Here is a 60,948-nt window from a genome sequence, read left to right on the forward strand (position 1 = left end):
AACCTTTGAAATCTAATATTGTAGCTGACTTACCTTAGTCACTATTACACAACACAGTGTAGGTGGTCTGAGAGCCAGAGGTAAATATTTTCATGATAACAGAAAAAAAAACAGACCAGTGAAAACCAAAGCTTAGGAACAACATATGAATATCTCACATCAATCAAAGGATTGTGATGATTATAATCACAGTGAATATGACAACTGCAGTGATAAAATTAAAGCTACTGGACTGGTTGTTAAGCCTAAAGATGATGATTCTGCTGGCAATCATTGTAGTAGAGGCAGGACAACATCATTCAGCAGTGGGAGAGGGTAGGATCATTTTGGACACTGACAGAAATGAAAAAGAAAGACACCAAAAATACTGCATTTGTGACACTACAGCTTGTGTTCTCCATCTTTATATTTTGTCTTTCTGTCAGTCTAGTGCATCTCTTTGCCTGTGTTGTTGTTGTGTGGGGGTGTCTACATGTAGTCTATGGAAAGGTCTTCATAGATTATGTAGTTTGGAATAACTCAGCATGCCTGGTTATTGGCAGCAATGCTGTTTATATCCATGATGTCAGTACAACTCCAGCATTTGGTGTTTCCGTTGCTTCTGTGTGTTGTTGGGTTTGAGTTTAAAAACTTTAAAAAAGGAGAAGTAGCTTATTATATCTTAATATGAAATGTTATGATCATGTTGTGACCCAGATCAGTTTGTCATTTACTGTTTGGTAAAGGTAACGAGTGTGTTTGTGTGTGAGTGCATATCCAGTCAGCGCTCACAAAGTGATTGAGTTATACTATGAGAGTATTTAGATAATAAGTCTATGAAGGTCACACGTGTGTGTGTTTGAATGTCGTGTGTGTTTGTGTGTGTGTCCACAGGAGAGAGAGAAAAAAAAGTGGTGTGACAGGATGGGGAGGAGGGTGTCTCCCTGGGTGACACAGTCCCACTGAGACCCAATCTGTTCACTTCAGGGAGAGTGAGAGGCTCATGGAGGAAGGGGGAGACACCACTATCAAAACTACAAAGCAACTGAAGTAATTTCTATACAAAAATTAAAAAAAAAAAAAATCCTAAAGCTAGTACCCACACTTCCAAACACCTGACCTACAACTAGAGGGCGAATGAGGGCGAAATCTTTTTTAGACATGAGGAGTGAAGTGGGTGGGCTGACATGGGGAAAGACAAGCATGGTTTACATGCAGCACAATGGAGGATCAATCAGAACACGTATTTGGACAAATAATGAGCAGGGCTTCTGGCGTTATATAATATTTTTACTGTCCACCTCCCTCGCTGTCTCTCTCTCTGTCTCTATCATCCTCTTATGAGAGGATTACGCAGAACGCTCTGTGAATTGGTGAATTTAATATACAGAGTAACAAAACTCACAGGTCACCAACCAGCACGTGAAAGTCATCGGTTATTTTGTCATAGCCGTGTATTATTGTAAAATCTCAAATTAGGCAAAATTCTAAATATTTCAAAGCAAAGGTGGACAACTATTTAGATTATTAAGGGAAGGAAAGTTGGTGTAGAGTTGTATGAGCTCCATGCAGGTCTTTCCATTCACCTCCTTATTAAAAGAAACAATGATGGTCTGTCACACTGGCTGTAAATTTAGGGAGTGTCACGTTAAATATGAATAAATAATCTTTAATTGATTGGGAACACATTGTGTTTTGGGGTGCACAGTGAATGCAGTGGATTCAATACTTGATAAAATTTTAAATTATTCTCTTATATTATAGATAGATAAGATGTGCTAAAAACACCTCAACTAAATCAAAGAGTTAAATATTGTGTGTAAAGGCATTGAAGTCCTTTTATCTATTTTTTGTAGACTGAATCACTTTAATTGACTTTTTCAGGTTGAGTTTGTACATTTGTCAGGTTGAACCTTGCTTCTTGTGCTCAGGTGGAAAGCACAGATATGAGCTCAGTTAGAGGTGTGAATAGTTGCAGTGTCTCCACTGAGCCTGTTACTATTGTAATTATGATATTTCAGAGAGCCTGAGGTCACGGGACTCCTGCCGGCTCATGCTCTCTGGCTCATTAATTGTTGCCAGCTGAGACCAATCAGGTCCTTGCTAAGCTAACAAGAGAAGCTACATCAGCTGAGCAGAAGCTCACAGTAATGTGAGTCTCTGGCAAAGGCAGATGTGCAGGCACAACTCTTTCTTCATGTATCTCTCACTGTATCTACTTCTATATGCTCAGGACCAGTACAATTATGAAGCTTTCAGGTAGACAAAGTGACATGCTTATTTAAAAGTGTGAAAGTGTCTATGACCTCCCTCACTTCCACCTTAAAACACCATATTAGAAGAGGGAGACCCTCAGCTATAGTCAGCTATTTTTGAGACACTTACACTCACATTGGGGAGAGATTGCCCTTTAGTGGGAAGCATCTGTAATTAACAGTCATTTTTGCTGTGGGCTAGCCTCGTTAGCTGGTAGCATATGTGTAGGTGTCGGGCTGCAATCTGTCTTGAGGTTTAATGAGGATCCTCCTGCAACCTTCACTAACTCTGAAGTAGGATACTGAGCTTGTGGCGAGTCAGCACATTTGTTTGGTACAGAAAGGATAACAGCGTGAGCTTGACGAAACTGATTCATCAGAAAACATGTGCACACCTTCCTTTATGTCACATCAGCTTTTTGATCAATTTATTGCTTAGAATCACAGGATCTGGAACAACATCATCTCTGTGGCTCTTGTGTTCAATGCACTGTGGCACTACTGCTAAAGATGCTCCATGTCCAGAGGCCAATGCACCCTCCATCAAATATATATCATGTACCTGCACATGCCCTTTGGTCACACCATTACGTCAGTCAAATTGGTTCAATACTACCAAAATAGAGGCAAAAATACTGGACATTTTAGAAATTATTAGTTTAATTTGAAAATGACAACCGTTTGTAGGCTAAATGAACACAATCTGATGTATGAAAGAACCGAAAAACTGAATGCAGCATGAACTCAACAGTGTGTCGTGATGGAGAGAGAAGCACGCTGAACCATGCCCAGTGCTAGTCTATCCTTCCATATTCATTTCCGGAAGTAAATCATTTTTGTAATCCTAATCTGAATGTTGTGACAGATTAAGAGAGAGAGAGGGAGAGAGAGGGAGAGAGAGAGGATCCAGCCTCTCTAATCTCTTACAAATTCCAAAATGTCGCCTTACAAAGTATTACTTTACTGTTGTCCTTTGTGTCTTACAAAGAATATCTCATGATGGATCCAGGTTTAATGTATAAATCATTATACTGGCATATCTTGTTTTTGTTGTTGTTTATTGACTGGTGGCATGAACATATAAAGAGATTATGCAGAATGGGCTGTGTGGAAATGGGGGAGGGAGTGGAATGCACAAGCATAACTAAGAAATATAACGACTGCATGGATGAGACAGTGTGTGTGCAGAGAGGCAGACAGACAAGCCAACAGATAGATAGATACTGACAGAATATGGTGTAAAAGCTAGAGTAAATTATTTATCTCACCCAAAACCACATCAATAATTAACCAGTGTCAGAGTCTGACTTGTCTCATGTGTGAATAAGTTATCTTGGAGTTCCAGTGCCTGCGAGAGATGAATTGTCTTGAATGCTTGCTTGAAAAACAGAGGAGTGTTCAGTGCAGCAAACACTTGATTTTCTTTTTTTGGGGAATGTATCGAAGCTCAAATTTGTATCACCTTTTTTAAAAATGCAACCATCCGCGTCATAGGGAACAAATCCTTGTGGTAATTGTGCCTCTTTCTGTGCATAATTCTCCAGCTCACTGACTAACTGGATCAGCCCAATGGAAAGTGGACGGCTGACACACGAGTGCACTTCGCTGTGAATTTACACAAAAACAAACACACACACAATCAGGTTAAAATATATATACACTGGAAACTGTGGCGCTATGTCTGATTTAACTGTAGGAACGTGTGTATCCGCAGTTAGCGTTTACTTTAGACTGCTGCGTGTGTGTGTGTGTGTGTTTATTGGGGGGGGGGGGTGGGGGTGTGAGTGTGAGTGGGGGGTGGGGGTGGAGGTTGTATTACACAGATGGTCGCTCTTCTGACTTCTCTGTTTGACTCCTGTGGAAAAAAGTGGAAAAAATGGTCTTGCATGAATTCAGTAGCAGCCTAAAATAACAAAAAAAATGTCGGTCTTTTCTAAGAAATATAAGGAATAAATTAAATAACTTAAACACAGAAGGTCTTCGTTTGACAAAGACATTTTAGACAAGGAAAATCAGTGTGTATTATGAAATGGGTTTATATTTTGCATAAAACACTTCGAACATTTTTTGCAAATTGCAAATTTTGCAGTACAGCAAATCTGGAAATGCTTCTCCTTTTCTTCAAAACTTCCTTTTCAGTTAATCAACATAATGCACATCAGTATTGGCAAACTGATATTACGTGGTTAAATGTCAGTCTCCGGAGACCTCCTGCTTGTGTCTGAGTAAGTGGACATCTTGAACAGCACCAGTATGGCAGCAGGTCCCAGGCGTCCTGAAGGAGCGGACACTGGGGGAATGTGCTGTCATAGCTAACTCTGCTCGTCGGCCAGTGACAGCTGCTTCCACACACTGGGACACGCTGAGTCAGACCCAACCCCAATATGGTGCATGTTGTCTGCATGGAGGTGTTTAGCGTTTGTGTGTCTGTGAGAGACAAACACTACAGCATGTCTGTAGTGAAAAAAAAAGGTATATGCTCTTTGTCACTGCCTTGAAATAACATGGTGACTCCACAAAAATCTATGACCTCCATATGTGAAATTCTTATATTGCTCATCATTGAGAGATGCACAGAGCCGTGTGGTGTCAGCGAGATGTACACAAAAAATGAAGAGGACACTCAGACTCTTGCTCAAAGATGTTTGCTGACACCACACCACCATGTTTCCCACTTTTAAAGCAGCCAGATATGTGCCCCATTCTCCCAGGAAATCCATCTTTGAGCCTCTGCTTCCATGTTATGCAAGTTTTTGTCCCAAATGGAGGTGAGCATCAATGTGTCACCTCACTGTCACTTCTCCCGCTTTTCCTCTTTTTCTTTTTTTAAGGGAAATGCCAGTCCACATTTGACTATTCAAATTAGCAGGCATTTCCGCTGAACCATTTCAAATTAGAAGTCAGCAAATTAGAAGTGACAAGGAATAACATTTTTCCAGAACATATCTTCATAGTGTTGCACTGTTACAGCAGATCACCCCAATCAGGCTGTGTAAAGATGCATGCTAACATTACCTCTTAAACTGTGTCAGACTCACCTTTGGGTCTGTCACTGCAACTCATGTTGATTTCTTCAGACCTGCAAAGCTTTATTTTAAATTTCAAACATTATATCAACATTATATCAAATGGAATTATGTCTTTCGTATAACTCTATACACATTTCCTCAAACCCTTAAATATCTTTGAGAACTTTTGGAACCACATTATTTTCTAAAGTGCAGAACTCTGTGTCTCTGTGTCTCACCTCAGACTTATTGAGAAGCGGCAGGCCAATGGAGAAACCATCGAGTTATCAGCGGAGGGCCGTCCTGAGCTGGTGGAGGAGAAGGAGCTGCCAGTGGTGGACTGTACCTGCTTTGGCTTGCCAAGGCGGTACATCATCGCCATCCTGTCTGGCCTGGGATTCTGCATCTCTTTTGGCATCCGGTGCAACTTGGGTGTAGCCATTGTTAGCATGGTCAATGACCACACTGTGTACAGAGGCAACAAGGAAGTACTTGTGGTAAGTGGCACATCAGAAATCAAAGCTTTTGCACCTTTACGTTATCTGTCTTTGGCAAGGATGTTCTTCTCTGTTTCGAATTGTATACGTTTCAGTTTTAATTGTTAAACTCATATGTGCATATAAAATTTCTTTTTCCAGGCTGCACAGTTCACCTGGGATCCTGAGACAGTGGGGATGATCCACGGCTCCTTCTTCTGGGGCTACATCGTCACACAGATCCCGGGTGGCTTTATATGTCAAAAATTTGCAGCCAACAGGTGAATCTCTTCGAATTTACAATATCTTCTCCGTACTGGAAAAAGAATCATTTTCTCCATACTGGAGAAGATATTGTAGAAGATACTGAATGTGAGCTTGCTATAAATTGGTTGATTTGGGTAAATAACTGTGCCAGCTATAAAAAAAAAGAATAATTTTCTTTTTTTTTTATAAAACTGAATTTCTTGGCATCAGTTCCCAGACATTAAGCAGTATCAAACCACACACACGCTCTGAAAAAGCTTCTGTTCAATAGAAAACAATAATTAATTAGGTTTAGACAGCAATGCTGTGTCTTGTGCTGCTGTTGTTACCACTGAATATTTGATCTGAGGCAACTTGTTTGTGTTTTGTGTGTTTAAGAGTGTTTGGCTTCGCCATAGTGGCCACCTCCACCCTCAACATGCTGATTCCATCTGCCGCTCGCTGCCATTACAGCTGCGTCATACTGGTCAGGATATGCCAGGGCCTTGTTGAGGTACAGCATGTTTCTCTGTGCACATGTGTTTACATGTGTCTGTTAAACTATTCCTACATACATGATGAGTGACTCCCTGGCTGTATTTTGTCCTTCAGGGTGTATCATACCCAGCCTGCCACGGGATCTGGGCCAAGTGGGCACCTCCTCTGGAGAGAAGTCGATTAGCCACAACAGCCTTTTGTGGTAAAGTTTCAACACTGACACATTTCCTCAAAAATTAAATATCTGTGATATCAACAAAAACTTTGGGCTCTCCGCTAGAATTAAGTTCTGCGGGGTTCCTGCAAATTTGAAAAAAGTAGAAGACATGGATTTCCTTAGCAGTGTAATAGTATGTAGCATTAAGCATTTTGAGTGTAGAAATTATTGTACGGCTAAAAAAAAAGGAAAAATAAATGATCTGTTGCTTTTCTTTATGTTTGATTCCTTCTTAGGATCCTATGCAGGGGCTGTGGTGGCCATGCCTTTAGCTGGGATACTGGTGCAGTACACTGGGTGGCCTTCAGTATTCTACGTATATGGTTAGTATCTTTGTACTCTTGTGTTGGTTTACTGCATACATACATACACTAGGACTCTTCTTTTCAAATGCCAGTGTATTCAAATCCATTACCTAGTTTGTTTCTGTTGCTCACAATCACGACTGAATGGCAGAGTTTTTATGTGAACATCAGGGACTTGTATGTGTCTGCATCAGGTGTTCAGAATATTCAAGTGGAAGGTTTGGTGCTTGTGTGTGTGTGTGTACTTGCGAGCTCACATTACCTTTGTTATATAGTCCTCTTTTACATTCCATAAAGATACACTGATTTCCTTATAGCGTTTCCACAGCATCAACACCAACCTGGAAGAAATTTTGATGTGAACTGTTGCCTTTAACTCGGTCTCTCTCTCTCTCTCTCTTTTCCTGTACCCTTGTCTGTGTCTTTTGCTTTCCCCTCACTTCCTCTCCCAGGCAGCTTTGGGATATTCTGGTATTTGTTCTGGATTCTGGTGTCGTATGAGAGCCCCGCAGCACATCCCACCATCACACCAGAGGAGAGGAAGTACATTGAAGATGCAATCGGAGAGTCTGCAGGATTTCTCAATCCTCTCCAAGTATGGCGCTTTATGATGCGCACATGTAGCCTATCAATAGAACACTAAAAAGCTCTAAGACCTACACACAAACTCATATATGTATATATACACACACACACACACACACACACACACACACACACACACATTCAGCTAATACTCCGTTCTTGATCGATCAGTAGTCAGTGGACCCAACTAATATCTTCTTCCTTTTTGGTGGCAGAAATTTAAAACTCCATGGAGACACTTCTTCACCTCCATGCCAGTCTATGCCATCATCGTGGCCAACTTCTGCAGAAGCTGGACCTTCTACCTACTGCTCATCAGCCAGCCAGCCTACTTTGAAGAAGTCTTTGGCTTCGAGATCAGCAAGGTGAGATTGTATCATCCACATACGTACAGCAGCTCACAGCTACAGCTACTGTAGCCAGCTGCAATTACACTGCAGTGGTTAGGTGCTAGGGCCTCGCTCAAGGACAATAAAGCGGCTGTTAAAGGAGAGTCAGGGTTTTTTTGTTTGTTTTTGTTTTTTGTCTTGTTTTTTACCTGGGTTTAACTCTCATGATAGTGTCTACTATGATTAATGATAACTTTGTATTCACTATGAACTCAAGCATTTTAAACAATTCATGTCAAATTTAAGTTCATTTTGAAAACTTTCAGGGGCTTGCATTGCACCATTTTCACTTTTGACATGTGTTTCCTTAAACTCTACAAACAGAGATGACTCACAACCAGAACAGCTGCAGTTTTGAGAAAAAGAAAACGTGTTAGTTGGTGTGAGATCCACACCGAAATTTTATGAGCTGTTTCAGGGAATGAAACTTCTTTCAAAGTTCCAAACTCATCTCAACAAAACATCTTAGTGTGAAGTTTCCAATTAATGAACTTGACCATTACTCTGAAGGAAAATCCCCCTAAAACATTTCTGTTGTGTGAACTAGTTTAGTCCTGATTATATACTGTAATTATTCTTTTGTGTGTGTGTGTGTGTGTGTGTGTGTGTGTGTGTGTGTGTGTGTGTGTGTGTGTGTGTGTGTGTGTGTGTGAAGTAAAGTAAAGTAGTAAAGTTAAGTGGAAATTATCTCCTTGTGACATTATACTGTATATAATGTATGCTTCCTCTCCTCCCATCTCTTTTCTTTAATGTGTTAACATTTCTTAAACATTCACTGTTATCAAGATCAATATGATATTATCAATAGTTATGAAAAAGCTTGGATGTCAGGGCAAATTTAAACTGCAACAGGAGATGGTCAATCTTTTTCAACCTTCATTCTTATGTCTCCCTCTCCCTCTCTCTCTTTCTCTTTCTCTCTCTCTCTCTGTGACATGTACATGACCGCTCCCGCTCCCCTTTCCTGTTTCAGGTGGGCATGGTGTCAGCTTTGCCCCATCTGGTGATGACAATCATCGTGCCTATCGGAGGCCAGTTGGCAGACTACCTGAGAACCCACAACCTGATGTCCACCACCAATGTCAGGAAGATGATGAACTGTGGAGGTGAGAGTTGGAGGAGGGTGAGGGTGAGGAGGAATGAGAACAATGGAGAGAAAAAAAAGAAAAATCATGACAGTGTATGACAGGAGCAGAAACTAAATAACACACTGATTTTACATTAGAACATCACATATATGCCATTATGACACAGTTAAAACTGTTTGAGTTTGAGAGGAGTTGAATATTTTGAGAGGCTATAGAAAAAGAAAAATGTAAATGATTGACTAAAAAATCTTATTACCTCTCTCACTTTCTCTCTGTTAGAGGAATTAAGCATCCAGTCAACACATATCACTATTCAGGGAAATTTTTTTAATGTCTATTCTGTTTCAAATATCTTTGTCATTTAAAGTAATGACTGAAGTGAAACCGAACTGATACAAAGACTAAGAAAGTGACACAAAAATAACGTGTAGCCTTGCGGCTTTTTTCTCCTGAAGTTTAAGGCACTTACATATAGGTGCATCTCTCATTTGACGTGCAGCAGCTGCCACTGCTGGAATCATATTATTATTTTTGCATAACTTAAAGATCAGACCAGTCTGCCTGTTTCATGTGCATAAACAATTTCTATCACGTCACATAGTGGATATACAACACAATTATAATGCACTACAGTGTTGGTGTTGGTGATAATGCTCCTCATTCCTCCCTTCTTGTGTTACTTTCTGATGTGTGTACGTGGCTGTGTTTCAGGTTTTGGAATGGAGGCTACCCTCCTGCTGGTGGTGGGATACTCTCACACAAAAGGTGTCGCCATTTCCTTTTTGGTCCTCGCTGTGGGTTTCAGTGGATTTGCTATCTCAGGTAAGAGATGCTTTAAACAAATAAGCTTGAAGCCCAATTTAATCAGATCTACTGTTATGTCATCTGTTGCCGGCGACAGCGAGTTCAGTCTGAAGTATCAAATCAACAGTTTGTGAGAGAAATGCTGTGTGAACAATGGGCTGTTGCCAATCTTTTAAAGGATCAGTTTGAAAATTTGGGAAATAATAACACTGTTTTCTTTGTACTATGTTGTTGTGAGAAACATCATTACATGATGCCTTTTTCTAATCTTAACCATGAACATCTGTTTCAGTAACATTGAAAAAAAATTATATTGTGCTTGTATTTTTATGCTCTTAGGGTTTAATGTCAATCACTTGGATATCGCCCCTCGATATGCCAGCATACTGATGGGCATCTCAAACGGGGTGGGAACATTATCTGGAATGGTGTGTCCTCTCATAGTGGGAGCCATGACCAAACATAAGGTACATCCATTCACTTATATCAACTTAACAATGCCAAGCATGAAACTTTTGAAATTTCTGTATATGTTTAATGGACAATGAGACTAAGTAAAGTCTTATTTTACATTATTTCAGACACGTGAGGAGTGGCAGGGCGTCTTCCTTATAGCTTCCCTCGTCCATTATGGAGGAGTGATTTTCTATGGTATGACTATGAATGATGATTGTGTTTTGACGAGTCAGTGTTTTGTGAGGCTAGTGTAGAAGAACTCGGTCTAAAATGTGATTTTTTTTTTTTTTTTTTTATAGGACTCTTTGCATCAGGAGAAAAGCAGGCATGGGCAGACATAGAAGACACCAGCGATGAGAAGTGTGGTATCATAGATGAGGATGAACTGGCCAATGAGACAGAGGAGCTCTACCGTGGAGGTGGGCAGTACGGGGCCATGAGCCAACCAGTGGTTGGTTCCAATGGAGGAGGGGCCGGAGGAGGAGGAGGAGGAGGAGGAGGAGCTGGACCCGGATGGGTGTCGGACTGGGATAAATCTGAGGAGTATGTTCAGCCGCCTGGATACAACTCTTACATGTATGGGGGAGAAGAGGAGAGGGAGCTGACATAGAAGATTGACATGATACAAGTTTAAAAAGAAAGGATAAAGAAAAGAAGAAGATTGTTTTTGGAAAGGGATTGTAAGAGAGTGTCACTGCAATACTGAATGGACCTCCTCTGTGCTTTTGTACAATATTTACAAATTGCACATATCAAAAGTATGCATCTGATTCATTCCATTGTGTGTGTGTGTGCGCGCTTGTGTGCGAGTGTGTGTGTGTGTGTGTAAGCATGTGCATGCAGGTGTTAGAGTCGTTAATGTACATAAACACATACAGTATTCATTTGCGGAAAAAAAAATGAACTCATCTCCTAGACTTCCTTCCTGCTCCTGGGCTCGTTGTGATTGGTCAGGAGTTGTGTTTCCACGACATCACTGAGGAGATTCTTTGTGCGTGTGTGATTATGTGTGTGTGTGTGTGTGTGTGTGTGTGTGTGTGTGTGTGTGTGTGTTTGGGCTTTTTGCCTGTACAGCAAGTCTTTCAAGCCACTGGAGTTGTGTTGTATTTCAATTTTTAATGCGTGAGCCACACATTTACTTTTTTGCTGGGAAAGCACCCTTGGGGCCTCGGTTATAAAATGTAAAACTTTTGAGCTTACAATATTGTCAATGTCAATATAAAAGCTCATTCTCTATTTATCTACCTATGTTATAATCTTACTTTAGGCTCTTGGGTATTAAAGAAATCATACCGATCATATGATAAAAATCAGTACACAAATTAAATGTAAAGTGTTACACTGGTGATGCATCATGTTAATATTGCTTCACCAGAGCAACATTATGTTCCCATGGCATGCAAAGTTAAAGTATGCCTGTATGTGGTGGGAATCTGTCATCGGTTTCAAACCCTCAGTGACTAATTTCAAACTTTTCACTCAAAGAGGAAAAAGGTGCTTAGGTGTTGTATAAGTCTGTGTATGTGATTGTAAAGTTGTAACGCTTTAGTTAAAACAGGCTGCCCTTAATGTGTGTGTGTGCAGTTGTGTGTGTAAAGGCGTGTGCTTGAGTTTGTGCACAAAGCTGCATGTGGTGTCTAGCTGAATCTCACCTGGGTCTGACCTAACTAGGTCATGTCCAGCCAGGCTTATGGGTCACAAAGCACATATCATGAGTAATCACCTGACACTTGTGACTTTCCATTTGGTGTGTGTGGTCCCATTGGAGAGGTGGCCCAGAATGACAAGTAGAGTGTGATAGTTGCTTAACTCTTCCACTGCTTAACCAGTGCAGAAAAATAATGACAGTATAATATTCCCAGGCATCACAGCATGTGCTGCCTCTGTTTCTGCATTTTTCTGTTTCTCTGTGGCTGCTTTGCCCTCCATTTCCTCCCTGTGTCCATCAGGACATTCTCTGTTTGCTCCTTCTCGGTCTTTAATCTCTGTTGGTGCTGTTTCCATGTCTGTAAATGTCAGTCATGTTTGAGTTGGTGGGTCAGAGCTTTTCAGACCGTCTGTGTGTGTATGTGTGATAGTCAGTGTGTTGTTGTGTAGGGTGCAGGTGCTGAAACATTGTGCGGTGAGCATGTTTTAATGAGCACAGCAGTGCAGTACCCTGTCATCCCTCTCTTTTACACACAAACACACATACAGGGTGCTAATTTCATGCAAACACAGTCAAGTGCACCACGCGCACTGAGGGAGTGGTGGCACAATATTTGGTATTCATGTGCCTGCAGGAGTAAAGCGCACCCATGGCGCGCAGGGAAAGAGGGTGGGATTTGCAAAAATTCATTATCATACATTGTGAGAGGGTGTGTTGAGGTTTCTTGACAATCATGGCCAATCACATCAGCTCCTCTAATGCCCTTTAAACACAGTACCCTCTCCATCTTAATGCACTGACAGCTGGGTAGGGGAGTGGAGAGTCCAGAGGTGCTTCTCCTGAGAGGACACTAACATTCTCAGGAGGGACACCACCATATTGTGCAAGATGCACAGAATAACTTTTTGCGCCTGCACATAACGCAGACAGGGCCAACAGACATGAAACATGAGCACACAAACGCGCATACACATACATACACACACACACACAAGTTCTGCATTCTGCTTGTACCCAAAGGTCATGCTAACACGAAGTAATTTATTCTTAAATTCAAAAGTATATTTGCAGAAAGTTCTCGGATCAAGAATCTATTGCTATTTCACTTATAGAAGGTTTGTGATTTGAGTGCACTTTTGTGAGAAAAAAATACACTGCTGGAATGTTAAAGCGGATATCTTTGAATTAAATGAGGATTTAATGGTAAAATATGTTGGTATGTTAATAAATTATTTTAAAAAGTGACAAAGGCAAATTACCATATTGTTTTGAGTGAAATGTCTTAAAGACATGAATGATTATTCCTGTGAACAATTTAATTTTTAAGTGTTGTATCAGTGTATTTTCAATCAAGTTTCTTCTTTGTCTCAGTTTATGGCTGTTCCAGTGTTGTCCTCCTCCTTCTTGATGAAATGTGTGATAACCTGGTGGGAATCAGTGTAAAAATAAATGAAAAGGAAATGATAATATGTAAACATGCGGAAATGTGAAAAATATTCTATGTATAAAAGATGTATATGTGAGATATCCTTGTGTATAATAAAATTTAAGCAATTTAAGATGATGTCACTATTTCAGCACATTCATGTCATCAGGATTTAACACCAAAACAGCATGATGACGCATTATATTAGCGTTGAATTTTTTACATCATGAGCACAATGTCAGTTCTCTGTCTCTCTCTCTCTTTCTCTCAGGACAGATGGATGTGGGATTATCTCTGTGATTTTAGGCAAAGATTAGATAGGAGAGCAGATGCACTCGGTGGGAGAGTGAGCGAGAAACATGGACGTCACAGACAAGGGAAGTGAGGATGATGGACCAGAGGGTGGGGCATGATGCCTGTTCTGTGTGTGTGTGTGTGTGTGTGTGTGTGTGTGTGTGTGTGTCCTCTGTCAGATCAGTGCAACTGAAGTTAAATCTCAAGAAAACACATTCAACCATTTTTTTTTTAAATTCATGTGTGACTCCTTTTTTCAAAAGTGTAAATTTCACATGAACAAAGTGCATCTTATTACAATTTTCAGATTCGAACAAATCTATAATTTGGATTAGTTGTACAGTCATCCTGTTTAATAAGTAATTTTCATCATTATTTAATCAAAATTATTTCATAATCATATTCGTTTTAGATTCCTTCAGTTTAGAGTTTATTTTGAAAGAAATCACCGGAAGTGGTATCATGCTATTATGTCTTCACGGCTTTTATGTCTTTACCACACCACTTACAGCCCCATAGAGCTAATGGGAACTGCAGTCTGGTGATGTTTTTCTGTGGACTCATCACTATGAGTGACACCTTTCACCTCAAACATATTTCTTGTATTAAATAATACAATTAACACCACTTATAATATCATTCAGGCCTACCATAAACTGCCATGTCTCTTATGAAGAAAAAGTGGTCTCCACACCAGAAAACTGTTAGCTCCTAAACAATACAATTATTACCAATACTTCTTTAACTAATGTCATAATATTAATGTTATTATGCTACTGGTGTTATTTGTAGTAGTCACACTAATAATGAGTTGTCCGTATTGTTATTAATAACGACTATACAAGCCAGTATAGGCTGATTATTGCTGTGCATTAGCCACTAATTTAAATATATTGTCGCAGTTCCACAATGTGACCAGTGGAGGGCAGTGAACACTAATTTACTGATGATTCACGAGTGTTAAGTCAGACACGATACCACACAAACACTTCCGGTAAAAACTTTCAAGATAAGATGATTAGAAGAGGCCGGCGTTAACTAATGGTCTGACCACAGCCCAATGTTTAAATGAGGGCAAAACGTTCTCAAATATAGTATTTAGTTTATTGAATTGCGTTACATGAGGCAGAGGTTCATAATGTTTGATATTAGAGAACAGATTAAATTAGTTCTAACATGGGTGTGAATACCGTTATTGATATTCATAAGTATAGATATCTGCCTACTAAGGGATGTAGAGGGGAACCATCTGTGAGAGAGGCAAGGCTGTTTGAGAGGCCACGCCCGGTCAGGGCTGCTCCTGTTTGTGATTGGACATATTTGCTAGTTGTGGGCGGGGCTACAAACTAGAACTTAATTGTGAATGGGTCTTTGCAACGTCTGTCTGCTTGCCGTTGTTTCATTGGTTGCTTTACGAGGGGATTAACGTGAAAACTGTTCCGTTTACAATGAATCACAATGGAGACTAAATAGGAGCCCGCACGAATTCAGGCTTTAAATTATTTATAACAAAGTTTGATTTTTACTAATAGCATCGAAAACCTTTAGTTCATATTTTCACACGTATCTCTAGGCAGGAAAACAAGTTGCAGACAGATCCCGAAGTGTTTCTACAAGTGTTTTGAACAAGGAAATGATCTCAGGCTAACGTTATGTAGCAAGCTAATCTCACTTATCCATTGGTAAACTCTGCTATCTCTCGTCTCAGACTGTTATAAATCCGGCACTAAGGTAAGTACGTTTAAACAGTTCGGATTTTTACTGTGGATACTCATTCCTATCGATTCAGTAACTAGTTAACATGAATAAGGAATAGTTTACATGAAGATAACTACCGTCAGCAGAGAGTAAGTTTAAATCTGGGTCAGCCTCTTCGCCATGTAAGTGCAGGGAGGAAGAAGGCAATAACAGCTGGTTAGATCACCTTTATTCTTGTTAACTGGATAATGCGATATGAAACCTGTTGGTTTAATCCTTTCCAGGCATGACCGAGTACAAGCTTGTGGTAGTGGGGGCAGGAGGTGTGGGGAAGAGCGCTCTCACCATCCAGCTCATCCAGAACCACTTCGTTGATGAATATGATCCAACCATCGAGGTGAGAAAGCAGCTATTAGATAAGTGTGTGTCCTGGGGAAAGTGTTGTGTAATATTGGCCAAAAAACAAACAAACGGTAATTTGAAGTTATATACGACACTACACGATCGCATTCATATGAGGCAAATGTGTCACTGCTGCAGCTGCATTTTTGGTGTCTTCTAAGTTAATGCGGGATGGCCATTTTTATGTGCATTACACAATAAATAAATGTACAAAATTTTGAATTACAAGTTCTGAATTCAAAAGTAACAAATAAAAGTATTAAGAATCATATGCGTAGATAAGATTATTATCTCTGATGCATAAACATGCAATATACATTTTGCAGTTAAGATGGATCTAATTTTAATTGTTTCATACACAGAGGACAGTTTAACCTTTATAAAAATAAATAAATAAATAAAAAGTACAATAGCAAACAACAGATTGTACTGTCACAAATCTACTGTGACATCTCCTTTGTTTCTCAAGTTGTTGCCTAAAAGTCAGCACAAGTTGGTTGTAAATCTCTTTTCAGACAGTTAAATATATCAAGCTGTAAGTCAGGTAATGGTATTATGTCATACTTGATGTTTGAAAAGTGTTCAGGTTTCAGCAAGTTCATTACAAAACATTTAATTTAACAAGGTCTTGTTGCCACATGACCTCGCAGTGAGACTGTAGGAGAAAATCGATGTGATGCAATCCACTGTCAGATTTCTTGGCAGACATGTTTGGCACTGCTCGCATGTTCATGCTGATGCTGTGTTACAGGACTCGTACAGAAAACAGGTGGTGATTGACGGAGAGACGTGTCTGTTGGACATCCTGGACACTGCAGGTCAGGAGGAGTACAGCGCCATGAGGGACCAGTATATGAGGACAGGAGAGGGCTTCCTCTGTGTGTTTGCCATCAACAACACCAAGTCCTTTGAGGATGTTCACCTTTACAGGTACAAGATGCTTCATGGGTTCAAGTACACACCAACACAGACTGCTGTTTCAGTAATGAAACACAGCTGCAAAGAGAAGGTGAAGTAGTACTGTCAAATCAATTGTCTATTTTAACTATTGCATCATACTGTGCCATGCAGGTTCAAACAGCCGAGCACTACAAGGTTACTTCCTGACCAGAAAGAACTGCACTTGTAATTATCTGTAACACATATCTATATACATGCTGAGTGTGGTTACAAGTTCACTAGGGCCATTTGGAAACTACAGTCATATTGATATAATATAATTGAGATTGTCAGCAGATGTCCCCTGAGGGGCATGATGCAGCTTAGGGCAGGTGATGCAGCTGACCCAGATAGGTGATTGTAACCCACTGTTCAGAAAGTAGGGTGACCGCAATCTCTGCGATGCTGTTGCATGTGTCTCCTCCTCAGAGAGCAGATCAACAGGGTGAAAGACAGCGACAGCGTTCCCATGGTACTGGTGGGGAATAAGAGCGACCTGAGTACCCGCACTGTGGAGACGCGACAGGCGCAGGAGCTGGCAAGAAGCTACGGCGTGCCATTTGTCGAGACATCTGCCAAGACCAGACAGGTATGTAAGAAAGACGACCTATAGTTAGTTTGCATGGAAGCATGCATGAGCCTTGTTTGGGTAAATAAGATATCCGCACATAAAATAAAACAGCATATAATTTGCGCTTAACAAATGTGCATTTTTCTCTTTCTGTTTTGCAGGGTGTAGAAGAGGCTTTCTATTCGCTGGTACGGGAGATTAGAAGATATAAGGAGACCAACCGCAGCAACAAGAAGAGCAAGAAGAACACTCAGAGACGCTGCATAATACTATAGCAAACCACACACACACACGGCACTGGCATCCCTTACGGCACTTGTTTCATGCTCCCTCTCACACACTGCACCTCCTGTCACTTTGGAGACGTCCAGCACAGATCCAGACAGAGAAGCAGCCGCGGCAAAATCCATTTTTACTGCTGTCAAAGTTTCCACTAACAGTATGTTGCTAGAAGATTTGCCATTTATTCATTCAATGTGCAGTGTTCACTTAACGCTGTGAATTCAGTTGGTTTATTGTTTTTATGACCAAACATCTAGAAACTACAGTTTAAGTTGGATGTTTTGGTTTTTTTTTGGTTAAGGAAGAAATTAATTTGAGTCTGTGGTAGAAAGATCTTTTTTTTTTCCAAGAATCCATGAGAAGTTGTCCGTACAGATAACTTTTTCTAATCTTAGTAATTAATAGTCCGGCCAGTGTTTTCAGCACCTCTTAACTTAGGGGTCAAAGGCTCACAGTAACGAGCTGTTCAATGTACACTTCATGAGAAAACAGTATCCAAGTGACTTTGATACTGTTTTCCTGTTTTGCCTCCAGTCAGATGTTTTTCTTCTTCCCCTTCTGTTTTTTTTCATAGGTTGGCATGTCCTCTGGTCCTTGAAACAATAGATAGTTGGGTTTTTTTCCCTCCCTATCTTAGACCTGGCGCAGGGCGAACCGCAAGTGTCTTCACAAGTTTCAGACTGAGGCAGTTGTCATTTTCCCGTCCAGTGCCCGCATTGTTTAAATAGCAAATACACTTACGCTCATCTCAGCGTCCATGCGCATTTGATGCGGTCAGGCGCATCGTTGGCGCATTGCTTTCTTAAGGTAGCGTAAAGCGCAATTGACCAACAAAAAACTGGTCTGAAGTCAGTGAAGTATTTTACTGTTATTTTAAGGGCGCATCATATGTGCCTAGATAGGCAAGTGTACAACACACAGCAGCTGCCTGTTACACACAAACTGTTCACTTCAGATGTTTGGCTATGTCAGGTGGAACACAATACAGCCTCAGAAGGACGGAGCATGCCTTGTGGCATATTTTGCCATGTGTTATGGATGCCTCTTGGACATAAATAAGGCTCTGCAGAGAAGCGTTCTGTCTTACTACCTGGTAAATCCACCAGTGTTTCCCATTCATCACCTAGACCTAATTTGTCCCACCACAGGTTCATAATGGACCAAAAATGTATTTACACTTCTTATAATATAACATAAAAGATGTCTAACTTTGCGATTTGTGCCATTGCTTCTTTGTAGCGCCGTGCACAATGCATTGATTAGCTTAGCCCTTCCTTTCCCAAGTGTGCTGGGAGCATGTGCTGGGAATGGGCTCACTGGTCAGTCACCACAAATGGACTTCAATTCTGTGTGAAAAACTGCGCCATTATAATAGCAATGTGTCAAGGTGCAAGCACACCTGGCTTTTAAAGGGAATGGTAGATTCTGATTTAGTTTAAGTACAAGCCTTTTGAATCATGCGACTGGCACAGCGACTGTTTTTTCGGCTGTTGAAATAGTGGAAGTGGATATGGACACGCCCTAAATGCACTTGAGCCATGCACTTCAGACCTTGTGCTTTCGATTGAATGTTCAGGAAATGCTGTAGTAGGATAGCATCACCACGGTAACAAAAGCCTCAAAATTGTGTTCCAGACTCCTAGGTGCACTTTATTCATTTCCTGTCATGTGTTTATTTTTGTAGAAATTTGAATTAGTGGTAGCGCCATTTCAAAGGTTTACTCAGGAATATGGTGTTTTATCAGGAACTGAGGAATAACAGACTGAGCGCTGTGTCAAATGATTGGTTGAAATCTGATGCCTGTTTCCATATTTTACACCATTAACTTATCATTTGAAGTGTCGGCCCTGCTGTTTGCTCCACACAGTCACGCTGTATTCCAAAGTCCACTTTTTAAAGCAATTATTATGTCAGTCCAAGTGTTGTTGGTGGTTCAAATTGTAAGTCACTGTGTCAAAACACAGATGATGCTACACCACACTCTACCAGAGAATGTAGTGTGTGCAAATATTCATGTGGTAATACATGAAACCACTGAAAGCAGTGTTTAACTTAGTCTCACAGCAACAGTCACGGTATCTGATCATAAGCATATTCAGTAGCGCAACCGTTTTTTTATAGCAGTGTTTGTCTTCTTTGATAACTACCCATCACTAGTAAATGTAATGGATGGTTGAATTTCTATTTTTGTATCATTACAAACAGTTTTCCCTATTAAAAAAAAAAAACCCAGCATCTGCATTAACTAACTGCTGTCCACATAGTTACTAAAATGATATCAAAGTTCAGTGAGCTAACCTCAACTGAGTTGTATTCTGCTAACAGAAGTGAATCCATCCATGACGGATTCCTAATTTTCTTTGGTTCATTGGTATAAAACCAGCAGGCTGTTATCATTTGGACTCAATGTAATTCCATTGTGAAAATATGGAGTAACTGATTTGATCTGAAGAAGCCACTGACAGTTATATGAAATCTGTAATGCACTCTGGTATAATGAACAAGTAAATGTCTGTAGCTTTTATATCTGGTCCGTTTTGTTTATCCAATGTGTTTACTGGTTACTTTTGTCAAACACACAAACCAAGTAGAGAATGCGGTGAGTTTACACCAGATCTGATTTGTAAACCTTCCATATACAGACCTCTACTTTTTACATGTTTCAAGCAGAAAGAGCAAATACTACACCCAGTGTTCTCCATAAAACCTTAAAGAAGATCAGGGCTTTTGTACCAAATCAGTGAAGGGGAAGGGATGTGGTTTATGAGGTCAGACAATAACGATGAAGAGGAAGCCAATCAAGTTCCTCTTTTCATTTCTGTAAAACTCCACACTTTTACTTTGATGTCAAATTAAGATTGGGGAATGTACATCTGAACAGGCAGGTTCATACACTGAACAACTTCTTCCCACACAGGACACGTCACGTACATTTACCGTCTGCCATGTTTGACGGCAGTGTGGTTCAGTATCCTGTTTGTAATTTTAACCACTTCAAATAAGATTTTTGTTATCATCGTTAAATAAGTAATGATCATATCTGAAAGCCCAAAACAAATAGATTGCTTTTTGATTTTATTTTACAAAAAGATACTACTTAATGTCACTTTATTCATATTAGAAATAGTGCGATATATATGCATTTTCACAGCACTAAAAGACGTAGAAAAACAATGAGAGTCCAAAGTTATCTGAAATGAGGCACAGGAGGAATGAGAGTGTGTCGTGTGCCCCTTTCTCACCATCCGAAACGAGACACCAGCTTACTCTGGTCATCCAGATCTTTCTGAACCTTCTTCCTCATGTAGAAGATGGGACAATCCCGGCTGCAGAGGAGCGAGGAGGGACAGTGTTAGTGGACATAAAGGACTGCCAGTGTGTGCTCAGCCATTATTCCACAATAAACAAACAGTTAAATATGTGCTTGTGTACTGTTTATGTACCTGGTACAGAGCACATCCTCATGGAGGGAGCCTTGACAACGCTGACACTGAGTCCACAGACGAGAGAAACGTTCCTCCAGTGTGTTCAAGTGAAAGATCTGTAATTTAAACCTAAATGTTAGCAACACATTAGACATTTGTTTTTGAAATATTACCCCCTTAATTCTTCTGGTAACAAATTCTAAACTTGTATTAATGGTTTGTGCTTTACTGGAACAGTCAACATGGAAAAACAGAATCACATTTTAACCAGCACACTGGTCTGTAGCAGCCTGAAAGTAAACAATTATCCAGTTAGACTCTGCACTGTTTAGCTCAATGTACCAAAATAAATTTTATATCATATTCCTTTTAAGGAATTCACTGAGCTCTGAAGAGCGACCAGAGGGCAATATGATGATAAACACTCAGCCACTGCCTGAAAATAAGACATTCAAGCTTTTTCTTCAAGCACATTCAGAGCTAGGACTGTTAGTGAAGAAAACCAAAACATTCAAGTATGAAGTCATTTAGCATCTTGCCTACCTCCTTTTGGTACAGTTCAGACTCCTTCTTCTTACAGAAATCACACACAGCCGCTGCAATGACAGACATTAGATGTTGCACATATTGTATAAAACTCCAACCCAAAGTGTACTACTGGACATTAAAAAATAAAGATGGACTGGTCCTATGCCAAGAAATGAAGAACTACTGTTTATCCAAAAGCAAAACATCCTGTTACATTGAAAGTATCACCTAAATTCATGAAGGGAATATCAAAGAAGAAAAAGAAATCTTAAAATACTGAGCACACATACAGTCTGTCTTGAGCACAGCTTTGCAGCCGATACAGGTGCTCCTCTTCTGGGCAAATGCCATGAGGCCCCCGACCTTCGAGGTCAACACAGTCTTACAGCGTGTGTGGTCACCCTCTGAAACACACCACAAAAATCAAAAAAATTAACATCCAAAAAACTTGAGTAAGAGTACCTCTAGTAAGACGGTGTTTTCTGCATTGATTGGATAAACTGTGCAGCTTTAACATTTTAGTTGTTATAATGTTAAAAATGTTACATTTGAGTCCTGGGATCCCTACAGATGCTGATTTTGATGAATAGTCTATAGATTTCACAATCAGTAATTTATGCTTTAAAATGTCAAGACTAATGTCAAATGCTCAAAAGCTAATGACCATGATGTGCGTGTGTTTGGACTCACTGAGCAGGACGCTTTCTGCCTTGCTCTCTCCCAGGATGGGCTCAAATATTCTCAGCAGGGGCTTGGACAGCTGCTGTTCCAGGTAGTATTGGGTGTCGATGGGAATGGTGTTTTCCAGCACATAGATTGGGTCCTGAAGCAACATGTGGAAGAATCAGGGTTATTGCCAGGATTTAATATTCCCAATAAGGAAAGGAAACAAACGCGCATATTAAAAATCTATCAAAGACAACACTACAGACCTCTGACTTCATGTACGCTGCTGCTCCCTTTGCAGCCTTGATGATGACATATGGAACTCGGTCTCCCAGGTTGGGGGCACTGCCAGCATCTCTTTTCCTCATCCTGTAAAACATCAATATTAATGAACCAGTTCACCCATATCACACAGAATATTTTCCCTTTTAGTGTTATTTGAAATTAAGTGACTCAGTGTCTGGTGTCAGACCTCTCTGCAAGCTCCACGTGTGCCTGTTTGCCAGCGTACTCCTGGGCGGTGCGCGTTAGCTCCTTGGTGATGACCAGCTGGCTGATGTCGATGCGGTTGCACAGAAGGTCTGAGATCACTTCTTTGGCATGAGCCACTGCACCCTGCGGGTCCCTGACAACACATCACATCAGTTGAGTTAGTTATGCACAGTATCAACAGCTCTGGATTAGGTTCAAGCAAGCAATAAAAGAGAAAGTGGGCTGAATGATTGGGTTTAGCTATTTTCTATTGCAATTCTATTGAGTTATATTCAGTATGTCAAAATGGAATTAAAAATTTAATTATGAAAAGACGATATCACAGAGTACCTCTAAAAAGAATGGGCATGTGTACCTGTCTATGAGGATTCTCTGCAGACAGGTGTTGATGAGGTTAGCCACCAGAGGGCAGTTGTCTCTGCGGACAGTCTCAATGCCTTTACAGTCCATCTTCTCATGTGTGTCTGCACTGGAGGAGAAATACAGGCCTGCGTAGCGCTTCTTGTTAATCAGCAGGTATGGGTAATACACCTGTGCAAGTGACAAAAATAAACTCTCATTGATCTATTTCTCCTGTGAACCCTGAGGTCCCCCGTTTCAAGATCTACAGATATTCTCTTGAGAAGACCAAAATATTTTCCACAGGCTTTTAAAGCCTGTGAAAAATACATCCAAGTACATCCAAGTGCAAATATATCTTCATGTGGCTGCAGTGTTCTTTAATACAGAGATTGCATCTGACAGAGAGAGGGATAGTTATATTTCATGTACATTTTTTGACTGGACATTGAACTTTTTGAAGTGAGAGAAATATGTAGGAGATATAACATCAGAAATGTCAAATTCTACGTTGTACTAAACGCCACAACTGAGCAAAGCTTCATACTTTATTTTCCATCATGATAAGGACTTAAATGTAAACATAGCTTTGGAAATAAGACGCAGGGACAAGAGATGTAAGTGCGCAAAAGAGACTTTTCTTCAACTGTATTAACATCTTATTATAACAAATACCTTTGGTACATTCGGAATAGAGTGATTTTCTCTACATAGATTAATCTGAGTGATCTGATATGTTCTCAATTAATCAGTTAATTGCTTGGTAAATGGTATCAAATGTCTATCTAGAGACCAAACTGATACATTCAAATGTTAAATTGGGCTTGAACACATGAATTATAGGCCTCAATTACAAATTCCACAGGGACAAGTGTGTTGATAAATGGATTGGACTGAAATTGTACCTTCTCAAACTCCAGTTTGATGGGCGGAGTGAAATGGGACGACACCCACTCCGCTGCCTCCCTCCCGATATCCATCGCCTCCCTTACTGTTGCAACTCCAAGCTTAACCATTACAGAGTCTGTGTCCCCATAAATTACCTTAACAGATAAAAATAAAATTAAAAAGGAAAACCATAGACAAGTCAGTGTTTACATGACAGTGAGGAACAAATCTGATGTTAGCTGATATGTGATATGTTAAGCAGAAAAAAAGGAACCAAATGAGCTGAGTTTGGTTCAGTATAAGTGGATGGCAGCCTCATGTATTCCTCACCTTGGCATCACCTTGGTAACCATTGGAAATAATGTATTTTGACTCCACCAGCTGTTTGGTTTGCTCGATCATCTGTCTTCCAAAACCTGTGACGCTCTGAATGAGACAAGAAAAGATTTAAGTTTACATAGTTTACATAACTAAATTACCTGTGGTGTTGGAAAAAGCTTTCATTGGCCACAGAGCAAAACCTTCAGGCATGTTACAGGTCATGAGTTTCAATGACTGAGAAAAACATTTGCTACTGGGCAAAACTGATCATGGAGTTGTCTCAACTCTCTGTGAGATTGTTGTTTAATTAACTATGTCAACATTTCACAAAGCAGCAAGAAGCAGTCTGTTGCAGCTATTTTTCTGCACTTGCAGTAGGTCTTTGTGTTTAATTGTTTACATTTCTGCCACCACCTGCTCTGTGGTTTCTATTTCAACACTAATCTTCCTTCTACATCTTTGCTGTTTACAGCTTGTGCTCCGATTTCACATCTGAGTGGAACAGTGGGAAGAGTGACAATAAGTCAAATGGGGATGACTGCATTTAGCAAGAATGACAAACAGTTGTGTGGGGCCAGAATTGGAAAGTTTTGCTTCTTTTGCCAACCAATGTTCAAAGACAACCACGGTGCTCTTTAGCTGAAGATTATTCACACTAATGACAGTATATAAACATGTAAACATAAGGTGCAGTCACCAGTATCAGGTCTGAACATCAATTATTCTAAGGCTGTCTACAGAGTCAGGTGCTCACCTGGGAGATCTCTAGGCAGGGCAGCTTGCCCACCTGAGCCCCCGTGAAGCCATAGACAGAGTTTGCACTGATTTTGAGGGCCAGCTGTCGGCCATCCAGCACCTGCTTCTTGAAAGGGTCAGTTTCCTTCTTCAGCTCTGTTTTGGCCCTGTGGAGAGACAGAGGGACAAGGTGAGAAGGAAGTCACATCTGGCTGATTTATGGGCACACCAACAACATGTTTATCTGCTCTATATATTATCTAAAGGGTCGGCTTTTTTTGGTAAACCCATTTTTGTATTTTTAAAGAATAAATCTGAACGTTGATTATAGAAGGAGGAACCATTCAACACTAATTGTGAATCACAGGATTAAAAAGTTAATAAGCCTTTTGTTGTTGTCATTTATTTGAAAGAATTCGAACCTCTTTCTAGCAGACAGCAGGTTCTCCAGGATCTCAGGTAGAAGTCCTTTCCTCACCGAGCTCTTCACAAACTGATCACCAGTCGGAGTCTTGATGAAGTCCTCAGGTGACAAGCTATAGACACACAACCACTTTAATTATTAGTTTGGATTGTTAATACTAGACAATTGCATTTGAACTGTTTCGTGTTTTTACTTGGCCATTAAGACACAATGAATCCATGAAAAAACAATGAATTAAACTAGTTGCACCATATTGTGTGTCAGGTACAAAAGTCTGTAGGCTGGCTTAACATCTTTGCCTCACCCTAGTTTCTCCACAGAGCCCCTCTGCAGCAGGGTGGTGTAGCACAGATTGTGAGCCATCATGATGGACGGATACAAGGAGGAGAAATCCAGGGTGGCAATAGGGACACTGTAATACCTATGCAGAGAAGAAGGTGGTGATGGAAGAAACATGACAAGCTTGCACCTACAAAGGCAAAAAGTCCAAGAGTGGAGTCAAACATTCACATGACCAAACACCAGACCTACATACCCTTTCTCTGGCTCAATGACAGTGGCGCCAGTGTAGTCTTCTCCTCCTTCTGTCTTAACAACAGGCATGACCAAGTCCTGTTTCATGGCCTAAACGTGTACAGATACACAGATACTTAAGAGTTATCATCTTTAAATCTACATGCATCCAGTGACTTGTGCATCCCATGTGTTTGCCTTTGTTACCTGTCGCAGCAGCTGAGACACGACTTTGATTTGCTGTCCTCTTGACAGCAGGTACGTGAGAGGCACACCTGTCACTCTTGCCATCTCCATGTAGTTAATCACACACATCAGCTTCTGCAGCAGGCGCAGTGGGAGATAGGCGTCTTTCAGGCAGTAGACAGCCAAACGTCTACGAGTCTGTTCGTTTCCATTCTGAGATGGAGGACAACCGGAGAACAACAGATGAGTGACAAAAGCCACATGTTTTTTTCCAAGAAGCTTACATCTTTATTTTTACTTCATTATCGAAAAATTACCCAAATATTTAAATATTTATTAATGAGGGCAGTCGAATCTGCGCAGCTGAAAGACAACCAGCTATTTTCCAGGTGCAACAAGGTTACCTGCAGATCAGTGATGATGGAGTGCTGTACATCTTCTTTCTGTTCTTGCAGGAAGTGGAAACTCACAGCGTTGAGTGTGTATGAGCGCAGTTTATAGTCCCGGAGGAGCACCTGATTAGACAGACACACCAACCAGTTTATGCTCAGTCTGTCTTTTCCTGAAAACAACTGATCTGTGCACCACATATTACCAGTATGGTAACATCACTATTGTTTAAATCATAATTTACAATAGTAAGTGCTGACCTGTAGCAGATCAAACTGAACCCGGCCCTCCATGTTAACGGTCTTGTTCTCTCTGCGGCCCATCTGCTTGCTCTGGAAGTTTAGGTCGCGCAAGACTGACTTGATTCCTCGTACTCGGCCCAAGTAGGGAAACAGGTTCACCTAAATACAAATATCATGTTTTATTGAACAGGAGGGGGGAGCAGAGATGTTTAGATCTTAGGGAGATCTGAAGTATATCTACTACAAACACACTTTATAGAGATAGTTAAGTGACACTCAATGATGCTTAATCTGCCAAGAACATTTTAGGCTTTGTTATTGGATCAAACTAAAGTAAATGAATGTGGCTTCATCTAACCTTTAAAGCAGCAGCTCTGTTGAGCAAGTAAGGAAAGTCAAAGTTTTGAATGTTGTATCCTGTGATGATGTCTGGGTCCACTGTCCTCAAAAACTCCGCCCAGCTCTGTTCGTTAACAGACAGAACAACATGGGAGATGAACAACAAAACCACAAGTGGGAGCAAAGAAAACATGAAAATTTATTTGTTTTGCAGTGCCTTCCTGAAGCCAGCATATTTACCTGCAGCAGCTGTATCTCTTGTGTGAAACACAATATCTGAGAGCCCACAATGCTCGCACAGGACTGGAGGGTGAACACTGTGCGAATGAAGGGCTCTGTCTCACCCTGTCGCTGGACCATAGATGCAATCTGAATCACAGGATCTTTATCTGCCTCTGGGAAGATTCCTGGAAAGAAAAGAGTTAACAAGCACATCAAACTCTGCATTTGCTTTTCCATCAACTATGAATAGATTGAATGCTGTATAATGAGAATCCCAGAGATAAATAAAGAACCCCACCTTTTCTTCCTGCACATTCAATATCAAAGCTCAGGACCCTGAGTGGTGCGATCCTCTGCCAGTCTCCCTCTGCTGGGTGACTTATCAAATCTGTCCATCCCACATCCACCTCATACTGACACAAGGACTCCTGACAGCCAAAAATAGGGGGAGAAAAAACACTGTTGATAAAAGCTGGACAATACAAAAATTCTACGATGGCACTTAAAAGGAAGTGAACCACTGACCCATGTAGTATGACAGTGGGCTTGGGCTGACATTCGATAATATCAAACATTGCAATATTTCTTGCCATATGCAATATTTTTCATAATATCGAAAATCTATACAAGAAAAATATTGTATATCGGGATATTTTTGCTGGGCTGTATGGAGATATTCAATTTTGGATATCCCCCAAGTCTACATGCCAGTTGAGCAGCATAAACAAAAGACAGATTGTGTCATGAGGCTAAGACATAAAGCAGACCTACCTTGCCGGGTACTGAGAATCCGTGCCCCCCATGCTCTTCTCGTCACGTATCCTGTACTTGCCTTTGGGAAGTTCAATCCAGCAGCATCCCACCACATCACTGTCCACCATAAACCTGACAACAAAGAGAGGTTCATGTAGCTGAAAGATACAGTATCATATGTACTTATCAGTCGTTTTGTGAGATAAACATTTATAAGAAATTATTAGGTAAGTTACAACAGGTAGGCTTCCCTGATCACATGTTCAAGACTAGAGGTAGCGAGATATCAATGGTGTCCCTGCATATAAATGTAAGCAGATATATAATAAAGAAAACATAAGAATATGGTTACAAAATTGAGGATCAACAACAGCAAATACCCTGTTTACCCTGACAAATGTAAGAACACCACAATCTGTGCCAACACCATAACGTAATAAAAAATCTTGATAAATAAATTGAGGTACATATTTCTTATACTGTGACTGAAATATATACAGTAAATATTTTTTAGGATACATGTCCATGTTTTTATTTTCCTTGGATATTTTAAATAAACCACAGACATTGTGTGTTAAGTACAATATGTATAGCGCGCACAAACACACCTGATTTCAAAATCTATATTGGCCTCGTACGACTGGTAACTCTGGATGGGGAAAGGTCCAAACTTAAAGCCCTGCTCCAGCAGTCTCTTTGCAGGGGCAATGAGACGAGGCATCGCCATGGTTATCCTCAAGAAATCTATAATGCGTTTCCCATGGTAACCATACATGTCTGTAAGAAAAGAAAAAAGAAGCTCAGATTAGATCACTTTGCATTAGTTTGATCAAAGATCCGTATTTATGAGTGTTTGAGAATTCCTGTACACACTTCTGCCAAGTTAACAACAAATTCACATAAGTATTTAAACATCATTTGTACTCACTCTCTTTGCGGGTGATGTCCACAGCCAACACTGTGATGGAGATGTTGTCCTTATTGGAGCGCATGTCCTTCAGAACAACAGAGTTCAACTCTCTTTTAAAATCACCCAGGGAAGCAGATGTGAACCCTTTTCGAAGGAAGTAGAAAGAGGGAAAATTTTCAGGATTAATAAGAATTAATTACATAAGAAATGGGTTGAACTGAGACAATTATTAAATATTTACTGACAGTGACACAGCACAACTACTACTCACCACTTGGTGCTGGAACATAGAAATAAGGTGCAAAACCATGAATGTGGCAACAAACGCTGTTGCCGCTGTCTGTCACTCCAAACATCCGAATGATCGGGACTTTTCCCTGTAACTGGCCAGGCATGCCAGCCACTGCAGGCCCTGCATAGCACATAAATGGAAACTGACTTTGATACCATTTCTACTCACATACAACAGTGGAACATCAGAGTAGGTGGATATGATCTACACTCTTATTTAGATCAAAGCAACAAATCAAATATGTGTGGAATATTTGTAAAGAAAAAAAACCTATATGAATCCCGAACAGCTCTATATACTATGATTACCATCATTTAATACTGCTAACTACAGATATATCACAGAATTAAGTCTATGTCATCTTGGTTCTGGCTTCAACACAAGTCATCTGTGATAATTACCTAAATAATAGTCAAGGTCAATCTGCTGAAACACCAAAGTATCAGATGATGGGTCCACTGTAGGAGCATGAGGCCGCTGCCAGCGAGGGTTAATGTTTGTTGAGAAGAGGTCACCTGACAGAACAAGGAGGTAAGACAGAAATAGGACCAAAATTAATTATTTATTGTGCCAATGGATACATCTAAGAACTAAGAATTATCAGAAGTTGAACCAACACAATAAGAGTACTTTCCTGGGATGATTAACTAGTTCCAAAGTCATCATTTATTATTAGCACAGTTACATTATTCACAATGCAAAGCTACACACCTATGACTGTGTACTTCTCTGTGCAACACTCACCTACGGGAATAACATCATGTCCCGCCTGTCCCTCCGTCTCCTCCCCCTCCATATCTGCTTCATCAAACATGGACAACTCCTCTTCAAACTGCGATGGACTGTCCTCCCATTCACTTGCTGTTTTACCACGTTTAGCCTGAGATGCACCACCCATAAGAGGGGCACCATTGCGTCTTTTATAATCCATGGCTACAACGAACCTTGTAAACAGAAGACATGTTAGGGAAGATTATTAGAGAGGATATTTTTGAAAGAAGTTGCTTAACTGAGTTAAGCAGGCACTGATGACAGCATAACAATAAACCCTTAATGATAACATATTCAGAATAATGCAGAGCTATTAAAACAAGTTCCGATTGTGCTACATTAAACGCTTGTTACCACCTGCAAAGAAAGTTTATATTTTTGACAGACAGTCTCTGTTTACTTAGAAAGGGGGTGAAGTAACGTAATAACAAAGGAAAAAAAGAGTAGTGTAAGTAAGGTAAACGACGACACAGCGATAATGATACTTTTTTGAACGATAAAGACAAATTTGATACATTGAATCATCGTAGGAAAGATGTAGAAAAAGTCATGTGGTTGGTAAGAAATGGCCCCAGTCAAATGAGAGATGTTCCTCCATTCTGCGCATAATGTAGTCCATAAGGCATGTAACTAGTATGGCTTTTGCCGTCCCACTCTTAACACAAAACTCTTTAAGGTTACAGCATCTCAACTAAGTGCTGTAGTTAGCTACGTTGTGTCCTCTTCCTCCTGAGGTTCTCGGTGCTATTTTCAGTTAAGTGCACTCACGGCTAACGTTGACAACTTATCCGCGTATGAATGGCGTAAATTCAACATTTCTCTGTAAGACGTAGCATGTGTTAACCTCAGTGTTCCAGCGGTAAAAATGTATGTCGAGTTATTTCTTGTTCAAACTAGGGCAGCTGCTTTCTTTTGTAACAGGCTACAGCAACAAGCTAGCATGCGCGAGTGTAAACACACAACAGTCTCGCGCCAAGACTGATCTTAACGAACTGTAGTACCGACCACTCTGTGAAATCTGCCCACGAAACTGTCAGCGGCTGGTGCGTTTCTAACGAAGGTATAATGGCTATCAAAGTTACCTCTTGTCACCAGACCCCAGTTGACAAAAGCTCCCGCCACTCTCCTTTAATTTGTGAACTTTCACCGGCGAAAGCGCGGAAAATTTCCGTTTCGTTACTGGGTACAAAATAAAAGCAATGGACAATGACGACAGACGCAAGGCGGAAACTCGGTTGTAAATAAGGAGGAAGTTGAACGCGGCCAGGCCATACCTACTACGTTAAAAAGACCGTGTGTTCGCGGCAAAATTACGTCAGAATGTATGCAGCAGAGAGGGAGGGAAAACAGCTCCACAAATACACAAACAAATCTTTAAATTTTATTTTCTAAAACTGAAGCTTTTTCTATTTTAATTTAATTTAAGTCATGAAATTATACACACAGCAACCATCCTACAAACAATGAGATAAACAGTTTAACACTGAGAGATAGATAGATAGATAGATAGATAGATAGATAGATAGATAGATAGATAGATAGATAGATAGATAGATAGATAGATAGATAGATAGATAGATAGATAGATAGATAGATAGATAGATAGATAGAAAGAAAGTGCTGTAAATGTGTGAAAAACAGTTGTAATTATATTTCCTCATGACTAGAATATTTTCGTGCCTCTTAATTTTTATTTGATAATCTGACATCATTACCTGATATCAGGTTTTGGATTGTAATAATAATGCAGTAAGTATGGGGAAGGCAACTGTGTTTCATGTTTCACAGATATGACTACAAACTACTTCAAATGGCAATCTTTAGGTTTATGATTAACTCAGTTTGAACTGGAGGTCACACAATATTATCATCATACACAGGGACACACTAATGAAATCAATAACTATTAAAGATATCAGTACTTCAGAGTGTGTGTCTAACTAACTGATTGGTCAGTTAATATATAAATTCATCAATAGATAATGACTACCAACTTTTTTGATAATCAATATATCAATTAGTTCCTTTTTCAAGCAAACATGTTGAAAATGGTGGTCCTAGGTGCCCAAGTGTGACAGTTACTTTTCCTTGCTTCACATTATAGTAAATGAAAATAATTTGATTTTGGTTTTTGGTTGGATTAAAAGACATTTGATAACATGACTTTGGGCTCAAGGGAATTTTTCACTGCGTTGGATGTTTTATTGACCAAAAAATTAATCGATTAATTAAGAAAATAATCAGCAGATAAAGAAAGCCGGTCATGCCAAGCTCAGAGTTTGTAAGATGAACATATCTTGTGATCTGGTGTCATGTTTATTTTCTTTAAACTCAAATTTGTAAAATATCCCAGGAACTCAGACATAGAAATGCCTTAGACATGAAAACACAGGTATGCTGATTCCTAGATGTCACTGATGATAATCTGATCTTTTCATATAAATCAGTGCAGTCATCACTGTGCTATGCACTGTACTTATCTATGACAGTTGGTGGGGCCTTCTGTCACCCCCTCCAGAGACACAAACACAGTGAGGTCAGAGGTCATGTCCTGCCACATCCAACAATTTTGGCAGGAGGATAGTACCATTCTCAGAGACACTTCAGCAGGGAAGATTTGTCCTGGAATCAGCGGTCTGATATACCAATACTGTGACCGCAGAGCCACTCACTTATTTTCAGCAGCTTTACCAACATAGTCCCTGGCCAATGTGGTCAGGGCTCTCAAGGGTGGATGGTGGTGGAGTTAGAAAATAACTATAAGGTTACTATAGGATAGATGACAGAGATATGTGGAGGGGTTGGGTGTCTTAATGTCACCGGTCATGTTGTTTTCTCCAAACTATGTTCTACATGACCCTTAGGAGACATTATAAATAACTCTCTTGCACTTCTCCCTGCTAACAGAAAAAAAAGAAAAAGGTGCCAATGACTCCCCTCTTTTGAATGGATGAAATGCTAATTCACCAACCACTGTAGCGCCCTTTAACTTCTGCCCAGCCAATAGCGTCTCTCAGCTGAGGAAAACACCCAGTTCCCGTCACGTTGTGTGCAGAGGTGGAGACAAAGAGGAGACTGAGGCCAATGAGAGTGAGGCTCATGCATAATGTGACAGCAGCGACCCGCATTCACCAACCCCACCTTCTTCCTGAATCGCAGGCCGTGGACGTCCCGTCCCTCAACATGACAGCAAACGCACCAAACCAATGTGAGTCGCTGGCATTTGACTAAAGCCGCCGCCCCCTTTCCCCCACTCTCCGCTGTTATCCTTTCCATGGACTGACTACGACAGCTGCTTATAGCTCATCTTCGTAAAGTTGGGACAAACCGAAGGGTAAGTCGACATCTGTGTTTATGTGTTTAATGTTCTACAATGATAATAGTTGAATACTTCATCAGTGGTTGCGGACGCGCATCAGGACGCTGTGTCCTTTACGCGTTTCCGCAGCTGTGTTGCAGTAGGTGCCTGATGTCACGTTCGCCCCACAACTCAAGAGAAAACACAGTATATGCATGTAACAGCATTCATATGCAGCCGGCAGCTCTACTGTTGAGTTTTTGATACTGTTATTGCCTGTGGTCTTTGGACGAGCAGCCACTGCCCGAAGTGAACGAGCAGTGCGTCCTCCATAGCTTGATTTGGGACGATTTCTGGTGTTCCTCAAGACCTGAGGCCCACTAGACTGCACAATGTAAATATTCATAATAGTGGACATGGGCCTGATGGTAATTATTGTGATTGCATGTCCATGTGAGTGTTAGTAGAACATTATAGTGCTTCCATAAAGTGGTGTCCAAAGCCATGTGAGGGCACCCACACAGAGCCCAGGGGGTCCCCGAAGAAATAGTCCCATTTAGGCACTGTGGTATTTACTCACTAAGTATGTGTAGAAATGATTGAGTCACTTCTGTTGGATGTTGGAGCTTCACTGGACTTTTTTCACATTTATTTCCTGGAGGGGGAAGTTTCTCTGTGTTGAGTTTAAGATGTATGAGGATTCAGGATTTTGAGATATCACGACTAGTATGGAAGCCAGGCATGGTTCAAGTGTGATGTGGAAACTTGAAACCTCTAGAGCACATCCACTGAGAGTAGATGTTTCAGTGAAGAAGGAGACCTCTTGTATCCAGCAGTCCATCTTTGGAAATGACACATATTTTTCAATGAAGGAGAAGGAGTAGATGTAATTTCAAGGATTTACTTGTGAGGTAGGCTAATTATTTTCTGGAAAAACATCAGACACAGTAGGGTGTGTCTAAGTGTGTAACTTGGATTAATCTGATTTGAAATTCTGTGGTACTGCACGCAAATGGAGGAAATTTTATTTGAGAGGTATGCCGTCTGTATGCCTTATGAATTTGAGATTGTCTCACCAGTAGAATATACACAGATTAAATTTTTGGGGAGCAGTGAACAAAGTTGTGGACAGGATTGTTCTACAGGTGGAAGAGCATTTCCCCTCTCCCAATGTGTAGTGTTCATTCACTAGTTCATTTTTTTGTAGTTTTTTATACACCTGAACTTCAAGGTATTGCGACATATTTGTGCATATCAACAAGTGGCGCAACGTAAACAGCTGGATCAAGTTTATACCTGACATGTGCACTTGTCTGTACCTTCCTTCAGCTCTGCATCTTTTCTCACGCTACTCACCCATTTGTTCAGGAGGTTGCACCATATTGGCAAGCAGGAACTGAAAACAGTTGAAGCTTCCCTTTTACACTCAGCCAGGAGGAATGTAGTCCTCTCTTTAAATGTCTCCGTTACTGATGGGAAGACAGATAATTAAACTTAGAAACTTGAGTCTTGCTCCTTACAGTGGAGGTCTAGTGCAGGATGAATGTGTTGTTCTCACAGAGCAGATTGTATATAGTATGAGATATGCATGGCTGTACATGTGCATGTTATGTAGCCAGAGGAAGCCCTTTGACCATCTCAGATTGAGCAAATACATGACACATGCACACATGTATGTTGGATCCCTGTTACTCAGTGTGGCTCTGTATGACTTCTGTGTTGTTTGTTTGACCAGGGTCTCACATGAGACCATCTAAAGGTTAAGTTATTAAGTTACTAGAGAAATGAAAATCATATACACTACCGATCAAAAGTTTTTGGAACACCTCCATCTCTCCAGTTGTTACTGAAATATAGTGTAATGTCTCAGTGTACTCTGAAATTATAGATTTAATTATACATAAATAATAAATATTTAAAGACTCATCCAGCAGCCAAACTCACATGTGACACTCTTTCTACAATGAAAATGAAACGTTTGGAAAGCTCATCCCAACACTTTTCCCACAAATGTGTTGCACTTGTTGCTTTGCTTTCACCTTCTGTCCAGTTCGTCCCAGGGCGTCTGGTTCTTTTCTTCTAATGTTTCTGGTCATTATCTTGCTGTAGGATGAAAGCGATATACAGTATTACTTCCTGCAGTACAGTATTGTCTTAATTTGAGGTTGTAGTAACACAGTTTGTTCCAACACTGCCTTTGTACAGACAAGGAGTTTGAAAATCACCTGTAGGAAGTTTTCTTCCACAGCTACAGGAAAACTGTAAATTAACCAACTTCTTAATCCATGAAAATGGCCTGTTTTCTATGAAATTGACATGATTTTTCAGTTTTCTTTTTTGGACCTAAACAATTTTTTTCGCTGAGTGTGCGCTGCTGAAATTTCAATAAAAACTGGAAAAATGGGGGTGTTCTAAAACTTTTGACCAATAGTGTATGATAAGTATCTTTATTTGCATTTTGATCATCAGAGTTCCACCAGAGAGAAATCGTTCAAGCTGTAAAACAATTGAGATTGAGAAAGACTTTACATCACAGTAGTATAATGTAATAGGAGTTATGAAATCGGGTGTGTGAGTCACTTCTTTCTTGGGAGTGTGTGAGGAAATGGTTGTTCAGAGAAAGTTAGATTGTTTAAAAAATGTATCATTGACACTTGAGGTTTACAAAGCAAATTTAAAATCATTCAATTACTGTTGTCCTAAGCAACTGGTTTAAAGTCCCATTGTAAAAGTATTGATTGAATTTCTTTGCAAAGTAATTAAACAATGGGCTGGTTTAAAGTCTTATATTCAAATGTGAAATAAATAAGTACAATAAGTGACAATGGCAAAAGCCACCATCTTAGATCATGTAGGGTGCTCCTGTCTCACGTGAGTGTGTTCTTTATTTACCCAGCATGCCGCTGGCTCGCAGCCTGTCTGTCACGTCCCTCTCAGGACTGGAGGAGTGGGATGAGGAGTTTGATTTGGAAGATGCCGTCCTTTTTGAAATTGCCTGGGAGGTCGCTAACAAAGGCAAGTGTTGCACTTCCTCTTAAAAGTTTTGAGACAAACATTTAAAAATAGTATTTCTTGTTTCTTGTTGTTATCTTATTTACACAGATTATTCCTGTTTTATGAGAGACCCATCATCTTAATATCTCATGTATATCTATACATATATATATATCAGGCTGAATAACATTATATCTTTGTCTCCACTTTGTGTGCGTACGTGTGGCATGTTTGCTGCATGTTTGAAGTTGGAGGCATCTACACCGTCATCCAGACCAAAGCCCGTCTGACCTCAGAGGAATGGGGGGAGAACTATTTCCTGGTGGGTCCCTATGTGGAAAGCAACGTGCGCACTCAGGTGGAGCTGATCGAGCCCACCAACCCCGTGCTGAAGAGAACCATTGACAAGATGAACTCCAGTGGGTGTAAGGTACTACCACACGAACACAGTAAACACACACCTCTTCTGAGTTAAATTTGTGTTACACTCAAGGACATAGAGAGAGAGTTACAGTTATGGAGAGAGATTTGTGAATACATGCGGTGAATGTGCACTACACTTAAAACCCATTTAGAGATCTTCCTTAGCCTCTCTTTTATATCTGACCCACTCGCCCTCTGCTCAGCCTTCTGTCCCTGCCCACATCTCCAAACACCGTGACATTTCCTTGCAAAGGTTAGAGGTTGTATCAATGTCTCTCTGTCTCTTACTCTTTCACACAGACACACTCCAGAAATAGATGACTGCCAGTGTGTGTGTGTGTGTGTGTGTGTGTGTGTGTGTGATACTTTTAATGCTTTGTGCTGTGTCACTCTGGGAGTGCTGTGGAATTATGGGTCAAGGCTTGGAGTGGTAGTGAATCTATTTTAAAGGGATAGTGCAGCCTTTTCAACACAGCCTGCCTGGATTACCTCAAATCACACAACCTATAAGCTCCACTACAGGCCAGCACCAGAGCACAATTAGTTGGGCTGAAAATGCCAACTAATTTTCTTAAAAGACAGATCCTGTATGTTAAACTTGTCAATTCCACTTTAGTCAGCTTTAAGCCACATTCGTTCGCTGTGATTCTGTATCAACAAAACAAAACAAACGTATGTAACTTTGAATGAATGCAATGTCATTTTTGCATCAAACAAAAAAGTAGGAGTTGCTGTTGCAGCTGCAACTCTTTAACTTAAAATGAATATGTTTCCTAAGATTTCAATGGTTTGTACTATTTTTGTAGTAAAATGATAAACCATTCAACTTTTCCCACATAATAGAATTAAATTAGTCACTTTAAAGAGTAAGAAATATGCCTTCATCCATGGTGAGGTGTCGCATTAAGTAACTTTTCTGCCTCGCATTCTTTCATTTCATTCATTCATCCCCCACACAGGTCTACTTTGGGCGCTGGCTCATTGAGGGCAGTCCCTACGTTGTTCTGATTGATGTCGGCTTCACTGCGTGGTCTCTGGACCGCTGGAAGAGCGAGCTTTGGGATCTTTGTGACATCGGCGTGCCTTGGTTCGACCGTGAGGCCAACGACGCTGTGCTGTTCGGCTTCCTGACGGCCTGGCTTCTGGGAGAGGTCAGCAGCTCCTGCCGAGTGCCTCGCAACTGAAGAAAAAACGTGCATAAACATGAAATTAAAGCTGTGTTGTGTGTATGTTTGTTGTTCACATTGACTCTGTGCTCTCCCATATCACAGTACGCAGCTCAGAGTGAGGAGCCTCCACACATCGTGGCTCATTTCCATGAGTGGTTGGCTGGCCTGGGCCTGGTGTTGTGTAGACATAGACAGCTGCCTGTCGCAACCATCTTCACCACTCACGCTACACTGCTGGGACGATACCTGTGCGCTGGAAATGTGGACTTCTATAATAAGCTTTCAGAGGTGTGTGTGAGTATGTTTACATATTCACAAATTTTGGAAAGGATAGATTGGTGCAGTATATATAATGCCACAATAAATCCATAATCAAACAAGTAATTTTTATTCTTAAACATGTAGTGGATTATGTTTTCAAGAACAAATCAACCTCATTATACTTTCTGTTGTCTTTGTGTCTCGTTCAGTTCAACGTGGATAAGGAAGCGGGCGACAGACAGATCTACCACCGCTATTGTTTGGAGCGGGCAGCTACTCACTGCGCTCACGTTTTCACCACTGTGTCACAAATTACAGCCATCGAGGCAGAGTTCCTGCTCAAGAGGAAACCAGGTGTGTGGAGGTGAATTGATGTATGACATTAGAGAAGAGGCTCCCTTGATATCTCACTCTCTTCTTATTTATCACTGGTCTCGCTGAACATGGATATAATGTATTTCTCACCACTTTTTAACTGACGGTCTGAATTAGTATCTGCCATATTTTGCATTGAACGCCCTTCATCTCTCCCATCATGCACAGACATTGTCACTCCCAACGGGCTCAATGTGAAGAAGTTCTCAGCCATGCACGAGTTTCAAAACCTCCATGCCCAGAGCAAGAATCGGATTCAGGAGTTCATCAGGGGACACTTCTATGGGTGAGCGACCCTGCAACACACTTCACAGTATCACAACACTGTCTAGACTGTAGCAGCATGTTGAGGGAGGATAGATGTCGAACATTGGTGAAATAGAGTAAATAATAAAGTCAATCTTATGTTATATGTATATTCTGTTGAATTTACCAGGAAACGACTTCTTCCTAATGTCCTGTCAAAATCTTAAAGAACCAAAATAGGCATAAGTAAATTGTAAGTGTAAGTGCTACACTGATTTTGGATTGTATTCATCAGGCACCTTGACTTCAACCTGGACAAGTGTTTGTTCCTCTTCATAGCTGGAAGGTATGAGTTCTCCAACAAAGGAGCTGATATCTTCCTGGAGGCTTTAGCAAGACTCAACTATCTGCTGAGAGTAAGTGTGTGTTGGTGTTATCGTGTCAACAGACGTAGTAGAAGCATTTATGTGTTTGTGTGTGGGAGGGAGGGAGGAGAAAGGTGAATACCAAACTTAACTCAATATTTCTGTGTGGTCTACCTGTCGCAGGTCAACCACAGTGATGTGACCGTCATTGCATTCTTCATCATGCCAGCTCGGACAAACAACTTTAATGTGGAAACCTTAAAGGGCCAAGCAGTCAGGAAGCAGCTCTGGTGAGGTTTCTTCTTATGTTAAACAAGGCGAAGCATCGAGATGAAGCATGTTTAGATTGTGATTCAGACAGGCAGACAGTGCTACACTGACCCATCCATACTGAGACAGATATTGATCTCTCTTCATCATCAGACAGTTTGACTTTTATCTTATTATACTTGCATTCTCTTTATCTTTGTCTCTGACAGGGATACTGCTCAGACTGTGAAGGAACGCTTTGGAAAGAAACTCTATGAGTCACTTCTGGTGTAAGTTGAACACTGTCGGTCCACTTCCCGAAAACCTGTAAGATATTGAATAATCTGTTTTATCAGAGCATCAAATTAAATCAGAGTACAAATAAAATCCATATGTTTCCCATCAGGCCATCAAATGTTCTTAGATTTTGTATAAAATGGGGACTCATTATCAACATTGTTGAAATGGTACTTAATGTGTAACAAACTGATGAAGTTTATTCATGCTAACAAGTATTCCATAAATATTTTAGGTGTTTTTGGAAATGATTAACAAATCCAGATACATGTCTTACACAATAAAGTCCAAAATAATCAAGTTTTAGTTATAGCAGTATAGTATATACTAGTATAGTAGTATATTAGTTTCCTTTCATCATGAGGTCTAAAACACTTTGTTTAATTTAGTGGGCAGCTGCCAGATGTGTCAAAGATGCTGGACAAAGAGGATTTCACCATCATGAAGCGCGCCATCTTTGCGACTCAGAGACAGTGCCAGCCTCCAATCTGCACTCATAACATGCTGGAGGACAGCAGTGACCCCATCCTTAACTGTGTCCGCCGCATTGGCCTTTTCAACAGCTCTGCTGACCGTGTCAAGGTATGTCAGTTGGTAGTGCATAAAAAAATAATCACAATGGCAACCCTGAGGATTTCCCCTCAACTCTTTAGGTATTTGTGTTTGTTTTTTGTTTGTTTTTTTAACAGTTGGAGACACACTCAACACAGCTAATAATCCATTCATTTTTCAGTTCAATAGCTTGCTAATCACACTATTTGTTATGGTAAATACTATATACTATAACAGGCTCTGATAATGAACGGTTTCTCCATCCGTTAGATAATCTTCCATCCAGAGTTCCTTTCGTCCACCTCTCCTTTACTTCCAATGGATTATGAGGAGTTTGTAAGAGGCTGCCACCTTGGTGTCTTCCCCTCTTACTATGAGCCTTGGGGCTACACACCTGGTATGACTCACACATGCTGACAAGTTGCACGTGAATACATGTATGCATGATATTAAAATGTTAATCGGGCCTCACTGCCTCTGTCATTTGCAGCTGAGTGCACAGTCATGGGAATTCCGTCAATCTCAACTAACCTGTCAGGCTTTGGCTGCTTCATGGAGGAACACATAGCAGACCCCTCAGCCTATGGTGTGTTTCTTTATACATTATCTTTTTAATTCTCAGTTATTCTTAGAGATCTCTTTAAAAGGGTAAAGAGGGATAGCTGATGCTTACTTTAATGTCATGCTGTTTCCCCTTTTGCAGGTATTTACATCCTGGACAGGCGGTATCGGGGGATCGACGAGTCGTGTAACCAGCTCACGTCCTTCCTGTTCCAGTTCTGCAAGCAGAGCCGGCGCCAGAGGATCATCCAAAGGAACAGGACTGAGCGCCTGAGTGACCTCCTGGACTGGAGATACCTCGGCAGGGTGAGATTACAAATCCCAAAGATGAATTTTATTCACGTGACATCTTTGAAATGAATTAATCTTGTTTCTTCTTCTATTCCACACTAGTATTATATAGCTGCTCGTCACATGGCCCTGGCTAAAGCCTTCCCTGACACTTACTTATATGAACCTCATGAGCCTACCTCAGTAAGTTAACTTGTGTGTCTTTGGATGGGAGACTTACTTAACATTATTTATTGCATTCATGGAAGTCAAATCTTTGAGTTGAATGCCTTCGTTCTCATCCTCAGACCTCAGGCTTTCGTTACCCCCGACCTGCCTCTGTGCCGCCATCTCCAGCTCTGTCTCGCCACTCCTCCCCCCACCACAGCGAGGCTGAGGACAACGACGAAGACGAACGCTACGACGAGGATCTGGAGGCGGAGAAGGACCGGGTGAACATCCGCCAGCCCTACACCCCGCCATTCAAAAACAAGTCTGTCCTCGGGGTCAACGGGAACAGCAACGGTGTTATAAGCGAGAAAAACTGAGACACACACAGACACACACATACAGTACATACAGTACATGCTAAACCTCACTAGTAAAACCTTATCTTGTGGAAATCGTTACAGTCATCCATACTCACAAACTTTATAAATGAGTGCAGTTGTGAATGGATGTGATAAATTTAATATTGGCTTGTTGTGAAAAATTGCATCACTGTCATTGTCTTCCCAACCTGTGCGTTCCTCAGAATTTTTAAAAGTTTGATATGTTTTGGTTTTCTTTCAGTAATACCAGCAGTGCAACCAGTGGTTCGCTTTGTGGAGGAAATGCAGCAGCTAGAAAGGGCTAAACGACAGCTCATCATGGATAAAACAAAATCAGGATTGCTGGATTTTGTATAGTACTAACACTGGATAACATAGGTCTAAAGCGTTGAAAAAAATAACTCTGGAGGGGGTTTTTATACTTGATTCAAAGGGTCAGAGCAGGGAAAACAGCATAACCCTCCTTTTTACCAGCATGTCATCTTTACATTCAAAGCAGGTTCAGCTACTTCCAGCTAAAAAATGCCCATGAAAAGACGGTGTCAGTTGCTGTGAGTAGCCACAAAGTATCACGTATTCTTTTTACTGTATGGCTTAAAAGTGTGATATTGACCTTATTGTAGCATTTTTTTCTGCCTTGTTTACTACAAAACTTCCCAGAATGGAAATAAAGTGTAAAACACATACACACAACAACAACAACAACAACAACAACTTATGGCATGAATAGTGTCATGTGTGTGTTTTCATTTTGTTTCTGTGCCTTATTTTATCACAGCCTTTCAGTGACGATCATCGATAAACAACCTCACACTTGTGTTAATCCTGTATGTCTGTGTGTGTGCTTTTGTGGAGATGGATATTCATAGGTTCGCCTGATCCGGCAAGTATTTTTTTGTGAAAGAAAAAGAGATGAGACAGACAGAGGATAAAAGGGACTGTGTTCTGTGATGGCAACCATGTTTTCAGGTGAAAGATATGAGAGAGCTAAAGTACGTCTTGACTGTTTGTTATGGAAGAAGGGAAAATGGTCTTACCAGGCATATACTCACACTCCCTGTAATAGTTTTATCATTTGTTACAGTCCTGCACCAGATGAACTTATAATAAAGTTTAAATATATAATATAACTGTTTGTGCTTTACAAATGGTAACTGGCTCTTCTTTCTTCGTGTGCATGCACTTTATTAGAACAAAGATATCCAGGGGTTTTCAAATTCTCAGTGACATACTGATCCACTGATCCACCATCCACACAACTTGTCCAACATAAACCATCTAATGTACCAGGAATTTCGCAGTGGATCCTCTTCCTGTGTTGTAGGTTAGCCTCCGGAGTCCTCACCTGCCTCAACACAAGTAGACTCGGCCCCCGTGACCTTTGCAAACTGAGAAGAACAAGAAAGTAAAGGTTAAAACCAGAATCTCAATTACATGTCACTTATTTACACACACACAAATTCAATTCTTACTTTTAATAAGCAAAGTAACTAAAAAGTCAAGTATTGTATTTAAGAACAATTTTGAGGTATGTGTACTTACAAGTATACTACATTTATTTGAAGTTACTTTTTAGATTATTATTTAAATTAAAAACAAATGATAATATTATAAGGAGGGAGACCAACTAGACTAAAATACGTCACTGTATATAAAGTATTAAAAACTAGCCACAATGGTTAAAAGTACTCCTTATAACTTGATGCATGATTATTAACAATCCAAAAACTTTGTTTACAATAACACATCAGTCACAGGAGCCATTTTCTGCAGTAAGTAATTTTACCTTAGATACTTTAAGCATTAGTACCATTCACTGTTAGCATTAGATTTTGATTGCAGGACTGGTACATTTACTTAAGTAAAAGATCTCAGTACTTCTTCTACAGCAAAGCTACAGCTGGCAAAAGATTTCAATGGAGGAGGAGCACTAATTCTCTTCAACCCTCCCTACCCTAGTTCAGAACTTTTGCTTGTTTGAAACAGTGAAACTATTACACTGATGAAGAGGTGCCTTGTTGTGCTTTACATCAGGATCTTTGAGAAAGTGTTTGAAACAATATACAGGACTCACCGAGTAAACTATTCCAGAAGGAGTTGTATGTTGCACTGCCAGTTACAGCTCCGAGTCTGGCTGGGTTCCTCCTCACTGTGTGTACTGAGAAGCCATCAGGCCCAGACACCTCCACCTCCACCACATGATAATCACTCAACCTGTGGCATAAAGAGGTATGAGAGTGGATAATTCAAGCAGATGTGAAAGGCTTCGTCAAGTCAACCTGATTTTTAGTGAGACTCACGCTGTGTCAGACACAATCTCTCCCTGAACACCAGTAAAGCCGAGTGTTCCTGCTGCCACTGCTGCTGCTGCCATAGTGTTAACGTTGTTAGGAGCAAGTGGGCACAACTCTGCCACCGAGCCTCTGAATAAAACCCGTCTGCCCTCTCCCTCCGTCCAGTGTGAGAGGACGTCTCCTGTCAGCCGGAAGCAGGATGGATGCTTGGACATTCTTATAAACAACGCCTACGCCAGAGAGAATTTCAATCAGAACACAGTAATGATGACCAGAGACACTGACATGTACTGTAACTCAAGCAAAAGCAAAATCGAGTCAATACTGATGCTATTCAAGCCATTTTCATCTACAGAGCCGAAGTGAAAACAAAGCAGCTCACAGTCTAAACTCGCCTACTTGCATGCCAACTCCACACCGTACTAGCCCAGTGTTACCTTTAAGGCTCCACTATCATTGAGCCTCTGGATGTCCTGGCCTCCCCATAATGCACCACTGGGGACGTAGAGTGTCCTACCATACTGCTGAGCTGCCTGACGCAGCCTCTTGTTCAGATCAGCATCAGAGAGGGCAGAGGGAGAGCCCACCTCAGAGGAGGAGAAATAAAGGTATAAAACAGGATAAAACTATGATTAACCATATTGCGTGTTTTTATTTACTTAGTTTATTTAGCATTCATGAATTTAAAAGATCAGGGTTTAAAGTGGGAATATGTCAACATAAATTTTACCAATAATCATACATAGATAGTGAAGATAATGAAGCCAGCATTGTTACCATGGAAAAACACATACTGTACCTTATCAGATACTGTAGTTGCCATAATATATTATAAATCCCTAAAATATACCAAACCCTTTAATAATGTTATCTCCTCATTAGAGTAGACCAGTGAACGACCATTAAAACACCTTGTCATCTGTCTTACTCTTGTCTGTTTTAAGTGTTGTTACAATTGAAGAATAGGAACATAAAAAGCAAAGACTGCAGATTTATCAAGGCAAATTGATCCGTCTCATTATTAAATACAACAAAATCCCTCACAAACATTGACTTTTATATAAAAAACTGTTAATACAGAGTTTTTTGTTTAGAAAAATAAATAAATTGCTTTTGCGCTCAACTCTCATACAAACAGATGAGATGCTCACCATGAAATGAGACTGAGACAGGAAGTGAAGCCCAAATTCTTTCACTATCTGAGGATGGCACACTTCTACTATCACATCACATCGCCTGTAAAGCACGAAGTGTTTAGTGTTAGAAAGATGTCATGCAGCATTAGACACATCTCTGTATGGTAGTACTGTGTTTTCATTTGAGTTTTTTTATTGCAGTGTGTGTGTGTGTGTGTGTGTGTGTGTGTGTGTGTGTGTGTGTGTGTGTGTGTATGCGCACCTGTCTGCAAAAGTTGATAGATCACCAAGTATAAGTTCGTCAGGAACTGAACCTTTGAGCTTGTCAGAATTTCTGTTCCAAACAAAAGCCAGAGTCAAACCAAGAGCAGCTCCATCTTGAAGGATCCTCTGAACCAGGTACTGTCCTAAAACACACACACACGAATGCATGCACGCACACACACACGCACGCACGCACACACACACACACACACACACACACACACACACACACACACACACACACACACACACACACGCACACGCACACGCAGATTGTTGATGTGAGGAAAGATTCATTAATTTAAGCAAAGTATTCAAAGAGTGTGTGTCTTGTGTTTGGAGGGGAGCTCCAACCTAGATGTCCATATCCTACGACTCCAATCGTTAGGGAAGAAGAGCTGGTTGCCATGTCCTCTGCAGAGGAAGCAAACATGCTGATAAAAGCAACTGCAACATACCTTCATATCTCATCTTCCTCAATCTCCTCTTAACCAATGTAATATATCGTCACTACATTTATTGCTCTACTCACTTGATAATCCCACACGCCTCCGGAGCTGTGTGTCTCCCAGCTTGAAGCACAACTACTGGCCCACGACTCTAGGAATTATGGGAAAACACAGTACAAAGTTTGACTCAGAGAGGCCACGGTTAATTATTGTCTGTTTTTCTGTCTGTGGAAATATCTCACGCAGGGCTCTTCCTCCATTCATTTAAACAATTCCAGTTTCAGATACATTCAGATTCAGTTGTAAAGCTTAATAAAACTAAACATGCCCAATGCAACTGTGTGCTTCATTTCAAGAAAAATCTAATATATTGCTTTTATGTCTAAAGCTTTGTTGTTGCACAGATTGTTTTCTATTAGAACATCATGCGGTGTGGCTCTTTCCTTTTTGGAGAAATGTGAAGCAGTGTGGCCACCTAGTGAACATAAGCAATGCAATGTGAAATTCATTTTCTAATCTTTTTAAAATCAATTTTTGATCACAACCCCTACAAATGAGTCATATATTACATATTACACAGATACTGACAAATAATCCTGAAGTTCAATTGTAAAGTAAGAAAGAAACCTCAACCAGATGTGACAGTGCGCCATACACAGTTATTTACCCAGTTCAACTTTGCCCTTCAAGTGTTGATGTCACCAGTGTATTCCACCTGGAGAGGTCAAAGGTCAGCTGTTTGCCCATGGGAACTCAAAACAGGGAGAACATTGATTATCAGAGAGCAATCAGACAGCAAGGATCAGACCAAAGTTCATTGCTGTGAAATACCAACAGACCGAGACTGGGAGACGCTGCAGGGATTCGAGACAAGGGGAACAGGAGAACAACACGAGAACACTGAGGATTATATGTGTTGGTAACCGAGAAGAAAATACAAGGTGCTTAACAAGACAGGTTCATCCAACTGAGACATCTGTGAGAACCCACGTCAGTGCTGAATCTGAGAAGATGGACATCCTTGAGACAGATGCCTATGACAGGAGGCAAAGGAGAAATATGGTACCTTAAAACTATTTACTGCTGCTTCAGTTATTTATGTTACTTACTACAACCTTTTCAACAAAGATGAAATTGTCTAAAATCATCATCAATCTAGAAAATTCAAGTTGGAACATATCTCCCCCTTTCTTTCTTCTCCTCCCTCTCCATCAGTCCCGTGCCCTGCTTTTTTCCCTCTTGCCTTTCTTTTTGTCCGTAGCTTTGTATTTCTACATGTGGACTCCAGACTCGCCCATGTCCATAACGTCCGCAGGTGTGAAATCAGCACCAATCCTGCTATTGGCTGCAGCAGTGCTGAGTTGGAATGGAGGTCAGAGTGTCCTGGGAGTTGTAGGAGGACTGCTCTTCTCTGCTCTTGGTGACTGTTGCTTGATATGGCCTGAGCTTTTTCTGCACGGTAAGAGCCTGGTTTGTAAAGGAGTGAAGCACAAATTGTATATAAGCAAATTACAATACAGTAGACACCATTTTCTCCATTACTAGTCACTAGTTATAACAAAAGCTGTAATTAATTTATTTTGCTCATTTGTTTTCGTATACCCTCAACATGTTCACACATCTGTTTCAGGAATGGCTGCATTCGCTGTGGCTCATCTGATATACTCACTCACCTTCCTCTCCAGTCGTTATGCAACATATTCCTCTTCCTCCTGGACCCGTTTCCTGTATTTGATCCTGTTCATTATAGGAGGAAGTTTCTATATCTACCTATATCCATTCCTGAAGCAGGCACCAGACTCAGATCTACTAGTTCCAGCAGTGGGGGTCTACATATTCTTAATCACTCTTATGGGGACATTAGCTATTAGAACTGGCCAGGCAGCAACACTGTTAGGAAGTTTGACCTTCATGGTGTCTGACATTGCACTGGCTCTGCAAGTTTTCAAGGTGACGGCACCAATGGAGCCCAGCCATGCCATTGTAATGGTGACATATTATTTGGCACAGCTACTAATTGCAGTGGGTGATATAAAGGCAGTTGAAAACAATGACGACCTTTCAAAATGGAAGAGGTCCTAAACAGCATCTCTGTGGTCTCAACAATCCTGCTCACATGTACTTATTTGATGAAATCCTAATAATACAACTGAGTACTTCCTGTAGGTGTTGGATTTTCTTTTAAAGAACCCATCAAATAAAAGGAAAAGAGATAAAAACAACAAGCACAGTTCTCTGACTGGTGCACTACTTCAAAGATTTACAACTGGGAAAGATGGAGAAAAAGAGCATCTTGCAACACAAGATACATTATTATGCGTTTCCTGTTTGTATTTCATATTTTGTAACATTTTAAAACATCACACATCTACAAGCAAGACTGATAGAAACTCAGTGAATATCAGTTTAGAATAACATCTGTATTCTCCAATTTGAGAGAAAATATTTTAATCAGTGATTTGGACATCCATGTTTTTGTGTAGGTTTTGCATGTGGGGGTGATTGTTTTCCACTTGTGAGCTGGCCATTGTATGTATATAAATACTCCCATTTGGTTTGTTAATAATAAATAAATATGGTGTAAAAAAAATAACAATGTCTGTAATTCTGAGCCATGTTTTTAGAGAGAAACAACTGAAAGTAAATGAAAATACTTTAGCTCAGAGACTTGGATAATTGGTGTAAATCAACAATTCAAATAGTGGATACTATATGTAGTACCTGTAATGGAGATGCTTGGTTTTACATTTAAGATATGAAGAACTGAAAGCACTGGACTGAAATGACTGGAAAAAGTATTTTATACATTACAGTTATTTACACAGTAAAATCCAGCTCCTGGAGTACATGCAAAATATGGACAGTAATTGTCATAACAGAAAGGACGTTGCATAACATCCATGATCCAGGTCATCAAACATCTTCTGTTACATCTTACACTAATACTAAAACAGGTGAGGAACATAAGACTTCAGCGATCCATCCCATTGTCATCTGACTGCTGCCCGCGAAAACACATTACCCTCAAGTGGTTGCAGAAGTCCAGTTCTTCCTGTGGTAAACAAAATGTGACGTTAAAAGATGTTTCCTGGACAAGGATTAAGCCTATACCATTAATATCTTTTGACCAATATTTTGCTTTATTAATTTGGTTAAATATTGGCCTTGAATTTTCAACAACTAGGCAGTCAATTTTGGTGCCAATGGGCAAATCACCTTTCAGCATATTGTAATTCAAGTGGTCTGAGAGCAAAGTACATGTCTGCACCTCCTCCTGGCTCTGTTTTCAAGCATTAGAAAATTTAGCCCATGACGAGACTTTCACCAATCACAGGTCTTTTTAGAGGAAGAGAGAGTGTTCCTATTGGCTGCTCTACAAATGCAGATGCGTGTGCACGTCTCATCAGATAGATATGCGTCAATAATAGTGAATTGTTTCAGAGATGGAGAGAAATTGCTGTACTTCTCCTGGACAGGTAACAGTCTGCTAACTTCATTGGCCTGTAATATCTAAATGTGTTGTAGTGGTTGTTGTATTTTGCTAAAGGCTCAGTATAAACTACCTGACTTTCTTCCTTTCCTTGGAGCTCTCTGGCTCGCTGTTTGAGTAGCTCCTCCAGACCCAGAGCAGGATTCATGCAGTCTTTGAGCCCATGTGGACAGTCCTCCACCAGACTAGACACACATAGAAACAAGGATGACCATGATTACTAATGTGAACCATGAATTAATGTAAACTTGTCAATACTGAAGACTGAAAGACTGTCAGTGTTTCTTACCAACACAAGGCACCAAGCACATGCTCATGAAAAGGTGAGTGAGGGGTGCGGAGAACAGATACCAGCTGCTGTACCATACCCATGGAGACAACTGTGTCTGCAGGAAGCAGGAAACAGGGTTTAGATATATCAGGCCCACAATGAATAAAGCATCAGCATCATCAGTTCAGGAAAGAAGCAATCTAACATTGTCAGTGCTACCATTCTTAACAAGGCAAAGTCTGGCTGAGTAGAAAAACATCACTTAAACACTTAATGTTTACATCTGAGTGAGGGATACAGTGTCGCTTAAGTGTGGTATTATCAGTGCAGGGGTGAATAGGGCTGAAAGTGAGCATAGATAGGGATTGTACCAGAATGCTGTTGTGGCACAATTCGGTGTGATCTATTCCATTAACAGCATGGATCTCTTTTTTATCTATATTAAGCTAGGAAATCTTCATTGAAATTAAAAATGGCTAAGAAATGCAGCATTAACAATGAGTTACAAACAAACAACATAAGACAGAAAATACAAAATATGCCACAAAAATCAAACAAATGCAATCATGAACAAAATAAAAAACTTAAACTTAAAAACAACCTAAATGGCACCTTAAAACAACACAGGAGTGTCTAAAACCATAAAAATAACTACAGTCTACTCTGAATTACCCCAAAACATTAGCAGCCAGTAGATGATTTTAATTCACTAAGAGAATAGCTGACGACAAAGGACATAGCTATTCACAGACTTTATATAATATAGATTCACATAGATGAATGCGTGCCAGTGCAGTGATCTGGGGGAGGATAGAGTGAACCAGTTGGCCTGAGTGTACAAAGACCAGTGATATGTGAGAGCTTTACTATTACGTTATTAAACTGGTTTACTGACACTACAAGCTGATGATCTTCTATAATCAAACTGTAAAATGAAGAACCGTGTCCTTCATCGCCAAAATGGAGGTCCCTTTCTAACAACAGCTACAGAAGATAAAAGCAGGGATCAATTTTATTTTCTAAGCTCATTTTTATTCATATTTAGTTGCTTTTTACTACTGATTGCAAAGTTGAAGGACTGCATGATGCAGGCATCGTGCAGTTTAAATGCCTCTCTCATTCATACCTTTCTGTTCAGGATGTGACGTGAGCAGGTTGAGCAGAAGGAAAGCTGACTTGGTCCTGACCTTCTCATTGTCAGACTGCATGCCTCGCATTAACACTGAGAAACCATCGTGGGAGAGGAAAGCCTGGAGACCTGTCTCCTGCTCTCGGACCAGACCTAAAGTCACAACAGGATACAGTTACGGTTTTATTCTGAGATGTTGAATGCTGAATGTCAGCCTGCATGAATGCAGACAGCATTTCAATTTAGTTTAAATATTAAATGGTGAATTGTTGCAGCACCGTCTACCTGTGCATTAACTTGAGATACTCACATGAGACAGCATAAAGGGCTTTTACTCTGACAGTTGGGTGGGGGTCTGAGTCCGTCAGCTGCAGCAGCTTTGGCAGTGCCTCCATGCTAAGCAAGTGTTCCTGCACTTGGGGCATGTTCTGTGCACAGGAAGCGATCAGCTGGGCAGCACGCCACCTTAAGCCACTTTGGACATGACACAGGTACTTGGAGAGGCACAACTCCAGCCCACCCAGAATCATTAGGTCTGTGAAGCAGAGGAAGAGAGGACAAGTTCAGGACAGAGAAAACAAACTGCATTTGTACTTATTACCTCCGTATAGTCACTCCAGGTTATATCAAATATCAAATACAATACCATTTAATACAAACCTCTAGCATTGTCCAAGTTCTCACACAACTCTGACAGCATCTCAAAGGCTGATTCTCGCTCATCTTCATCCTCCTCTTCATCCCTCTCCTCCTCTCCCTCTCTCTCACTTTCGCTCATTCCCTCTTTGCATAGGACTGCCAAGCACTGCTTCATCTGCTCCACTTCATCCATCGGCCCTTTGCAAACTTCTGCAAGAGCTTCTCTTAGCCATGTTTTCCTCTGGAACAAAGGAGCGTGATAATGTTTCTCAATTACCTTTGATGCAAGGTGGTGGTCGTTATGGGTCCAAATAAAATTTTTAAAAAGTACTCAGGCAATCATAACTGTCTCACCCAAAACTATCCTTTTAAAATCAACTTAAAGAGTAACTGATCTAGGCCTAAATGGACTTCATTTTGGAAAGGGGTTGATTTCAGAGGAAGTAATGGGTAGTGACAGAATAGCTGTCTTTTACAATTTCCCACAGACTGAGTTGCCACATTCAAATAGCTTATTTTGGCTGACCATCATCAAGAAAACCAGAATATATTCAAATTTGGGGGAAAAGTGTGAAACCGGTGAGTTAAAGCAATTAATAAATTATCAAAATAATAGCTGATTAATTTTCTGAGAATTGACTAACTGTTTAAGCTCTACTCATCTATAACATATTCTATATATACTGTCAAGTACCATCATAATGTTAAGGAACACATGCTAGAGTTTTCACTATAAAAAAACATGTTACATGTCTTTTTATCAAACTGCTTGTATGTCCTGAGGTGAACTCAAAAGTCTGGACCTAACAAGGTGTAATGTGTAGTATCTGCCCAAAGCCTGCTCAGGTTTGACATTTATAATGGCACTTACCTCCTCTGACATGGGTTCAACAGGGGTAGGTCCCTCTGCAGCAGATCCAGCCTCCACTGCCAGCTGCAGAACCCCCTGAAGATTTTGCGGATATCTTCTGTTCTGATTGTTTTCTGCCATGATGTGTGCTGCTGGAAAAAAAAATTTTGAAAAATGAGTGTGGATTTCAGAAATTTAGCAGTCAGCTTTTGACTTAATCCACAAGTTTACCTGGCTCTACTCTGCTGAGGCTTAACACTACTTCCAGGACAACAGTTAGGAACAGCTAATTGGTTTCCACCAGAGTTATACTAACTAACAAAAACAACATTAACAGAGGTTTAAAATATCTAACATGCTAGCATTAAAGATTCACACTTTGCTACGGATACCATTTAATGACGTTAGCAGAATTAGATTATTCTCAACTCACCTTTTCAGGACTCCTGTACAAATGAGTTGAATAAATGGACACACGGGTTCTGCTTTATTTAGGAACAACTTTACTCCCCCTGTAAACACAGAAACATGAATACGCTAGAACATTCTAGCTAGCACGAGTGGCAAGGAGGCTGCCATTTTTTACCGTAAATGTTGAACTAAATCGGCAGGCAAAAGGGTTTCTTTCCGTGCTCTTTTCTCAGCACAGGGTCATTTTTTGTCCTCGCATTTCCTACGTCAATTCAGTCCTTCAAAAATGACAATATAGTACAACTGACAGCAGTACGACAACGTAATTTAAAAGTTACAACGGCAAGCTTGATCATATCAGCGTATTTAAGGTAAATCAGTGACGTTTGCGCGAGCGACATTCAGAGAGTATTAGTCAAAGTAAGAGAACTACCTCATAATAATACCAGAACAACCGTGTCAAATATGCAGTATTATATGTTACAATGTATGTGACAATTTACATGTTATAATCGCTTATTATTTTATATGTTAAAATACACGACTTATAAATAGTTTAAAATATCAACACGAATAATACCAACATCTTACTTCCTTATTCGGTATTAATCTCAACAACTTTAAAACTCTATTTTGCATCGACGTTTTGCTGCTTTAAGCAACAGCTTTGGAGTTGGCCGGATACTATCTTGGTCTGGATCGTCTTTGGTTTGTCTAACCATTGAAGATGGCGGCGCTTGTGGGGTTGCGAGCATGTTTCTCCGGTAAAATTGTTTAATTAATTAATCTGTCTCTGTGTGCATTTCTGACAATTGTGGACTCACAACGCCCTGTTTTATTGTGCACATAATAGGATAGGTTGATTGTACCCATAGAAATATAAGAACATGAACAAAAAGATGATGCTGTCTCTTCTGATAGCAGAGCAAGGTCACGTTACCACTGAATGTTAGCTAACGATACATCTAGCAGAAGATGACGTCTGGCTGCTGAACAGTTATTAAAATAATATTTATATTAAAAGCAGCTGGGCAGGTACCGAAGTCTTCTCTATCTGTAACTAACAAGCAGCTTATTTGAGGGAGGATGACACAGTCGAGTTCTCCCCTCTGGTTCAAAGGGTTTGTTAGCTTACTTTCAGCTGCTGCAGAGCTGCTTGAAACTGCAGATGTAACTTGCATGGTTTTATAAACTGATTCAAAACTAATTAGTCTTATATCCGTCATCTGTACATCATGATGGACATTATAAATGCATGTGCCTTGCAGCTTTAGATTCCAGGTTATGTTTATATAATAGTATTTAATATTTTTCAATAAAATGAATGTAGCTTATGTGACACTCTCATAAAGAAATGTAGTACATTCCTAGAAGACAACTAGTAGTTATTGTTGTGGCCATGAATTAATAATATAATTTCGTAGTAAAATGTGACTGAAGTAAAAGTCCGTTCAGAGTCTGATTATTTCAGAGGTCCTCGAATTAATTTCTTTAATATTTGCCAGATTTTCCATCCCAGTGTGAGAGTTGTGACTTTGTGGTTTCGGACTCTGGGAGAGATTTGGATCAGATAGTTTGCAAAGATGTGTGAGGCACTCATTGCTAATAGGGTGTGGGGGGCATCTCTATTAAGAGATGTCTGCACTGATTGAAACAGATATAGAGGGAACAACAAAACGTTCAGTCCCTTACAGCCTGCTGGCCAAATTGAGTGGGTGTTGTGCATGAATATATTTTGCACTGAGAGTAAAATAATAGTTTAATGTCAGTCGTGGGCCTAAAATACCTTCACAAATTTTCAACGCTTGTATTGTGACAAAAAAAAAAAACCAGTTTATTACAGCATCAACTACGTTTTTAAATTCTCATATTTTGATTCTTTCTTCTTAGCCCTTCAGCTCTCTTCACCAAGCCTCCTGCACAGCTCCTTCAGATTGGTGAGTATGCACACAAACTGCAGTCTACCAACTGTTTATTGTTTATTTTCTAGCTGTATAACTTTGTCTTTGTCTGTAGTGTGCTGTGCCTCTGAGTCGGCGAACCTTTGCTGCAGAGGCTAAGAAGACATACAACCGAGACAAGCCCCATGTGAATATTGGAACAATTGGCCATGTTGATCACGGCAAGACCACCCTGACTGCAGCCATCACAAAAGGTAGAATCATTGATGTCCAAGCTTTTGCTCTCGCCCAAATGAATGTAAATCTGACACATTTATTAACTGAATTAAGCCCAGAGCATGAATTCATTACACTGACCTCTGACCTCCTTAGTTTTCTAGTGCCAAAACATGATCTGAGTGATTTGACCTCCCTTCTTTAGTGCTTGCCGACGCTGGTGGTGCTCGTTACAAGAAGTATGAAGACATTGACAATGCCCCTGAGGAGAAGGCCAGAGGAATCACCATTAATGCCTCTCATGTAGAATACACCACAGCCAACAGACATTACGCTCACACAGACTGCCCTGGTCATGCTGACTATGTCAAGGTAATCTGCAATTTTTTTCCAGCTGCATGCAACCAGACCAAGAAAACACTGGATATGATGCAGCCTCATTGTCATTTTGGACTTATTAGAATAAGGTCCGCTTTCCTTTTTCAGAATATGATTACAGGCACAGCTCAGATGGACGGCTGCATCCTGGTGGTGGCAGCCACCGATGGCCAGATGCCTCAGACACGCGAGCACCTCCTGTTGGCCAGGCAGATTGGTGTCGAGCACGTGGTGGTTTTCATTAACAAGGCCGACGCTGTGGAGGACAAGGAGATGCTGGAGCTGGTGGAGATTGAAATCCGCGAGCTGCTCACAGAATTCGGCTATGATGGCGAGAACACACCTGTTGTAATAGGATCTGCCCTCTGCGCCCTGGAGGTGAGGACATACTGGCAGTGAATAATTTCAGTGGGGTTTGATCAATTAGCTACTTCAGTCAGCAAAAGAATTAGCCAAAATTTGACTAACTGCAGAACATTTGATGTGATGTGATTGAATATTTTTTCTTTCTTTGCTCCATCTCAGAACAAAGAGCCTGAGCTGGGTGTGAATGCAGTGATGAAACTGCTAGAAATTGTGGATTCTTACGTTCCTCTGCCAAAGAGAGAGCTGGAGAAACCCTTTCTCCTGCCCATTGAAGGGGTTTATTCTATCCCAGGTAAGTAAATACTGAATGCATAGAGACATAGATTGTAACTTTTCTTTGTTGTAGTTCCCTGTGTAAAGTGTTTAAGCTTTAGTGGCAAAATATTATCTCTGTAAAATGCTGTATCCCAAGATTGCAGACATTTGTCTCAAAGTTGTGATGCGCTGAGACAGTTGATGCTGATGTATATTTGAGGCTTATCAATTGTGTTTTTCAGGCAGGGGCACGGTGGTGTCAGGCACCATGGAGAGGGGTATCATCAAGAAAGGAGACGACTGTGAGTTTATAGGTCACAATCGCAGCTTCAAGTCTGTGGTTACAGGTGAGTGAAAGAGAAAGCTCTACATTAAAACACCAATGAATGAATTCCTTTTGAAAGAATGGTAAATAATATCATAAATTGTTGAATTTATAATTATTTATGAAAGGTGGCCCAATACCTTGCTAAGACACTTTCTGGTGCTTTTTTTTTTTTTTGAATGTCTCACATGTTTGTGTGTATCAGGAATACTTTTGAAAGTGGCCTCAAGCACTCAATAGGTTATAAGAAGAAGCTTGTTAACATTATATGTGTAATTGCAGCTGATTACTAAGACAAGTTAGGTTGTGTGTCTGATGTACTGGTGTGTCCAAACATGTTGTATTGTATGAGTGTTGGTGTATAGACAAGTATCTGACCTCCCTGTCTGTCCTGTCTGGCTCAGGTATTGAGATGTTCCACAAGTCTCTGGATCGGGCAGAGGCAGGAGATAATTTGGGTGCTCTGGTCCGAGGCCTGAAGAGGGAGGATGTGCGCAGAGGGATGGTGATGAGCAAACCAGGATCCATCATGCCTCACCAGAAAGTCAAAGCCCAGGTCTGAGAGAATAAAGATACGGAAAGTTGTCATTGATTCCTTTGTAAAATTTCAGAACAATCAGTTAATCTAAATGGCTCATTTTTACCTGGAGATGGGTCAACAGTCACATTTTTGACCAGCCACATGTGTGTGTGTATGTGTATGGACATATATGTGCTTCTTGTCTTACAGGTGTACATTCTGAGTAAAGAGGAGGGAGGCAGACATAAACCGTTTGTCACCAACTTCATGCCCGTTATGTTCTCTCTCACCTGGGATATGACCTGCAAAGTCACTCTGCCTGCTGAAAAGGTGTGTGTGTGTGTGTGTGTGTGTGTGTGTGTGTGTGTGTGTGTGTGTGTGTGTGTGTGTGTGTGTCACATCAAATCTGTAAATGAGGATATGGTGACATACAGTAGTTTATTAAAAAGCACAAAACTCTTAAGTTTTCCCAACATAAACTCTTGTACTGTTCAGCTTCTCACATTTGTAAACAGCATAGTACAACAACAGGATTTTAAGGAATAGCAACAACTCTCCTAATTGATGTTCTTGTCTTGTTTCAGGAAATGGTGATGCCGGGAGAGGACACTTCCTTGACTCTGACGCTCCGTCAGCCGATGGTTCTGGAGAAAGGCCAGAGGTTCACTCTGAGAGACGGAAACAGAACCATCGGCACCGGCCTGGTCACAGATATCTTGACTTATACAGATGATGATAGTTGCAACTGGGGCTGAAGGGAAACTCTGTAGAGAGAGCTAGGGGCTGGGGGGGGAAAGGTTTGGGGTCGGGCTGGGCAGGTGGGTGTCTGTCTCTGGTCAAATCAGTTAATTAATTCAAGAAATGTACAAAAACATAAACCCATGCACAGGAACAGGAGTGGTGTCAAAAGCATGCATGGTTCTGTTCCACCCAACCAAAATACCTGTTTAGCACTGTCTTTGTCTTTAAAGACCAGACTGTCAAAATTGTCATTTACGTAATAAAATGTAATTATTAATAAAAACGCATCCTTTGTTTTGTGGGTACTGCTCACCAGATGATTCTCCAAAATGCCGAAAAAACATAACTTCACAAGGAATTAAAACCTGTATTGTCAAATTCATACAAAAATCTTTGTGTGCAAATCTGTGGCTATAGGCTGAAAATGACAGCTGCCTGCCACTGCATGTTATAAGCTGTTTATGCCACATGAGGGCAGCAAAGAAGCTTCAAGAGTCTCCTTTCAGGTCTGTAGCAGTAGTTACGATGTCAAAATGATTATTAACGCAATATCACACGAGAGGGAGTGATGTACTGAATATCAGCACAGCTGTGATTGTCTTCTTCGGTAATGGGCCTGTAACTGACCGAATTACAGCTGTATGTCAGTACAACATCTCGACCTCGAGTGTGATATTGCTTTAATACATTTTATACTTTCTTTTATACTTTTATACATAACAGTTCTAGGAGCGCCATATTTAATAAGCAACGACAAATTGGGATTTTTATGGGCCTAGTTCCTCAACTGGACTGGTACTGGTACAAAAACATTTTCTAGACCTGCACACTAGCTTATTGCTACTTTGTCTACACGTTACCTCAGGAGTGCGCTGAAGTATCCATGCTTCTTCCCTTCATCGTCTTCTGACGACCACACATCATTTAATTCAAATGTCATTTCTGTAAATATATTTATCTTTGCGGTGCAAAGTTTGTTACAGGCTAACAACGACCGTCAATGTAACACTAATTAACGGTTAATGGAACACCTGTGAAGCGGAGTGATACAAATAGTGAAAAGTCCTAGCGCTGTTACACTCTGTATTAGTGCTCATGAAATGCCTCTCATCCAATCAAATTACTTGGTCGGAACTAACTGTTGTATAATTGCTGGATATTTGGGCTCTTCTAATGTATTAAAATCTCTATTATTCTGTACAGTATTTATCAGTGTTGGGACTCAGAACCTGGACAAGACAGCTGTGTGTTTTTTGTACGCCAAAAAATTATCGTGAAAGGCCTCAAGAAGTTAATGAGAATGTTATCCTTGTCTGTATTGTTTGTTAATATAAAAAAACTGCAATCCAAATAAAACCAGTAGGCCTAGCTGGATGCAGTTACTATACAGTTTGTGGTTGGGCTATTTTCTGATTATCAACTCCATTAGCTTTCTAGGTCTAGATGTTTTGACGAAGTGTATTTAATTTTTCTTTTTTTTTTCAGTTATGTTTACACATGTTGCATTAATACAGACAGGCATTTAATGCAGATGCCAAATGCTCTTATACTGTCTGTCTAAGAAATGTTAACTGGTCCATCAGGGGTTAAACGACTCTCAGCTTGATTTGTATGTTACAACATGGGCAAACTCAAATACACCTTGTAGTAAAATGAAATATCGTTTTGTTTTCACACCTATATAAACTGTCCTTTGCTCCTATCACAGTCTTTTCAATAAAAGTTATCATACAGTCACAATGATATTCAGCTGAAACCTAGAAACTGTTCACCGGTAAGAGGTGAGCTGAGGCTAAACAGGACACCTGTTAAAGAACAGAGACAAACAGCAGCAGCCTGAGAGAGAAATAATCCTGTGAAGTGAAGATATGACATTGGCGATTTAGATGTTGCCAAAGGGTTTTTGATAAGTCTTAATAGTTTATGACTGTGTCCTTTCATGGATCATTTCAATGTGGTAAGCCAGGCTGACAGGAAGTCCTCCAGTTGCTCTGTGTTTGCTGTAGGTATTTGAGTCAGTTCCTCGTGTAATCCAATCAGCCTGTTGCTGTAATCAAATACTGTATGTCTGCAGGAGTGGAGACTGGAGCAGCTAGTACTACTGAGTGATGTGCTCAGCTGGAGGATGCGTCTCTACAAGCAAAATTACTTAAAGAGATAGAAGAGCTGACCGTAGACAGTCGTATATACTGGTGGCCATTGACACTGGTCTTAACTGCCTCACAAGAGTGACGATCCCTTAAATGTGATTCAAATCAGTGTTCACTTTCTTTGAACCTGTGAGTCACATTTGCTGAATCATCTACAAACGATCCCCTGGCAGTCGGGAGATATCTGTGCCTCTCATTAAACTACTCCGTTCACATGTTGCTCATTTTGACAACATCCTCACAGTGTGCAGACACAGCAGAGAAAGGGGATACATTACACTGCCTGCTTAAAGCATTATTAGTTTGGCTGTCTAAATAATAGAGGAAAATGCAACATTTAACAATATATATAAACAAATAAATACTTTAACTATTATTATTTATACTGCAAGTGAATTAAATGTTGTAAGAAAATTTAAGCCAATAAGGACATTTTATGCGTTTTTAAATGCATTTGTCAACGTCTTATGTGAATCATCTGTAACAAATAACAAATGATATAGTATAGTAGTATAGTAGTATAGTATAGTATAGTATAGTAGCATATAGTAATATGATCAGTTGTAGAAGAAGTAATAAGAAAAATAAAAATCCTACTCAAGTTTTAGAAAAATGGCCCTTGTGAGCACTATATGTTCATAATATATAGCAGCACGTGAGTAATCATACATCATTAAATATGATTAAAGCAATTTTGTACTGTGTTTTTATTAATTGTTTATACACTAGTTCATGTTTTTAATATTAATTATTGACAAATGCACTAATTAACACTTAATATTTCCTTATATCAGGTTATAACTACATTATAGTGTTTTAACTATTTATTAAATGTTAATATAATGTATGTAAAAGTGAAATAACAGAGTTAAAGTAAAGTACAAACAGACATTTCTCTGTACTTTCATTTTTCAAATTTCTTTTTAAAGTAATGAAAAATTCTCACAGACTCCATTACACAGGTTCACTTAGGGCAGCCAGACAATATAGTTTCAATTACAGTCTAATCCACCCTGATTCTAAAACCAGTTTCCGCTCTCAGTCTTTCCTAGTCAGGGCGGGTTTTTCCTACCAGGGATCTTCCATTCACAAGTTCACTTCTCCAACCTTTAAGCTGTCTACACCCATCAAAACAATAACATGAGACTGTCTCAGCTATCTGATTTTGCTGTGGAAAGAGTGGAAGAGTGAAGATGCTAAGATTGGTTTCCTTGACTTGTTCTGTCCTGATTAGATTTCATATCCCCCAGACCGAAGAGGGCAAGATTAAAGGAACATTTCCCACCATTTTCAACATGAATGCTCACTTCCCAAGACAATGACTGATTGTGACAACAAACTCTTTACATCGTTCCTTGCCTTAATGGGTGGTTATATTCCCATAAGAAACAAATCAACTGATAACAATACAGATTTTCTCAGTTTATCTATGACGATAATTCACCACAGCAGAACATGCAGATGAGGTGTATTAAAACTGCTCCAGAAAGACATATTTTTGTCTGCAGCTTTCATCTTTTATTACAGCAGGTAACCAGCGAAGAAGACT

The 60,948-nt window shown here is 40.3% G+C and overlaps 8 protein-coding genes across 10 annotated transcripts in view; 5 read left to right on the forward strand and 3 right to left on the reverse strand.

Moving 5' to 3' along the window:
* slc17a7a (solute carrier family 17 member 7a) overlaps positions 1-13,518 on the forward strand; it is a 16,746-nt gene extending 3,228 nt beyond the window's left edge. Inside the window, exons 2-13 of the mRNA XM_056402580.1 lie at positions 5,487-5,739; positions 5,881-5,999; positions 6,364-6,478; positions 6,577-6,664; positions 6,916-7,002; positions 7,437-7,579; positions 7,785-7,934; positions 8,932-9,064; positions 9,758-9,868; positions 10,190-10,317; positions 10,432-10,501; positions 10,606-13,518. Coding sequence (XP_056258555.1) covers positions 5,487-5,739; positions 5,881-5,999; positions 6,364-6,478; positions 6,577-6,664; positions 6,916-7,002; positions 7,437-7,579; positions 7,785-7,934; positions 8,932-9,064; positions 9,758-9,868; positions 10,190-10,317; positions 10,432-10,501; positions 10,606-10,916 — 1,708 coding nt within the window. The 3' untranslated portion in view covers positions 10,917-13,518. The remainder of the gene's footprint in view (positions 1-5,486; positions 5,740-5,880; positions 6,000-6,363; positions 6,479-6,576; positions 6,665-6,915; positions 7,003-7,436; positions 7,580-7,784; positions 7,935-8,931; positions 9,065-9,757; positions 9,869-10,189; positions 10,318-10,431; positions 10,502-10,605) is intronic.
* A 1,591-nt stretch (positions 13,519-15,109) lies between these two features.
* On the forward strand, positions 15,110-20,091 carry zgc:55558 (GTPase KRas). Its single transcript, XM_056401333.1, has 5 exons — positions 15,110-15,405; positions 15,657-15,769; positions 16,526-16,704; positions 17,143-17,302; positions 17,446-20,091. The coding sequence occupies exons 2-5, from the start codon at positions 15,659-15,661 to the stop codon at positions 17,557-17,559; spliced, it is 564 nt and encodes a 187-aa protein (XP_056257308.1). The 5' UTR covers positions 15,110-15,405; positions 15,657-15,658; the 3' UTR covers positions 17,560-20,091.
* Positions 20,092-20,623: 532 nt separating this feature from the next.
* pold1 (polymerase (DNA directed), delta 1, catalytic subunit) lies at positions 20,624-31,187 on the reverse strand. Its single transcript, XM_056401334.1, is given in 27 exon segments — positions 20,624-20,893; positions 21,011-21,108; positions 21,536-21,588; positions 21,811-21,924; positions 22,211-22,343; positions 22,453-22,555; positions 22,659-22,811; positions 23,034-23,209; positions 23,923-24,060; positions 24,236-24,331; positions 24,981-25,128; positions 25,384-25,497; positions 25,690-25,806; positions 25,921-26,009; positions 26,106-26,297; positions 26,489-26,599; positions 26,735-26,875; positions 27,075-27,179; positions 27,296-27,462; positions 27,576-27,702; positions 28,045-28,162; positions 28,639-28,807; positions 28,959-29,084; positions 29,212-29,352; positions 29,634-29,747; positions 29,977-30,176; positions 31,086-31,187. Coding segments are annotated over 26 exon segments (3,318 nt in total). The 5' UTR covers positions 30,164-30,176; positions 31,086-31,187; the 3' UTR covers positions 20,624-20,805.
* A 1,989-nt stretch (positions 31,188-33,176) lies between these two features.
* gys1 (glycogen synthase 1 (muscle)) lies at positions 33,177-42,744 on the forward strand. Of its 2 annotated transcripts, none has more exons than XM_056402051.1 (16): positions 33,177-33,337; positions 36,198-36,316; positions 36,544-36,725; positions 37,678-37,869; positions 37,990-38,181; positions 38,358-38,502; positions 38,692-38,809; positions 39,065-39,185; positions 39,318-39,424; positions 39,614-39,673; positions 40,070-40,262; positions 40,503-40,629; positions 40,723-40,818; positions 40,936-41,099; positions 41,187-41,267; positions 41,372-42,744. In XM_056402051.1, exons 2-16 carry the CDS (start codon positions 36,199-36,201, stop codon positions 41,609-41,611), a joined length of 2,136 nt encoding a protein of 711 aa, XP_056258026.1. In that variant the 5' UTR covers positions 33,177-33,337; position 36,198; the 3' UTR covers positions 41,612-42,744. The 2 variants fall into 2 exon arrangements, with proteins under 2 accessions (XP_056258026.1, XP_056258027.1); XM_056402052.1 differs by having other exon boundaries at positions 37,990-38,175.
* On the reverse strand, positions 42,390-45,927 carry aspdh (aspartate dehydrogenase domain containing). The gene is made up of 8 exons (XM_056402053.1): positions 45,841-45,927; positions 45,663-45,722; positions 45,307-45,451; positions 45,060-45,144; positions 44,346-44,495; positions 43,915-44,138; positions 43,689-43,828; positions 42,390-43,002 (listed from the first exon to the last, which is right to left on the reverse strand). The coding sequence occupies exons 2-8, from the start codon at positions 45,715-45,717 to the stop codon at positions 42,965-42,967; spliced, it is 837 nt and encodes a 278-aa protein (XP_056258028.1). The 5' UTR covers positions 45,718-45,722; positions 45,841-45,927; the 3' UTR covers positions 42,390-42,964.
* A 520-nt stretch (positions 45,928-46,447) lies between these two features.
* On the forward strand, positions 46,448-48,392 carry tmem86b (transmembrane protein 86B). Its single transcript, XM_056400927.1, has 3 exons — positions 46,448-46,819; positions 46,973-47,216; positions 47,388-48,392. Exons 1-3 carry the CDS (start codon positions 46,769-46,771, stop codon positions 47,837-47,839), a joined length of 747 nt encoding a protein of 248 aa, XP_056256902.1. The 5' UTR covers positions 46,448-46,768; the 3' UTR covers positions 47,840-48,392.
* Positions 48,393-48,540: 148 nt separating this feature from the next.
* Positions 48,541-52,714, reverse strand: hspbp1 (HSPA (heat shock 70kDa) binding protein, cytoplasmic cochaperone 1). 2 transcript variants are annotated; one of them, XM_056400925.1, is made up of 8 exons: positions 52,570-52,714; positions 52,158-52,288; positions 51,308-51,527; positions 50,958-51,182; positions 50,645-50,800; positions 49,537-49,633; positions 49,321-49,432; positions 48,541-48,809 (listed from the first exon to the last, which is right to left on the reverse strand). In XM_056400925.1, the coding sequence occupies exons 2-8, from the start codon at positions 52,275-52,277 to the stop codon at positions 48,729-48,731; spliced, it is 1,011 nt and encodes a 336-aa protein (XP_056256900.1). In that variant the 5' UTR covers positions 52,278-52,288; positions 52,570-52,714; the 3' UTR covers positions 48,541-48,728. The 2 variants fall into 2 exon arrangements, with proteins under 2 accessions (XP_056256900.1, XP_056256901.1); XM_056400926.1 differs by having other exon boundaries at positions 52,158-52,285; positions 52,570-52,711.
* Positions 52,715-53,223: 509 nt separating this feature from the next.
* Positions 53,224-57,532, forward strand: tufm (Tu translation elongation factor, mitochondrial). Its single transcript, XM_056400920.1, has 10 exons — positions 53,224-53,311; positions 54,438-54,484; positions 54,564-54,702; positions 54,870-55,036; positions 55,151-55,420; positions 55,568-55,700; positions 55,906-56,010; positions 56,393-56,544; positions 56,719-56,838; positions 57,093-57,532. The coding sequence occupies exons 1-10, from the start codon at positions 53,275-53,277 to the stop codon at positions 57,261-57,263; spliced, it is 1,341 nt and encodes a 446-aa protein (XP_056256895.1). The 5' UTR covers positions 53,224-53,274; the 3' UTR covers positions 57,264-57,532.
* Positions 57,533-60,948: the final 3,416 nt, after the last annotated feature.

The sequence above is a fragment of the Seriola aureovittata genome, chromosome 17, assembly GCF_021018895.1.
Source record: "Seriola aureovittata isolate HTS-2021-v1 ecotype China chromosome 17, ASM2101889v1, whole genome shotgun sequence".
NCBI classification, from domain to species: Eukaryota; Metazoa; Chordata; class Actinopteri; order Carangiformes; family Carangidae; genus Seriola; species Seriola aureovittata.

What these genes read in the sequence shown, in the direction of transcription:
- zgc:55558 (XM_056401333.1), top strand. Translation starts at nt 15,659, where the DNA reads ATGACCGAGTACAAGCTTGTGGTAGTGGGGGCAGGAGGTGTGGGGAAG. An exon ending in AATATGATCCAACCATCGAG is followed by an intron (nt 15,770 to 16,525) that starts GTGAGAAAGCAG and finishes GCTGTGTTACAG; the next exon opens with GACTCGTACAGAAAACAGGT. An exon ending in CATCTGCCAAGACCAGACAG is followed by an intron (nt 17,303 to 17,445) that starts GTATGTAAGAAA and finishes TCTGTTTTGCAG; the next exon opens with GGTGTAGAAGAGGCTTTCTA.
- gys1 (XM_056402051.1), top strand. Translation starts at nt 36,199, where the DNA reads ATGCCGCTGGCTCGCAGCCTGTCTGTCACGTCCCTCTCAGGACTGGAG. An exon ending in TGAACTCCAGTGGGTGTAAG is followed by an intron (nt 36,726 to 37,677) that starts GTACTACCACAC and finishes TCCCCCACACAG; the next exon opens with GTCTACTTTGGGCGCTGGCT. An exon ending in AGCAGACCCCTCAGCCTATG is followed by an intron (nt 40,819 to 40,935) that starts GTGTGTTTCTTT and finishes CCCCTTTTGCAG; the next exon opens with GTATTTACATCCTGGACAGG.
- aspdh (XM_056402053.1), bottom strand. Translation starts at nt 45,717, where the DNA reads ATGGCAACCAGCTCTTCTTCCCTAACGATTGGAGTCGTAGGATATGGA. An exon ending in CGTAGGATATGGACATCTAG is followed by an intron (nt 45,452 to 45,662) that starts GTTGGAGCTCCC and finishes TGTGTGTTTTAG; the next exon opens with GACAGTACCTGGTTCAGAGG. An exon ending in ATGATAGTGGAGCCTTAAAG is followed by an intron (nt 44,139 to 44,345) that starts GTAACACTGGGC and finishes TCTCTGGCGTAG; the next exon opens with GCGTTGTTTATAAGAATGTC.
- tmem86b (XM_056400927.1), top strand. Translation starts at nt 46,769, where the DNA reads ATGGACATCCTTGAGACAGATGCCTATGACAGGAGGCAAAGGAGAAAT. An exon ending in GGAGGCAAAGGAGAAATATG is followed by an intron (nt 46,820 to 46,972) that starts GTACCTTAAAAC and finishes CCTCTCCATCAG; the next exon opens with TCCCGTGCCCTGCTTTTTTC. An exon ending in GCCTGAGCTTTTTCTGCACG is followed by an intron (nt 47,217 to 47,387) that starts GTAAGAGCCTGG and finishes CATCTGTTTCAG; the next exon opens with GAATGGCTGCATTCGCTGTG.
- hspbp1 (XM_056400925.1), bottom strand. Translation starts at nt 52,277, where the DNA reads ATGGCAGAAAACAATCAGAACAGAAGATATCCGCAAAATCTTCAGGGG. An exon ending in AGCCCTTTATGCTGTCTCAT is followed by an intron (nt 50,801 to 50,957) that starts GTGAGTATCTCA and finishes TTGTGACTTTAG; the next exon opens with GTCTGGTCCGAGAGCAGGAG. An exon ending in GTCACATCCTGAACAGAAAG is followed by an intron (nt 49,634 to 50,644) that starts GTATGAATGAGA and finishes TGCTTCCTGCAG; the next exon opens with ACACAGTTGTCTCCATGGGT.
- tufm (XM_056400920.1), top strand. Translation starts at nt 53,275, where the DNA reads ATGGCGGCGCTTGTGGGGTTGCGAGCATGTTTCTCCG. An exon ending in GTTGCGAGCATGTTTCTCCG is followed by an intron (nt 53,312 to 54,437) that starts GTAAAATTGTTT and finishes CTTTCTTCTTAG; the next exon opens with CCCTTCAGCTCTCTTCACCA. An exon ending in GTCATGCTGACTATGTCAAG is followed by an intron (nt 55,037 to 55,150) that starts GTAATCTGCAAT and finishes TTCCTTTTTCAG; the next exon opens with AATATGATTACAGGCACAGC.